Here is a 72,089-nt window from a genome sequence, read left to right on the forward strand (position 1 = left end):
AACCCCATTGGTGCAATCCGCAAAGTTAGGGTTTAAGACTCCAGGACAAAGCCTGACTATAAGGAGTAAAGGATTCTCATATGACATAAAACTTGCACTTTGAGTGCTGACATGAGAAAGGATGAAGTCAAAGTAAGCGACACTGTTCCTTTCCATCTGGTGAAACCACTCCCCAGAGTCCACAGTGGGAGTGGGGCTGGCTCCTATGAAACATACGGCTCTGTGTTTAGGGGCCTCTCCAATTAGTCCTGTAATTTACTGTCATTTAATAGGACAGACTGAGAAAGTTGCACCAGTAGGGATGGAAAAATCCCAGCCTCCAGCTGGGATGGGTGTTCTCAGAGTTAGCCCAACTCTCAAGCATGTACAAAAGGCACCCACAGCTGAAGTTGGGGACACAGAAGGGAGACCTTCAGCCTGCAATGAATTACACACCAGCGCGAGGCCCCAGGAACAGCAGATCAGCTCTCACTTTGAAGGATAAATCAAAGCTTTAATCGGGCCTGTCAGTAAAGCAGGTGTTTTGACTCCCTTTATGGTTCATTTTTATGCAAAAGGGTTTGGAGTGGGTTACAGAAATCATGAGGGATTGAAAATAAATGGCCCTGACAGCACCGATCCCACCAGGCGAGGGGGCCAAATTCAGTCTGTCTTTTCATATTATGAAATATACCTAACGGCAGGCTCTTTAAACCCCAGTTACACAATGCACTGTCTGTGTGCCCAGGACTTTCCTTTCTCTCACTTTCCTCCTTTATTCCCCCGCTTCTACTTTTTTTTTGTTTTTATTTGATATGCCAGGGGCCCTTTTCTGTTCTCTGGTGATGAACTACCCCAGCAGCCACAGCAGGTTCAGAATGTTAAAGAGCCGCCACTCACCCGAGTTGACAAAAGAATCCTATTTTAAAGGGCTTAAAGGACACTGTACACACTACCCATAGCCTTGTTTTTAGGTAGTCTTTTTTGTCTTATTTTCACTGTTCAATAACAGACACAAATAAAATGTTATAAAAATGTGTCAATGCAAATTTTTTAGTGTGGACCAGGGCCAGGGGGTACATCATTAGGACAGAGCCTCAGGCAGTAGTGTCACAAGGTCCATGCCATTCAAGATCGTCTCTCCCGGGTAGAGGTGGTTTAGTGGGCTGAGTGGGCACCCATAAAGAAAGAGATTTATACTTTAATATCAAGATTTTGATTTTGCCTAATTCCCAAGTCTCAATATTAATAGCAACCATAATATTTTAATTTATTTAAATAAAATTTTTGAGCTCCCAAAGTTAAATATTACAGGATGATAGAATGATTCAAACGGCAATTGAGGAATGTTCTAATACACTATTCCAGAAATTTTTAAAAAATAATAAAAAATGAGGGCCTCTTTCTTTGGTTCTGCTCTAAGTCAATACTTTTTACAATTTATTCTGTAACATAATTTGAAGCATTACTGCAGGGCATTGCTAGTAAATTTCATTTACCATTTGCAAGCCATAAAGAAGGCAAGGAAAAGAAACAGGCTTTTCCCCTCCTGTAGTTTCACACACAGAGTTATTCATATCTAGTGCCTCACCACTAACAAATGACAGTTTTTCACCAGCTTTACTAAGGAATTGATTCTTTTCTCTTTCCATGTAAATTTAAAAATGTATTTTAAAAAGCAACATACAGCTGCCATATCCTTAGGACTAATTGTCTGAGAACAACTTTTTTACAACTTGTAATGAATTACATGTAAATTAAAAAAAAAAAACAAAACAAAACCAAAACAACAAAGCATTTTAGGACTTAGTTGCACAGGAAATGAGATCACCACTATTTTTTTTTTCAACATAGGCTTGATGCCCTCAGTCTCTATAAATGTTGATGCATTTCTGTTTTTTGACACACTAAACTACTCTGTGAATTCCAAAGGAAATTTAACTAATACATAAAAGTCACTATACTTTCACCAAAAAAAAATTGGACTTCTTGCAAGAAATTTAGACTTTGATTTTCCAAATATATTTTTGTCTTTACCAATGTAATAATTCCATTCAAAATAGTAAGATTATTATACCTATGACATATTTTCTACTTAAGGGCAAGGTATTGCACATTAGCACCAGTACTCATGTTGCCTTTCTACCAAACTTAATTTCAGTATAACTTTTCATGCCAATGAAGTTTTTTCCTTACCAATAAAATCCCATACATGCTTGCTGTATTGAGCCTTGAAACCCCAACTTTCTCATATATTTCAAGGCCACAGTTTATGCAAGTTTTGAAAATGTACAGCTTGCAATAATTTGCTTGAAGATAAATGATAAAGTCATTAACTATGGCATTAATTAGGTAATTAATCAGGTTTTTTGTTTTGGTTTTGTCATTTTTAATACTCATAGACCAATTCTAATCCTCTTTGCTACCAGATTCCTAAGTGCATTGTAAATGCTGGTTTTTATTTAAGCGTATTTAAATGGACAGGCAGCCTACTTTGAAGATGCTCTATCTCAACTGATAGTTGGTATGTAACACAGCTGTCATGACAATGCTGTGACCATATCCCCTTCTTTTAATGAAACACAGACACAGGTGTACCAACATTTGTCTGTTTTTCACTTCATTAAAGAGCTAGGAGGATCTAAGCCACAGGTATGGGCTTTATAAGTCCAGAAGCTCTGGTCTTTGTTTTCAGTTTCACATCAACCTTGCTGTATTTTGCACTGGGCTGTGAGGATACAAGATGGAAATAATGATGAGTAACATGTTCTTCTTGGGGTTTCTGAGACCTCTGGGGTTGCTTTTCTTTCAACGGGGCCCTACCTGGTAGACAAAGATTGTTAAATTCAGAAATATGTTGTAAGACCAGCTTTTCCATCCCTGACTATAAATATATGGAAACTTAGTAACAATGATTTTAAATGGGCTTTGTGAAGACAGATTAATTGTAGTTCACATTCCTTTAGTGTCATTTCACAGGATCTGTTTACATACTGATGAATATGGAAGGGGTAATGGAGAGTTTGCAGATGTGTTTGGTTATGTTTAGACTGTAGTTTAAACAGAGATTAAACTTGCATGAATATGTAAGACTTATGGAGAATGTTAATAGCTCATTGACACCCTCAAATAGCCAGAACCTCAGCTCCTCCTCCAATGAAATACTCATGATATCTCCCTCAAATAGAGGTTAAAAGAAACTACAATTAAATCATTCCTACCAGAATAATTGTCTGAAGTTTTTATGTGTTCCTTAAGGTTGCTTGTCCAAGTACAGTCCTAACCCAAAGGGTTTAGTAGTTTGTCACTGACACTGAAATACAAGATAACAATTATCTTGGGCTTACTATTTACTATTACTAGCCTCAGTGAGTTACTCTAATTTGTAATTAATGTGCTAAAACTGACTTTTAATTTTAAGCCTCTCAGTATTGCATGTGTTCTAGCCTGAGTGAAAAGCTCTTTCTGAACATTACTTTGAACAGCTATTCTCATCTTTAATGGTAATGTTTAAATCTTGTCTCTATGTGCTGTACTTACAAGTTCCAAGACTGATACTACTTGCATTACACAAGATACAAATAAAAACACTTTTAGTAACTAAAAATCTTAATTAATTAAACTGTCACTATTAAGATTAGACAGGGTATGAATAAAAGAAACATTTTTTTTCCCCTAATTGAAGTAGTAATGATTAATGATTTGCACAGAAATGTTCACACTTGCCTAAAGAATATTGACCTTTCAATTTAAAAAAAGTACTGAAACAGAGAATGCAAATTAAGTATATTTTTGTCTTTCAAATAATATAATGTCTCTCAAAACAACTAAAATTCTTCCTCTTAAACAATAGAAAATTAGCAGTAGAACTTACTGCCATAAGCTTACTGTCATGTCAGAAAGTACACAGACTCTAATGCTAAAAGAAGATAATGAACAGTTAACATAAGTATATATTTTAAAACTTTACATATGGAAGCATCATTTAGATTATAGTGGGATAGAGGATAATATGATGTATTTAATTGTGAAATAAGATTGTAATTTTTTTTACCAGAAAAAAAGGAAGTATTGCACGGATATATATTACAAGCCATCAGAAAATAAAAATACTTAGTAATTTTGCTTTAACTTCATATTTTTTTAGAAATACAAAAATAATATGCTTGGGTAAATTTATAAGTTTTTATCAGAAAAAATATACAAAATATGTAACCTCTTATTGCCTTCTTGTAAAGGAAAATAATGAAAGTTCCAAGGGCTTTTGTAATTCAAAGTAGTTTTTAAATTCTGTACATCACTGAATTTTATGACACACTTTTGTGATTCTGAACATAAACACTAATTGACAAAATATTTACATGTAGGCCACTAAATTCTCTGTCATCTTCTATTCTCAGCTCTATTAGATCATAATTTTGGATGCAAGCTGGAACATAAGAGGTTCCAAAGAAATATAAGGAAGAATTTCTTCACTGTGAGGGTGACAGAGAACTGGAACAGACTGCCCAGATGGGTTGTGGAGTCTCCCTCTCTGGAGGCATTCAAAACCCACCTGGATGAGTTCCTGTGTGACCTACTCTAGGTGGTCCTGCTCTGGCAGGGGAGTTGGACTAGATAATCTTTCAAGGTCCCTTTCAGCCCTTGAGAGTCTGTGAAGAGAAACTAATAGAATCACTGCCAATGAAAACAAACATAAAAATATTTATACTACTCATGTTTCTGTTAATTTGCCAGTTTCTGCTAATGTTGCATTTACTTAAATTGTTATCCAAACAGTATGATGGTAAGCATGAGCTTTTCTAACACCATTCTTAATGGTCTGATTCATAGCTATACATTAGTCTGGAGAAGAGGAGATTGAGGGGTGATCTTATTAACATTTATAAATATCTAAAGGGTGGGTGTCAGGACGTTGGGTAGTAGCCCCAACTGGAGCAAGAATAAAAATAAGAAAAAATTGCATTATTTTTCAGAAGTTTGTGATCTAGACGTCAAATAGCTATTTCCACAAGGCTACTCACATTGCTTTCAATGACAATTGTATTCTTATAGATACAGAGTTGAGATGTTTTGTTTGTTTTGTTTTTGTTGTGGGTTATTTTGTGCATTTTTTTGTTGAGGCTTGTTATTTCGAGATTGTTTTTTTTACCTCCAGGAGGTAGAATAGTCTCATTTATCTGATATTGTTAAAACTAGATCAGTTTTGATGATATTCTTCCCCTTCTGCTCAGGTGAAAGGCTAATGTTAGCTGTTAATTTCTTGTGTTTAAGAAGGCGACCAAGACCTTCCCTGAAATTCTCCATCAGATTGTAAGCAAAAGGCTACTTCAGATATCAACAGTATCAACTTGTTTTTGGATCTCCCCTGACTTTACATAGAAATTAACCTGGTAGAGTACAAAACCTTGAACAATGCACTGGGCTGTCCTTTTACTCAACAGTGTCCAAGAACAAACGGAAGCCTTTCCCAAAACACAGTAATAATCAGATAATCAGTTTGTCCAGATACTGTAGCCAAAATAAATCTGCTCAACTATCATATAACTTCAAAGGACATAGCCATTTTGACACCACAAAGATCAGACCCACAATTCCTCAAACTGAGTAATTCTCAGATCTTGCAGACTTTGTGTGGTAGCAATTGCAAAAAACATTTGTTGTCCTGAGTCTCAGGGAAGAGTAGACAATCTTTGATACTAAAATAAGATTCCAGCACAGTTTGGCTTACTTCACCCACATCACTGCACATTTCAAGCTGCCGGAATAATTCTTTTACCAAAACAGGTTCCATTAATCATCAAAGCTGGTAACTGGTTTATTTCAGACCTTTCACATGCTAGGGCAAATAATTTTCAGTTTTAAGTATTTTTTATGTCTGGCTTTTTTTGTCCATCTCAAGAGTGCATACTGCATATCATTTACAGCAACTATATGACTCTAATTGCTTGGGACTGTGTTTGAAAAAGGCACACAAGCAAACACCCTCAGCCTCAGTATAACTGCTTTCAAAATACTAAACAAAACAAAAACTCACTCAGGTGACTTCATAATCATCTGCCAACATATTTTAAATATTTGTAATTAAAAAAAAAAATAAAACCCAGATAAAGTACTTGAACAGATTTCCATAAGGGCATTAAAAAAAAAAAAAAAAAAAAAAAAAAAGGAAGACAAGAAAACACTTAGATTCTTTTCTGGCAGCTGTAGTCACACTTGCAGCTGGATGACTGAAAAAGGCTCACAAAATCACTCGGTCTTGAATTGTTACCCATGTGACCTGGCTTTAGTGGTAGTGGTTACAGGAATTTAACTTCAAAAATTGAATAAAAAAGAGCATAGAGCTGAGCAGCAAATGAAGGGGAAGAGAGATGCAGATCTCAGTTTAAAATTCTCTTATTTTTAGCTGACAGCTGTTTAAGGTGAATCAAAGGGAATTTTCTCCTTTTACAGTGAAATTGTGATATCACTTTTATCATTTTCTATCAGGTCAAAAGAGCTCAAGTACCACAATTATTTTTTTTATTTGTAAAATTTACAAATTGCTGTCAAGTATCCTCTTTGGCACATCACCCGCTGCCAGCCAGAAGTGTTCTCAGGGCCCTGTGAACACACTTTCAGCGTGGGAGCAATCCTACTCCGAGGAGGACGGCTGTGCTCCATAAGCACAAAGAGAGAACAGCTCTTAGAGTAAACCAGATGATCATCACAGCCTTTGGTGACTTCCTATCCTAATAAATTCAATAAAAGCACTCCAGGACATGAAGTGAAGGGGTTTTCCATCTCTATGTGCATCTCCCAGATTTCCCCTGCACTCTCTCACTATTTCACATAGTACTAAGCTTCCTCTGGCTAAAAATGACTGGGTGGGGTTCCCTCCAGAGTTTGTTCATGTCATTTCTGAATATAGCCACAAGGGACATGAGAGTGGGACATGAGCTGTACTTTCCACTTCTTTCCTTCTCCGCAAATACTGGAAAACAGCCTACATAACCTAAGAAGTATTTTCTGTCTCTAATTTCCATTCTGTTATGTTTTGCAGGAACCAAATGAGTCGCTTATGCAGAGCTCCTTGACTGTTTCTGGATTGAAAAAAAATATTCTGCTCTTTCACTTAAGCCTTCCATTTTTGCTATTTTTTTTCTCTTTTTTTAATATCTATGTCATTTATGCCATTGCTTTCTCCAGTCCTACAATTCCTGTAAGTTCCTGATTTCTACAGAACTTCTTAGGAAGTCTTGAAACTCTAACTCAAACTGAAAGCTACATTTAAATTCAAACATGCATTACTGTTACTCATCACTTGAGCTCTCTATAGCCTTCAGCTAAAGAAACATAGGCAGAGAAGACAAAACTACCACTGCATAGAATAGTACAGGAGACACATTCTCCCTCATGTTCCCTCAGCATCCAGCCAATTTCTTTTAATGACTGTTGCTAGGGCTATTGCTCATGATGCTTGTTAGATAACCTCTGAGAAGAGTTGTACTCTGTTCTCCAACTGACCAAAACAGTCCTAAGCATTTGTCTCAGTCAGCTAGCTGCTGATATTCTGATCTTTTAATCATGTTTCACTTTTCTATTTAAAAACAGACTTAGACATGGAAGCAGGATGAAGAAGTGCATTTTCCATTTGTAATATTTTGGAGATGAGATTTCATGCTCAGCAAACCAGGTACCATTTTCTTTGTTAATGTCGTTCTTGAATAGGTTCAGGACACATCCTCCTCATCGTCTATCAGCCTTTGCTTTTACTGCTTTAGACATGAGAAGGGTCTTTTAATATGTCTGTTTTCTGGATTAAGGAACCAGATAATTTTATAAACTCTATGTCATTAGAGAACAGAGAAAAGGAGAGAACTTAAATGCAGATATATGAAAAATTATATTAAGAGCATGCCCATTGTCAAAATTCATTAAGCATTTCCACTATCCATCAGAAAATTTAATTATTCTGTCAAGACATCTGCTAAGAGAGAGCCTTCCAGCACTAAACTCTTGCAGATACCAAGGTGCTGTTTTCTTTAAGTTATAGTAAAATCTTTCCTACTTTAGAAAAGGCTTTTTTTTTTAAAAAAAAAAGTCTATTTGTCCCCCCTGGAGTTCAAATGGCTGGTATATACTACACTTGAAGAGTTTCACTGGAAAAATGCCAGCCCAATAACTTTTAATACCTTTGTTAATACACAGAAGTTTGAGCAAAAAGTAACTGTAGTTTTTCCAAAAGTTTGTAAGAGAACATTTGGCTCAGTTTCCATTACCACTGTCACTGCTTAGCCCGATCTGTCTTTCTGTAATGTTGTTGTGTCTTTGTACAGCAAAGGTTTGTGTCAATATGACAGAACTAATCTCCTATCTGAAGCAACTCATTGTGCATAGTACCTGTGACCCTGTTTTGGGTATGATTTGATACAGAAAGCTAACTGTTCACACATTAATATGTGCTTTTGGTTTCCAGTTGTTCTTGTAACTTGTCTATGCCTCTATCAATTCTCACTTGTAAAACCTGAAAAAAAAAATCTTTAAAACTCTCTAAAATAATGTTAACTCTCATTGTTTGTGAAATTGACATTACAAATATTCTTGATTTATCTTCACTTTAGTGATTATTTTTCCACCTGTTACTTGGAGTCACTTTGCAAGACCTTTTGGAAAGGCTAAGTAAGGGCAAGTAAGAAATGTGCTTGACCAAAGTACATCATGACCAAAGACCCTGTTGTATTTACTGATGTATTCAACTATGTCTGATTAGAGATATCTTTTAACAAGGACAAAACTCTCTTTTGTCAGTAGCCTGATTTTGTTGTTCTATTTTACAGCCCTTCTCCATGCATTCATATGTTCACATGACCACTGTGTTCCCTGAGTGCCATTTAAAGTAATTGCATCTGGAAAACAAAAATATCATTTTTGTAAAGTTAAGAAAACATCCACAGTAGCTCATCAGATCATTGATATTCACTTTATTAAAAACCTGTTTAAACAGTTTTGTATTCAGTCATAGTTTGTTTGTCCTCAAGCCAATTCACGTCACCCAGGACATTAGTCTTCCTGATTTTATTTTTTGTATTTAACATGCTCTACCTAGATCTCCTCAAAATGCAATACAAACAGAAACAAAACCCCCAATCCCATGCAAAGAAAACATATAAAAATAATTTAGAGAATAGTCCTCATGATTGAACAGATGGAATATAAGTAGTCTGCTGAATTTCATGTTGTGTTATAAAATGAATTTGAGTCCTAGCAATATATATTCTAGGGTTTTTTACCCAATAGATTAAACAATAATAAATATTGAGTGATTCAACAGAGAAGCCAGTACTGGCTGGAGTGAATACCATGTTAACAGATACTCAAGGTCTAAGAGACACCAGAAAATTGTGCCTAAGTAAGCTTGTTAAATTAAGCTTACTAAATGCTATTTTTCTCAATACTTAGATTACTTAGTTTACTGAGGACTCACCTTAGAGTTTTCTAATGTGATTAAAACCCCTCATGGTTCACAGACTAATTTACTAAAGCTATGGAGAATACTAAGTGAGAAGCCCTTCCAGGGAGTCAGGACCAGACAACCATCCCCAGAAAGGTTGGAAGATGACAGGAAAATCAATTCCTATCATGCTGCAAGTAGAATCTCACTCTTGTCCAATAATCTCTTCTGAAATAGGTATTCTAAACTGTGATGTAAAAGAGCAAGGATGATTATGTTGTCTCCAAAGCCCTCACAAAAGTATCCACATTTTTATGGACTTGGAGAGTTACTTTGCCTACTCACGCCTATTTCTGCTTTCAGGTATCATTCCTTCAAATGCTTTATGGGAAAATACCATTAAACTATGTAACACTACTAAACATACAATATTCCTACTAATGTTCTTTAGTACTTATGTAATATTGTTTTACTTATTTTCCCTAGTCTTCTACAATGAGTCCCAGGCTGAATATTTAACCAAATTGCCAAAGATACTCTTCCAACCATATGTAATGTTCAGTAAGTAACTATCTTGTAAATCATCTGGAAATGTACTGGAGAACAAGTCTCATAAGAAAAAATAGGGCTGATATTTTTTTTCATGTACCTTCTATCCAGGTTACGTTCCTCTTTCATTCCAGATTTTCCCCCAGCACGACCAAATGGATGTTACCCTTTTGCACCATGTTTGTTTGTGTTTGCCTCCTGTTGATATTTATGAGACCCATTTCCAATACACGCAGAGCATCATCTTAACTTTGGCAGATGTTTCTGTGTGTTCAGGTTTCAAGAGGGACGGAGAGAAATGAGAAGCTGTCTCCAAATTGAAGGAATCAATTTTCATTTCTGAAGTGAGATGAGCTTTCATTTATTGCCTGTCACCTCCATAGAGAGATAATAATAATGTTGCTGCTTTCAGTGAAAAAGACCATTACCAAGCACAATGCACTCAGTCAAGAAAGAAGCCAGATCGCCTCTTTCCCAGACTGCTCTTCATTCCCTGAGTTACAAGCTGGGGTCTCTCCAGAAGCATCACTTGCTACCTGGCCAGCTCAGTCACATCCCTGAGGCATTAAGACGACATGAGTCATCTTTTGGGACACTGGTCCAACAGCAGAGGGAAAATGAGAGAGTGTACACAAATCTTCACCAATGGTTTTCTCTTTCAGTATCTGTTCATATTTCCATTTTTTCAAACTCACTAAATTTCCTTGTGAAACATGCATTTCACATACTAATTCTCATTTTATATTTGAATTTATATACTTCTCAGAAATTAAGCCATCTAAGAACCTCATAGCATGCACAGTCACAAGAACTTTTCTTTTTCAAAGTCAGTGTAGATACCAATGGTTATGCTTCATATTTTAGTTTTTTGAAGTTTCCTTCTAATTTAATTGCCAAAAAAATCATGTAGCTTCTTCCTGACACATTTTTAATTCATGCTTTCTTCTGCCTAAATTTTGTATTTTAAGGTTGCATTTAAAGACATGTGCCCACCTTTCCATAAAGCAGTTTCTTGGCGGTACGAAGGAATTAGATAATTTACTCTAATACATGCAAAAATGCAAAACTACATATGCTAACAAATTTTCACTGTCACTCTGCGCAGTTCACTTGAACGGCTGCTCGTTCTCTGAGTGATTTGTTGTAAACTTTTGTAGAAGATGCTGAAGAAATCTGTCTTGAATAATATAGAGCATCAGAATGTATTATTGCTGTCCACTCACACAGTGGCAAAAAGCCACTGAGTTTTCAACTTCTTACAAATGTTTTTAGTGATAAATCTCTTTGTTTTTCCCATATTATGCACTCAAATATGTGCAACATATACTTTGCTGCTCTAAATTATATGGTGAGATGAAAACCACTGAAGAGAGATGAATTTTGGTTGCACTTCAACATACACACAACACTTGTGGTTTTATTTCACTGATTTTTAAGATCATATGGCATGATTGTGACAACATAACTTATTTCCTTAAAGCAGTGCAAACACCATTCACCTATTGCACTACTGAAACTTTAATACTCAAATTATATTTTCTTTCCAAAAGATTTTAAGAGTTTAAATTAAAGGACTATACATAGAGTCAGGTGAGACTTAAGCTTCCAGAACAACAACAAAACTCCCAATAAAACAAAACAAATAAAAATCCAAACCTGATGATGTATAAGGTTTTTAATATTACCCACTGACACTTTTAAAAGATGACAAATAGATCACTTCACCACAAACATTTTTCTAGTCTGGTTACAAATAAACATGTTCTTTTTAGTGAGATGACCTAATTATGGCAAGAATTTAAGAAAGCCAGATGGGTCAAAATAAGACCAGGTGGTCTAAAGCCTGCCAATTTATCTAGCTTATGTTTTCATTTTATTTGAATAAAAAGTGTCCATCATTCCTTATCAGCAGCTCACTAAGCTGCTGTGGTTGTTTGTCATCATTTGTATATAAGCCAACCAGGTTACCTGTCAGCTTGCAAATACTGTGGATAATATATATTACTTGAAGCAGCACAGGCCTGATAACAAGAAAACAATTTTTTTTTAACCTATTCCTTTCCTTTTCTTCTTGCATAGTACTGTGCTGATTTGGAAATGTTTTCTTCCACACACTCAGACATGGGCAGTATTTTCATCTCATTAGACAACAAGATTCTTACAATGAACCTACTTCTTCAGGGGGATTAGACTCGATGATCTCTAACGGTCCCTTACAACACCTACCATTCTATGATTCTATGATTAGCTATTACCAGGACATCAGCAATCAGCCTTTCTTACTGCTTCATCCAGGATTAAATAGAAGGAGCCTGTCGAGGATCCATATGTATATGTAAGACTGATTACCAGCTTCACACATGCCTCTCTTTCCTTTTTAGACATATTTTATAGCAATGAACTTTTAAACATGTAACAAATCTGGTTTTGTGCAGAGAGAGCAGCCATTTTATTTCAAAACCAGCTACAGACTGTGAAAAAGAGACACAAACACAATCCTTTCACATCTAGACTTCATTTATTTTCCTTGTCTTAGCTATTTTTTTCTGTACACAATAGTAATTGACTAGTTTGAATTATCTTCTGAGATCTAAATATAATCATTTCTGAAGTCTTATCTTTAAAAAGATAAGGACACTAAGTTATACTAATATAGCCAGTGTACCATATGTGGGAGACTGCTGCATTTTCCATACACAGCAGCAAGAACACTTCCTTTAAAGGCATAAGTCATGCTTTCTATTTAACATCACCACCATGACCCTGAGACACACACTTTCCAGCTGGAAACAAACCTTGCCCAGTGGCTAACTATTGCAGCTCAAAAATACCATTTTGCACTGAATAATTTAGCACCAAAAAAACCCACCAATCACATTTATCACTGTCTGTATTTGCTGTAAAAACTCTGTGGACAGTACTGGCTTCCCAGTCACTGTAGTCCCTGCTGCTAGATTTATTTATTTACCCAAAAATCCATTCAATGTTTCAGAAATATGAAGAATATTAGTAACCAAAACAATGATAGAAGGGACAAAAAAAGGAAATAAATATTTGAATAAAACAAATAAGAGGTAGTCTTCCTCTCCGACTAATTTTCACACGAATTTCAGGCTAAATGGACAAAAGAATACATGTACCTTTTATCATAGCAGGATCTATAGTACAATCTTTCTTTGCCATACACAGGAAGAACTCAACACCTGACAAGGAATGTCAGACCTGAATGGTCAGTAAGAAAAGCAGATGATGGCAATATGGATTAAAACTCCAGTCTACAGGGCAAGATCACCCTCCACAGCCATGTCTGACACATTTAGGCTGTCTATTACTGACAGAGCAGCCCTAAATTTGGCCATTCCAAACAGCCAGCAGGTAGCACGGTCTGCCTGCACTCCACCTTCTTACAGCTGCTTTCTTAGATTTGAGCAATGCTCAAATGTCAACAGTTGTGTGCTCACTAGTGACCAGGAGCATAGTTCTGTAGCAACAAATGCCAACCAAAGCCCAGGCTATGCTATACTCGAGATCTACCTCTGCCATAGCGTGGTTGTCATCACAAGGAAGCCAATAGTTTTCAGCCAGATAGACTCCTTGAGCTGTTCCATGCTGTATTTATTCAAGCAACAGTGGCAGCAAAAAGCACAGGCAGAAATGCCCAGGGGCTGGTGGAAGGAGAAGATAGGAGGGTAGCATACTGGACTCAGATTAAATGCAGAAGATATTAAAAAACATAATAAATGGTTAAAGCTAAAAGTTTGGGTTGTTTAGGTTTTTGGTTTTGGTTTGTTTGTTGTTTTTTTTTTAATAAAACCCTGCTGTGATTAGATCCAGCATGAGGACTAGAGCTTGCAACAGTTCTTACTCTCAAAATAAAAGTATATGAAGTATAGTGGGTACTTTTATCATTACTAGAGCTATTATGAGAAGCTTTAGCTTCAAATTCCTTTCTCTTCCCAGGAGGCTTCAGTTTTTGTCCAAACCACTAGCCTACCATAAAATTTCATTTTTTTAACATAGAAGCTGCTGTCTCTGTTTAACATTTAACACACATATTTTCAACCACAGAGAGAAAAAAAAACAAGTGAGAGTTGAGGGTGATGGCCTGGAAGAGCAGACAATTGCTTTCCAGTGCCTGTCATAGCATGCAGCCATTTTTTGCCTCTTCCTCTGGAATCCTGTCTTATGTGCATGTTCAGATAAACCTCTGTAGCACTGAGGCCCTGAAATGAGTCAGGCATTGTATTGCTTGCCCCCCATCATTTAGGCACTCAGGCGTTGACAGACTTTAATGTAACCAGACACAGCTATTTTCCACATCTGGAGGAATTAAGGTAGCCATTACATGGGAACACATACAGTGAATCACCTGTATGCCAAGTCATTGGTAATTCCATAAGTCATATACATAAAAATCAATCAACAAGTAGACATCCATGCTTTGAAATTCTACATTTAAGATTCACATGACAAAAATTGCACTAGACAAACTTATGGTTACTTAAAATTTGAAACTCTAAACCTTAGTATGTTTAAACATACTTTTCTTCATAAATACATCAAGTCTCTCAAGTCATAGTGCTTTCTTCTGTGACTTAGTGAATTTCTGCAGGTTACCTGGTATTTTCTGTGTGTTGCCATTACAGGGATAAAAGTCCTTCAGGAAATATCTAGGTTATGTATAAGGGCTACCATGGATTCATTATGTAGTGAATCCATGAATCAGTATTAAACTAAAGTCATGCAATGAAACTGGATTCATTGTGATTCTTTAAATGCTCCATGTAAGCTGTAAAACTGTTTGCATGGTCATTTCTCACTGTATTTGATAGAGGGATATTTGAGCCAATTCGGGGAGAATGTGTGCACTGTTAAAATTTCAGCCTAGTTTATTACTCAGTTCTGTCAGAGTCTCTCAGGTTTTAATTAAACAAGGTATTACTTACCAATTCTACTCTGAATAGTTTTTACAGTATGGTTTAAACTATTCCTGCACATCTCTTCAAAGAGGCCCTTTGATTTGGTAGCAGGTCAAATTATCACAGATTTTTTTTATTTTTAGGTGCTCAGTTATTTAGTGTTCTACAGCTCCAAAGGCGTAGGTACAACAGGGTTGCTCATTATGAGTATTACTTGTTGTTTGAGGTTATGATAGTATCCCATCCTTTTTTTTTTTTTTTTTAACTTATATAAACTGTGTCACAGGCTGTTGTAGTACAAGGTTGGTGTGCAGACAGAGTCTGACCCTGGGATACAGAAAGGACTGCATTGTTGAAAGAAAACATACCATAGTCTCCTGGGGATCTCAGTTTAGATACTATGTCAGCCTAATGCTAACTAAACAAGAGAGAATTATTTTTGCATTTGTTCTTTAAAACAATTTGGACTAACCTCCACATCTTCACCTTCCTGACTAAGTTTAAACATAAGATATCTTCACAAATTCAGCCTTTTGTTGCAACTGGCAGTTTCTGTTGCTTATTCTAATCTAGATGCTGTAGTATGGAAAGTGTATGTTTAATATATGCAGCTGACAATCAAGGTGGGCAAGTCTTCTAATCTTTGGAAACATTAGACACTCTCTGCAGGTTGCAGAGAAGGAAGAAGTCTCGTTTCCTGGTCTTTTCTATAAATGTCAGTTTTTCATTAAAAAAAAAAAAAGATAGGAAACTGTAAAGGTTAAATATTTTGCAGTAACTTTTGTTTGCTTTATATTGCTGTTCTTAAACCAAGTAACTATAAACACAACCAGGGTGTAGAATGCAGCACAATATTATTGTCAGCCACATCCTCCACATCCTCTCAATGTGTTTATCCTAATAGGCACCAAATAGTAAAATGTGATCCAGTGGTTACAGAAATACTTCAATCACAAATTAAATAAGTGATCAAGCTACTCACTGTCTCTTACCATCGTTTCACTACATTTGAGTTTATCCACTTCACAAGGGACTAAAAATACATATATGGACCCTGGAGAAAAGTGAGTGGTTGAGCATCTGTTAATTAAGCTTTGTATTTGTTCAAAAGTGTAACTTATTTCATCTATGGTAGCAATGACAGCACATAGTAATAACCAATATTTTGGCAAATAATATGTGCCAACTTTCATGACATTTTCTGTCATTATGATACTAAGGAGGAAAAATTTGTGGCTTGAAGGATAAAACCGTGTTAAGTATTTACAGAACTGCCAACAACCTAGTGTTTTGGATAGGATAATCATGCTGATATCTGGTGTTTAAAATATACCATCAACTCCTAACCTTCTATGAGTGGTCAAAATGCAGCAAATCCAGATTTTACATTTTTTAACCTGTGTAACATCAGTTTTCCAAGTTCTTGACACAGAAGAAATTTGCTGCTTAGGTTTTTATATGTGGATGCACCTATACACATATATATAGATATAAATTTTCTCTCATTTATGAGAGAAGCCTGAGAAAAAGAGACTCTAAACAGAGTAGGATTAAGATAGATTTTCTCCTCATTTACCACAATCTACAGATCTTTTAGCAAGCTTCCTATGAGTAATAAATACAGCTCAAATTCCAGTGTGATTCAGATTTAATCCAAGAAATAATTTTTGCTCCTGGAGATCAATCTTATAACTTGGTCTCTTTACATGATAAGATTCTTGCAGCAATGCATATAACAAATACTATTACCGTGTGTTGGTACAGAAATCCCCTCTAGGAAAACCTTATGTATCTTATAATATTTGGATGCCTATAGCTACTAGAGAAATTCATTGCAATCTATTTTTACTAGAAAGCCTGCTCTGCAAACAACGGCTCTTTAAATCATTGAGACTATCCATGTGACCTGGGCCAGTGGGCATAAACTGATTTAAGGATTTTAAATTTAAAACAGGTTGGTAATCCCTAGTGGATGATATGACTGTGAAAATGGAGCTTATCAGGCTGCCCTGCAAGGCTGTAGATGATGCAAACCAATTTGAGCCTAAAAGTCTAATATTTTCTCTTCTAAAAATGGGAAGTGTGATGGTTTAGCCCTGGTGCCAGATGCCCATCAAGTTAGTTCTAACATTCCCCCTCCTAAACTGGACAAGGGAGAGAGAAATATAACAAGAGGTTTGTGAGTCGAGATAAGAACAGGGAGATCGCTCAGCAATTAGCATCATGGGCAAAATGTGGGGAGAAATGGTTTGATTTATTAATGAACAATCAAAATAGAGGAGGAAAATACTGCTTCTCAGGCGGAGGCCTCCTCACACTTCCCACTGCTACACTGTGGGATCCCTCCCACGGAGGACAGTCCTCCACAAACTTCTCCTTCCCATGGGCTACAATTCTTCATGAACTGCTCCAGCATGGGGCCTCCCACAGGGGCAGCTCCTCACATTGTGCCCCAGGGTGGGTCATCCACCGTGAGAACAGTCCTTCAGGTACTGACTGCTCCAGCCTGAGTCCCTCACAGGATCACAAGTCCTGACAGCAAACCTGCTCTGGCATGGGCTCTTCTCTCCCCACAGGCTCTTAGGTCTTGCCAGGAATTTGCTCCAATGTGAGCTTCCCACAGAGTCACAGCCTCTTTCAGGCATCCACCCGCTTTGGTGTGGGGTCCTCCACAGGCTGGAAGTGGATCTGTGTTCCCCAGTGGCCTCCATGGGCTGCAGGGGCACAGCTGCCTCACCATGGTCCTCACCACAGGTCACAGGGGAGTCTTTCTTCCAGGACCGAAGCACCTCCCCCGCCTTCTCCATTGACCTTGGTACCTTTGGAGATGTTTTCCCATTCTCCTTCCCTGTTACTGTTGCAGTTTAGCAACTGTGCAGCGACTTCTTCCCCTTCTCAAATACATTGTTCACAGAGGCATTATCTCCATCACTAATTAGCTCAGACTTGGTCAGTGGTCAATCCATCGTAGAATTGACTGGCATTAGCCCTGTCAGCTACAGGAGAAGCTTCTAGCAGCTCTTTGTTTAAAGAAGCCACCCCCATAGCCCCTGTGCTATCAAAAACCTGGCCCGGCCACTACAAAAACCACTACAGGAAGCAATATCTATCCACATTTATTGATGAAGGAGGAATCTCTACTACTTGAAAGGGAATTTTGTCCTCAGCTATTGATTCCATTACAGACAGAAAAGTTTTATCCATGTCAATAGAAAATGAAAATAATTTCTACATTTAACAGTTACTGTTGAATTGCTAGCTTGTACACTTTTAAAATAACCACTAGTTCCTGTAGCCCTCATACACCATGTGTGCTCAGACTGGAATCAAATAACCAGTGGTTTTCTAAGCAAGCAGAAGTTTTGTCTTGGGACCTGCTCTGCCTGAGCCTCTCTCTCTCATTCTGCTTCTGTGTAGAATCACTGACAGTGAGGTGCAATCAGGCACATCAGCCCCCACACAGTCACCCTACAAAAAGCATTGGGTGTAGGGAATTCAGGAATCCAACAGAGCTTACAATTACATTGAAAAATTAGGGCAAGTGAGGATTTGAGGAATGTGTTAACTAAACCCAGATGAAGAGGTAGAAACTGGGGATTCCAGTATGGACAATGGCATTGGGACATCACATGCTTTGTAAACACAAGAGTACAGCCATGGGCTGTGCAAAATGAGTAACATGGGTAAGACTGACAAGAGAAGCAGAGTTGAGAGGGAAGAGGAATGAAGTGGATGTGAGAGAACCTGGACAGTAGTACCAAAACTGGATACTAATGAAGAGGAAAACTGAAAGGAGGAGAGGTATGAGACAGAAAAAACCTAAGGAGGAAGCCATACCTTTATGAACTTTAAGATTTGGCAGAACTGCTGGAGCATCTAGACTGGTTTCAGTCAACCTGACATTGATAGTAAAGAAGCAAGACTTGAGATGAACACAAGGCATGAGATACTGTCATGGAACACTAAGAGGAGGGCTGCTCCAGAGAATGGGACAGAAAACAGGCCAGGAGCTAAGAGCAAGCCCAACAGCAGCAGTACTCCCACTAACAAAATGCTATCCTACAGTATCTGAATGCAGCAGGTTGAGCCAGATGCCAGTAATGGAATTCAGCAGCAGCTCCCAACATGGTATGGTGACACATCAGGATGAGTGTTTTATCCAGAAACTCCTGTCAGCAGCAGTTGGATTGGTTGGAAACACTGCTATAAAGAAAGTCTCAGATCCACACAGGCAGCAAGGATAAGAACCAACATTCATGCAACAGCTGAATGGTCCAGAATGAGCTTAGTAGAGTTCATGAGCCCTTGGGGTGAGAAGTGAGAGGGTGAAACCCAAGTGAGGCTGGTTGGGGCTATTAAGAGCTATTAGCTGAAAAGGAAAAAACAGGGAAGAAGTTTTCAAATATCTAATAAATTAGATGTTATGTGTTTTTTTTTCCTTTCAGTAACAAGCATTAACTCAATGAGACTGAGGTCTTTTAGGCATTCAAAAGTGCTACAACTCCTGAAACCAGAAATAGAGCCTCCACTGTTAGAGGATCCTCTTGTACCAATGCAGATAAGTCAATTCCCTTAAATATGTAAGTTATACTGCCAAAATTACATTTTGGTAGTTTCATTTGCCATACTTTTATTGAAATTTGAGGTCCTGATATTTCTAACTGGCATAGCTATACTCATGAAGTTTGAACTAGTTGAGAATCTCTCCATTATTCACCTAACAACTGCCTACACATCTACAACTATCATGCCTAACAGCACTGTGGAACCAATAATGAGATTAGTTTCTTTACACATAGACCAAACAAATAAGTCTAATGCATACATCAAAATTCTGGCTTTTTTTTTTAACATTAAACACAATTTTTCTGTATCTACCATTAAAAAAACATCGTATACAATACTTTAGAAAGGAAATTTTCCAGAATAAAAGTATGCACCACTTTTTATGCCCAGGTTCGCTTGGATTATTTCAACAGTTTTTCATGCTACTGGTAAAAAAATACGTACCCTGTAGAAAATAGGCATCTGCAGCTCAGATTGAAAGCCAAAAAATAGCAGATTTTCTGGCCATCTCTTAGTAACATCCTTTTGAAATGAGCATCAAGAGTCCAGAATCCATCTATTTTTCTCAACTGTAAAATCAGTATGTTTACTATTACAAAAATTGCACTATGACAGGCTAACCAAAAATGGTTTTGGAAAAAAAAAAAAGAACTAAAGGACTATGTTCATGTTTATCTGAGAAATATTATTTACGTCATATCTCCAATAGTGATGGCACCACAGTATACACAAATGCTTTCACTGAGTTAGCTTCAGTACAGGAAGAAAGCCCACTATGGAAGGATGGGATTCTGCAAGAGCCAACGTGCCCATGGGATAGCTTTTTTTTCCAGGAAGTTCAATTATTTCTGTGCTACTCTGCAAATACAACACAGGCACACTTACAACAGAGGCAAAATGTAGCTAAAAATAGCTGCTTTCCCAGGAGATACAATATTCCTTTTATTGTGGTGTCATTTACAAGGATAAAGCAGTCAATTGCAATTTTTTATTTATATAACTTCAGAATTCGAGTTGAGGTCAGAAAAATTGATTTTATTGCTGTTTTCCAAGTATATACTCCTCACTTCAACTGGCTCTGCAGAATAACAATGGCAGAACAAATTTACCTTTTTTTGCAGCGATAACATTGAAAGTCTCATCACTGAATTCCATGATTTGATCACTTGGGAAACCATTTACTTGTAAAGGAGAGGAAAGGCTGGGCCTGCAATAATCCAGTAATAAAATGGGAAAATGACTCTATAGAACAAAAGTATCAAAATAAAAAGGTCATTTTAGGTTTAATGGGAGTTGGCAACTCTTTATTATAAGAACGAAACATTGCAACAAATTGTTGGATCATTTATTGAAATTAATGTTTGCATGACTTTTCAGTGGTTTGAATTTGTATATGTAACATTTAAGACTTAAAAGAAATAGTAAGGGAAAGCAATATCCCTCTTTTTTTTAACATGCCTGTGTGGCAAGAACATTGGAAGTTTGACAAGGGTGGTATCATTTATATACATTTAGGAAAACATGCTTGCTGTGGGTGTACAAAAATAAAATTTATTTGTTAAATTACACATAAATATAAGGTACAAATGTATTTTTAAAATACAGATAAAGATAATCACACTTGCATTGTGTACATATGAAAATACAGTATTTTAATAATTCAACATACACAGACACATTTATGATAAATGCAATTAGTTGGCAATGCCAGTTAGTCTGTTTTTTGTTCTTCATTTTTTTCCCCTTCCAGTTTTCCATAAATATGGAAAAACAGGCTTTTGAAACTATTAGTTCTGTCGGACATCTTGCAGCAGCTTATTAATTTCTGCCACCAGCTCACTGGCATCCATGAGTTCATGTTTACCATCACTGAGGTGATTGAGCACATTGTCAAAATCATCCTCTTCATAATTCTCTGGGATCTCCTCCATGGCTGGCAGCCATTTAGAGGAAGGCTGAGCGCTCGAGTGCGTTCCGAGAGTGGGCCCATTGTTGGCAGGATTTTGGAAATGTGTGCTGGCTGCCCAAGCTGCCACCCCCTGTGGATAATTTACAGTCTTGGCTGGCAAATGTCCCTTCCTGCGCTCCAACGAGCTGGAGCGATCCATCTCATTGCACTCAGTGTAGGCATCTAGCGAGGGAGGCAGCAGGCGCTGGAAGACGCTGCTCATTTCAGAGAGGAGAGAGGAGGTACAGGTGTCTCCTGAATCCTCCTCGCTCTGGCAGTCTTTACCAAATGTTGAAAAGCTGCTCTTCTTCTCACTGGCATCAGTAGGCTGTGGATCCTCCTCGAGGCCTTGTGGCTGCTGCTGCTGCTGAAGCTGTTGCTGGGGCGATTGGAACTCCTCTCCAGGGATGAACATGTTGCTTCTGTAGTCAGATGAGGGAGAGGGCAATGGCGGCATCCAGCACTGGTCAGAGTGCCCTAGGACCCTACACTCCTCCGTGCACAGCCGCATCGCTGCAAGAGAGAGGAGAGGAGAGGAGAGGAGAGTGAACATCCCACACCTGTTGCAGATATCACAATCACAGAGACTGAACTTCAAAGATGTTGAAATCTGGTATTTGAGTTCACATTCTGTGTGTAGGAAAGTGGTAAATACAAACAGTCTGGATCTAAACATACTGGCATTTCTGCATGGTCTGTAAAAATGAGAATGATAAATGCAGAACATGTAAGCCGTTAATGCAATCTCTTAACTTTGACTGAAGATAAACAAGTAAATTCCATGTGGAAAGCAAGCACTTCTGACTTAAAGCCATTCATTCCATCTGTACAGTGTTTTTTCATAAAAAATAAATAAATAGTTGTTTCTATCTCCAAGCACTTACTTAAGTTTTAGTCTTCTACATGCAATTAGAGAAGAATATCAGAGTAATAAAGTGGGAATGAATGAACAGAGAAAATAAAGAACAAAAACGTTCAGAGGAATCTCTATCTCCTTTCAATGTTCAATATTAGGTGATCCACTGCTCTATTACCCTTTTAACTGAATCAGTTAAATTTTAATCCAGTATCAGAATATCTAATGCTTAGTTCACACTTCATGTGACTCTGAGGTGCATCTGCAGCTATGTAGCTCAGGTTACAGGACCATGCTAGCTAAGGAGTTGCCACAGGTGAAGCTCTAACCCACAAGGTGGGCATCCAGGCCAGCCAGGAGGGCTGAACAGCAGAAGACAACAGAGCCACTCTTTCAACTGCTTGGTTTTAGTGGTGTTTCTCAGGAAGGAGAAATATTATGGGGCATGTGACTGCATCCCTGGGAGCTACTCTGGTCTGAACTGGCCCACAGCAGAGCACAGCAAGAGTCCCCCTGCAAACATCTGTCTCAATGAAGAAGCCTGGGAAGGGTCCGTAGAAGCAAAGACAGGCTTTTCAACCTAAACAATTCTGTGACAGATCTGCAAAGACAGGTATACCAGGAGAGAGACGAAATCTTCCTCTCTATAGCAAACCAACTCTGCAGGATATGAGGCCTCAACTCAGGCTTAGAGCTGCCCAGGTGCCTGGGAGATCTGGGAAAGACCCAGGTGCTGCAGGGATCACAAACCTGAGACACAGACTTTTTCAGAAATGTCAGACTCTTTCCATTACACATATTTTGACCATAAGAAACTATTGTCATAACCCCTAACAATTAATGGTTATATCAGAATAGAGTTTCTTTTTTCTTTCTCTTTACATATTGAACACATAAGAAACGTTTGCAGTCATGCCCTGTAAGTTTTTTTTCCGCTTTCTCATCACGTTTCCCATGTATATCTGGATCCACTCAGTTTATCAAAAAAATCTTTTTGCAATGGTGTAAGCAGAACTGAATAGAGCATTCGAGGTTAGGATATACCAGTGATTGACAAAGTTCTACTCTCATATTGTCAGTTATTTATCTTGCCACTTTACACAGCCTATCATATTGTTTGCTTTTCTAATGTCCTTTCTGTTTCTCTGAGTATAAACTTTCTCTGTCTTACGTGTGACAATATGGATTTTTTCATGTATGCAGGTTCAGGCTGCAGGCTGGCTCTTGCACAAGCTATTGCGAATGGCCTGCTGATCCAGTGGGCTGCAAACAAAACAACCTAGAAAACAGCAGTGGCTGAAGTTTTGATATGACTGACTGAAATGCCTTCAAGTGCTTTCTTCCCATGTATGAAAAGCATACGTGTGCTGTTTTTAAGAAAATACTTAGAAAGGAGAAAAGATTATGTAATTGATCCGTGGTGCCTGGACTAGATCTCAGCTCATTCCAGCAGGTGAGGATTACTGTTCTAATTATGAAGACCCCTGTAAATTAATGAGAGACTTTCTAGCATTTCATTAGTAGTGAGAGTTGTCTTATTGTGAGTTTTGTTACTGATGTTGTCAGGATTGGTTTTAGTACAATAAATTCTGACATTCTTGAATATAAGAACAAAAGATAATCTGAGGAAACTTAATGGTGTCACATGTCTGATCAGGTAATTTTTGAAGTTTCAAGAGACTGGCCTCCATTCCTTTCCAGTTCCATCTTAAAAGGACAAACTGAAAGGACTTTCTTACAGTTTTTTGCCTGTGTCCTGTCTGACAATGCAGAAACATTTCAAAAAGGAAAAACCTCCAAAAAGTTTTCTTTTCGTTTTTATTTGTTTGAATTGCAGATCAGTTCAGGTCTTATATGTACAGGTTCAGCATATTTATCTGATGGATAAAGACCACACATAGTGGCAAGTGGACATCTGGGTGAGGTTAAATATCCATCTTGGTAGCCCAACCCAGTTCTGTCTGCACTCAGCAGGAGCTTTGCTTATTTTGAATGCAATAGGACATGCACTTTTGGAAATCCAACCCTTTGTCTTCCTGTTTAGAGAAAGAATAGCAAGCGCTGAAAATAAGTCACAAGCACTTCAGCTAGCCAAGAGGGCAACCGCTCTCACCTGCTGGCAGCCCCCAGCTGCCCCAAGGAGAGGAGATAGCTCAGTCCTTGGCAGTAGCAGGGCTGGATGCCAGTGAAAACACAATTGCACTTTAAGTTCCCCTGGCAACTGAGATCCCACCTAGTAGATCCCTCCCTGACTCCTTGCTAACTACTGGAGAGAATAAGACATGCTTCATGCTAGCTGGCAGAGGAGTAAGTAGTAGGAGCTAAGGGAGTTGAGGATAGAAATATGTTAGACTACAGATTTAGGTTAAAGATACTGAAAAAACTGTAACTTTTCAAGGTCTCCACTTCTGAAACATGGGAGTCCATAATACTAGCTTGAGGAGGTAAGTGAATGCCTGGGTAGGTGATACAAGACCTAGTCTGGAGCAAAATATACAAAGAAGATTTAAAAGTGAAAATGTGTAAGAAGTACAAATGAAACTTTTGGGGTTTACTCTTGCCTAGTCTAACTGCCTAATTCTCAGGGTAAAACACACTCAGATCAAATACAACTTCCGCACTAGTGCTTTCCATGGCAGCAGAGAGGAGGGGGTGCAGCACTGCAGTTCGTCTCCTCCAGCCCCTGCGTGAGTCACTTTAAGAGGGAATATATGCTGCACCACCTCACAAAGCAACATGGCCCTGTGTATAAAGTCCTGTTTCAGGGAACCATACTGATTATCCAGTTGCTGGTTATACAAGAGAAAACTAAATATGATCTCAAGTAAGTACAGGATCTAGGATACAAGCAGTGGCTGTATAATTAATTATTACAAAATTCTCATATCTGTACTTAGCACAATTTCCCAAGGCCTTTTTTATTCACCTTGTAACTAGAAATAAATTTAGAGGTGGTACTTCATACACATGAACACACACATATGTGTTAATCTTACTTTCACTCATTCTTTCCTAGCTTTTTTCTCTTCTGTCCTCTGCCTCTGAATTGTACATCTTATGCTCTTTCTTCTAGAAATTAGGGTTGAAAGTTTTAAAATCTGGGACGTGTTTAGATCCTTCCCTTGCCACTCAAGTACATTTTCCCATGGGGAAAAAAAGTATTTTTCTTTCTTCTCTATCCATATCTCTAGACCATTTTCACAATCCATTTCTGAACAGCAGAAGTTTGTATTGCATGGGTCAATCCCACTGTGGAAAATGTCTCTCCCAAATTATAGTTCAGTGTATTTTTACCAAACCACAACTGCCTGTCTCTGCAGAAACATTCACCCAGTCATTAAAAGTCTAAGGATATGGAGTAGATTGTGCTTTTGGGGGGTAATCTGAAGCCAGCTCATGATGTTGTGAATAACAGAAAAAAGTAGGCATTGCTCTGGGCAGATTTGCAGTTATGTCTGAGGTTTCATTTCACTAGACATGTAAAGGCTTCAGATCAATATTTATCATGAAGCAGAGTAAAAAGGAAGGAAACACAGGACTCAAAAGCTAAAGAATTTTTCCTTTCTCAGAAGTAGCTTTATCAAAGTGACAACAAGGCAGCACTGTAAATAAACTGTTCCGCTTCCATTGTGCTCTTACCTGCAGGAATTCTTCCATCTGTAAGGAAAAGGTCACTGAATCCTTCCCCAAGAAGTCTGTCAATTGGAGATTCTCTCCCCAGGTCATAATCACTGTCTCCAGCTTCACTATCACCCCGGCCACTGTCTTTCAAACTGAATTTATCCATATCTTGTAGGGCATATCTGTGAAGAGAATTGTGGTGATGGTTGAATTAAATAATCCAACATATGTTATGTTCCACTTTTTGATGAAGAATACCCTTATATATTTTCAGATACATGTCATACATACATAGCAGAACAGTCCAGATCCTTACCTGTAGCTTCTAGAATACTTGTTTCCTCGAAAACTTGGCCTTGGTTGATACTGGCCCTGGTGAAGCATTGAGAGAAGCTGAGAAACCTGCTAAAGAGAAGGGGAAAAGATTGATTCTTTGAAATGAAAGCTCAAATGCCTAGTTGTAAAACCACTCATTCACTTCTCAGGTTTGTTTGTTTGGTGTGAAGGCTTTTTTACGTTCAAAGTTTAATCAGCTCAAATTCCTGCATATATTTAATGCAGTATAACAGATTATTTTGTACTGTACTATCTGCCACAGGAAACACTGAGGACCTTGGACAATGAGGTCATGCACTGCCATTCATCGGCCTCTGAAGTCATAATAATTACTTCACTGACAAGTAAAATAAAAAATTAAAAAGTGGTGTAGTTTTGTTTTAATAAGTTAGAATCAACCCTTTACCATTCCAGGATCCTAATTCAAAATCAAGTGTCTTCACTATATATGAAGAGAGTTACTAGGACCCAGCTCTCAGTTCAGTCATGACATGGCATTTGCAGTAAAAACTGATATGGGTAGTCTCAAAGTTTGAGATAACATGATCATCTACTGCAACAGCTGTACTTAAAGTACTTTTTTAGTGTTTCACTTTTTAGTTGTCCATCCCCACTAATGAAATATAAATACTCTGGCACTTTTTCTTATACAAAGCTATACAGAGGGAAAAGGAAGGCAAGAAAGAGAAAAAGAGAGATAGAAGAGAAAGAAGGAGAAGAAGGAAGGAAGGAAGGAAGGAAGGAAGGAAGGAAGGAAGGAAGGAAGGAAGGAAGGAAGGAAGACCAGAGCAGAGTGCTGTGTTACACTCCATTGTTTTGACCTTGCAGGGAAGAACTAAGAAATAATGATACTAAAAATAGATTTAATCCTGTTTCCCATGGTAATAGTTTCAGTTGATATTGGAGTAAAACTGCAAAACTGTGACATCTAAAGAGAAAGCTGTACATGTTCTCATTAGGCCTCTTGCTCTCTCAGGTTGTATGCAGAGTACCTCCATGCTCCCAGGAGAACACATGAGTGCAAATGAGGTGTGGACCTTACCTCAACAGCTGGAGTCGCATGGGTGAGTTCCAGTGAGAAATTCTCGGGTACGTGGTTAGAGGAGATTGTCACCAGGCTGTTCAGAGATTGGTGGCTGTGGTGGCTCTGCCGGCTGCTCATCTGTCCCCTTTCCAGGGTCGGAGATGATGACGGAGAAGCTCTGTGGTGAGATCTTATGGGCAAAGTGCCATTAACCGTTGGCACTAAAGTTATGTCACCTTTGTGGATTTGTCTTGAGGGTCGTTTTGGATGGTGTTGGTAGGTCGATTCTGCCACGCGACAGTTGTAGGACCTGGTGTCCTTTTTCTCTCGATTACATCTTGTAGCAAAGATAACCATAATGACCAACAACACAGCACATATTGATCCTAGGGATATAATGGTTATCATGGAGACATCTAGGGAAGGCTGGCTTACCAAAGTTGCTTCTGTGCTTGAAAATGAATAAATGTACTCAAAAACGGTACACTTCAGGAGTGCTTTAGTACTAAGTTGAGGACTGCCTTTATCCTGGACTATCACAAAAAACTCCCACTGTTTTGCTGGAACCGATTCAACACTCACATTAATAGAGATGTCACAAGTTTTGGGATCCATCACAAAGATGCTGTTTTCCTTGTCAGCTGCTATGGAGCAGCTGAGTTCAGAGTTCATACCAGAGTCTCTATCTGTAGCCCTTATCCTGGTGACAAGAAAGCCAATTCCAGCATCTTTAGGGATTGAGATTTCTGCTGTGCTATTGCGTAGCGCTGGCCCCACAATGACGGGAGCGTTGTCATTTTCATCAATGATGGTTAGTACAACAGTGGTATTACTGACAAGCTGCTGGCTCCCTCCGTCTCTAGCTTGAACCATAAAGGCAATTTGATTTACTTCTTCATGATCAAAGGTTCGCAGGGCATAGATTGCCCCATTGGAGGGATCAATGGTCACATAGGTGGTTATAGAACTTCCCAAAATGTAGCTCTCCAAAATAGTGTAGGTCACCTGCCCATTGTCACCTAGATCTGGGTCTGTGGCTGTAACTGATGTGATGTACGCTCCTGGAGAGTTATTTTCCAAGATAACAACTTCGTATCTGTTTGTCTGGAAGCGGGGCGGGTTGTCATTTTCATCACTGATTTGGACAGTAAAGTGTTTCACCGTGGAGAGACTTGGCATTCCCTTGTCCTCCGCTATTACAGTCAAACTGTATTCAGATCTCTTTTCCCTATCTAGAGTGGCATTAGTCAAGATTAAATAGTTATTTTCATAAGTCTTTTGAAGTTTAAAGTGGCCATGTCCATGCAGCTTGCAAACTATCTCTCCATTCACACCTGAGTCCTTGTCTTGCACTCTGACCAGGGCAACAAAAGTGTCCAGGGGTGACCCTTCAGAAATGTAAGCTATTTCTTCTTTCTCTGTGGACATCAGGTTTAAGTTAATCTCAGGTCTGTTGTCATTCACATCCACAACTTTAATTATAATTTTGCAGTGAGCTGGGATAGAATTTGGCCCCAAATCTTGAGCCTGAGCATCAATTTCATAGGATTTGGTTACTTCATAGTCCACTTGCTTCAGGAGGGTCAGATGTCCCTTTTCGGAATCTATCTTAAAAGTCTCTATAATTTTGGCAGACACATGACTACTGAAAGTGTACACGACTTTACCGTTAGCACCCTCGTCTGGATCAGTAGCATTGAGGTCTATAAGCAAAGTCCCAATCGGTGAGTTTTCCAAGAGCTGGATAATATATGACTGTTGCTCAAAAACAGGGCTGTTGTCATTGGAATCAGAAATGCTTATTTTCAGAAGGGATGATCCAGATCTCTGAGGCACCCCTTTATCTGAAGCGGTGAGTTGGAGTTCATAACTTGACTTCAACTCCCGGTCCAACTCTCTAACCACAATCAGCTCGGCATACTTAGCACCATCAGTCCTCGTTCTCACCTCAATACTAAAAAAATCATTTGCAGAAAGGGAGTAAGTGTGAAGTGAGTTGTCCCCTACATCTGGATCAAAAGCACTGTCCAAAGGGATCCGGGTTCCCACAGCCGCACTCTCTGATATTTCAATAGGAATAAGAGCTCTGGAAAACTGGGGAGAGTTGTCATTAATGTCCAGCACTTCAACTTCAACATGGAAAAGCTGGAGATGTTCAGTGGGCAGAGTGATCACATCAAACTCTATGGAGCAGTTTAAGTTTTTCTGGCAGAGTTGCTCCCGGTCAATTTTAGCTCCTATGCTGATCTCTCCGTTATCCTCCCGGACTACAAGCAAGGGAGAATTCCCCCTCTGCATAGCTCGAAAACGAACCGAGGAAGGGTTAGGCATTTTTAATAAAACATCAGCCACATCCTCCGATAGTCTTGCAATTACTGATCCAACTCTCTGCTCCTCATAAATCCTGTATTTCAAATTCTTGCCCAGCACAGTCTTATTAAAAGATAGTATCATCAGTGCAAAAATGAATATAAAGTGCATTTTGCCGCCGACTCGGCGCGTTTGTAAGTTTTCGCAATTCATTTCTCCAAGCAAGTTAAAAAGCAATTATTTCGATTTCCTCCGGTACCTTAAACCCGGCGTGCATCTGGTCCTTTAAAACTTAAAAAAAAAAACAAAACCAAAAACCGCCTTTTCTAGTCAGCCAAGGATTAATCTCTTACCAGATCGGATTTTTTTTTCTTTTTTTTTTATATACACACCGTGCCAGGACATCCAGATACAATCCGCAGGCAACCCGCGCTTTCTCATGCGTCGCGCTGCTCTGCCGGGCTGAGCCGTGTCGGGGCAGGGTGCTCTGCTCCTCCCGCCGGCAGCATCCAGGGGCCGCCGGGAGACGCAGCCTCTCCTCCCGCAACGCTCCGCTCCGCTCTCTTGCCCGCTCCCCGCCAGAATGAACACCAGCCTAAAATCCTCTGGAACTTCACTCCAACTCCCCAGACAAAGCTTCTTCTGGCTTTTTTTTTTCTTTCTTTCTTTCTTTTTTTTGCCCGGCATGTGTTCAACCCCGTCCAGCCAATCAGCCCGCCGGGGGCAGCGCGGCCGCCCCGCAGCCCGCCGCGGCGGGAGGGACGGGAGGCGGGATCGGGAGCCGATGAGAGGGAGGGGGGCGGGAATGCGAAGGGGGAGAATGGGAAGACAGGGAGGGGGCGGGGGAGTGGGGCTACTCCTCCAGCTCCCTCTCGCCGCCGGTGTGCCGCCAGCAAGGGTGGGGGGTAGTCACTGGAATGACTAAAGGCCAACTTTAAATCAACTCTCCCCCACACACATTTTCAGGGAACTTTCAAGCGGGGTTTTTTTTCTGGTGTGTATGATTTTAATTCCTCCCCTTCCTGCCAGGGAGGAAAAAAAAAAAAAAAAGCGACCGCGCTTCTCATTTACATACTTTTAGGTTCCCTAGTTTAACTAACTGGGATCTTTTTAGTGCGTTTGCTTAGTAAACGAGACGCGGATGACGTGTCTCTAACCGTGCCTCCAGAGCCTCTTCTTTCTGCTATTTACCTATTACCTGTTTTTCCTCAACATCTGCGCTCCTGGCGCAGAGCACAGACAGACCTCCTTCATCCTGTAAAATCTCTCCCTCATCCTTTCCAAGTCAGTAACATTTTGCACACTCCCGCCCTTCCTTTCCCTGGCTCTGTCTCGCAGCATTTCTGTTCTCAGCGCAGCTGCATTTGTCCGAGTTTTCTCCTGTGTGTGCATGTGTGCAATTGTCTCCATTTTTTTTTTTTAAATTTGCTGTTCCAATGGTTCTTCAGAAGATCCTAGTTGAAGAAACACTTCATGCTTCACCACAACAATCTGTGATAGTACACCTTTTACATGTCAAGGGTTTTAAAGAAAAAGAAGCCACAAGACAAGTGGCAAGTGACAAATTCCTTGTTCCTCTGCTATTGCCAAAAGCTGTTTTCACATTTACACTGCAATGTATTTGCACAAAAGAAAATAACCTTACGACTGAACCAATCGCATATTTTGTGTACACCAGACAAGCTACAGATCATATGTGAGCTTCAGGCTGCATCCAAGTCACAGAACCAGACTTGTTCTTCTCATTTCAAATGTATCTATGATGTGATTTTCAGTTTCTCTGTGTAGCATTTGCTTTGTAAGTTTATCATTGTGGACACAGTCTCATCCCACTTTTCCTTCTTTTTCTGCTAACTTTATCACCTTATTTGTTGGTGTTGTCCATAATCATACCATCACGTTCTCATACTGCTCTTTTCTCTCTCTTATATTCACACACACACATACATGGTGTTCAAAAATGTAAAAAGTAAATCTCTGGTTTTCCCTGTTTCCTTACTCTCAGCAGAGCTCAGCCAAAGTCACTAAGAAGGTTCTTGCTGAAAGAGAAAGCAGAGGAGGCTCAGCGTGAACTCTCCCTCTTTTTAAGCATTCAAAAGCATTTTATAAGCCATTGTCTCTTTTTTTTTTCCACAAACCAGCGCCGTGTGGCAAATTGTGCAGAATAGAAATGCCCATAATGAATGTATTTAGTACTGGGTCACGCTGATGAACATTCTGCCCCCATGAATAATACTGTTTTACAAGTTTGCAGCCCTTTCAAATTGCTGATCCCCAAACCCTATAGGCAAACGAGAAAAGCTAACACAAGCAACTGGGACTTTAGAAACCCATAGCCATCTGGCCTAAATCTCTAACAATCCAAGCCAATAATTATATCAATTCAGGCTTTAGTGAACCCCTTTGCAAACACCAAAAGAGCAAAGAAAGGAATTAGTGGCCATTCTAAGTTCTGGTGGAGAGAATTCAAAGATAATCTAATTCCATTAGTTCATGGACAGCTTTTTTTACAGCTCTGATAAATCTTCCTAGAACATTTTTCCAAAACACCAGTGTAAACTCTTTTCTGACAATAATTGGGGAAATAAGATTCAATTAAATGCTGTTCTTAGTGTCCATAAAAAGTATTTTGTTGATAAAAGAAGTCACTGCCCCTTTACATGATGTATATAGGAGATGAATAATTCATAGCAAAAATAATTTCACTGCTTAAAACCTAAAATATTATATATAGTCTTCAATGATACCGTGTTCTTCTGAGTAACTGTTCAGTACATTTAGATATGTAGAATTGGCCTTATGCAATTTTTATCACTTCCCAAATAGTAAAGTTCCAGTTCATCACATTGGTCTTTCTTTGAGACATACTCTGTATATTAATAAATAGCACGATACTTATAGATAGGAATTATGGCACCTCTCTTTTTTCCCTTTTTAAATTCATTTTGAGTTTGCAGCTTCACCAGTTACACATTGCCTTGCAACTAATCTTTTACATTTGTAGCAATGATAAAATGTCATTGACACAATAGTTCTGATCTGAATTCTGAAGTAAAGTAATGATAAAACCTTGATTTTCTTTTCTTTTCTTTTTTAATTTTTTTCACTTTACATTCCATTGAGCCTACAAGTGAGGAGGAGCATCTCTTGGAGTTGTTTGCTTAGATCCCACAATATTTAAGTACGTGCTACTTCTAGAAGCAATAATTCCATAGGGTGCTTAGGAACAGTCGCAGCACATCCAAGGCTGATTCCTTCCATATCCAATAAAAGAGTTTTGTCTGAAAGTCTCTTAAACTCCAGTCCACCTTTGACATGGCAGACTTCCCTTACAAAGAAAAAGGAGAGTCCCACGTGCAGCCAGCAGATACTTCTTAGGGAGTGTGGTATTGTGAACGCTGTTAGGCACGTGAGTGGAGTGCTGCTGGCATCCCAGAGAGTAATCTCAGTTATTCCCACCTAATACGGATCTGTTCATCACAACCTCCTTCTCAAAAGTTGCTTGCAAATCCTCAAGTGATGTACCTGAGGAATAAAACCAAACTGACTCCAAACACCACATCCATATGCCTACTTCAGCAACCACAGCTGCACAGCAGATTAATTAGTTTTTCACTTAGCTGAAAGTAGGTTTGTTTCTGTGGTCAATATACTTGAAAGTCTGTCTTGTTTCTCCAAGGAGATTTATTGAGGTCTCTAGCATATATTTTCCTCTAAACATTACTGATCCTCTAGATACACAATATATATGCAAAACTTAGGTGACAGAATTTTACTCTGAAGAACTATTTTGAGAAATAGTACCTCTGCAGGGACATGGGAGAAAGAAAATAACTTTCTTAACAATATTAGAAGCCCAGTGAAATTAGCACAGTGCCATTTGGTTCATTCCCCTCCTGCACACACACTCAAAAATGGGGTTTCATTCATTCTCGGTATGATTTATTGCCTTATGCTGCATCATGTTACAAAATGTCATATGTACTATGCTCCAGTGCACAAGACATAGCAAGACAAAATCTGATTTGACACCTGAGTAATGAATGTGAAAGACAAGTCTTCCTAAGTCAGAAGGATATTTTAAAAGAACATTTCCATCACAATGACTGGCAAAACTGGAGAGGCCTCCTCTCTCCCTCTTCCCTTTCTCCTTCCTCTTTCCTCTGTTCCTCGCTCTCCCTCCATCCCTCTTCAACAAGCTTGTTTTCCAAAGTAAAATCAATGACAGAGCTTGCACTGGTCTTCATACTCTACATTTCCATCTGTTGCAGCCTGAGTGCAAACCGAGTTAAGAGTCTCCTTTTAGGCAAAACCAGTGCTGACATTTTATACTCACTCTTAGACCAACAAATGGGCTGATCAGAGGTCAGTATGATGCTGTTCAGTGGAGTGGGGGAAAGAAGGCTGAAATTTCAGCCTGATTTTTTTTTACAGGAAACCATATTATAGAACTCATCACAAATGAATACTGTATTTGTCCAACTTGCTGCCTATTTCATCATTCATGCTTATACCCAATACCTTTTTCAGAACTGAGCTGCATCAATGGCTGGATTACTTTAAGAGATATTAGAGGCAGAATGGGCCATTGGGTTACCCAACAGCACCTCTGCATCACAGACTTATTAATTAAGTCCAAATACGTTGGGTAAGGCCTATATTTTAATCTATGGAATACTAAATGGTGTATCTCAATCAGGCATCAGTTACCTAGTCCACTTGAAAAGGCAGAGAACTGATGATCTAAAATGGAGCCAGAGATCCTGGCAAGCAAATTAAAAAAGCAAAAAACTCACTTGATACTACTAATCCCAATTTCCACAAAATCTATACCTTAACGATAGAGACATATATACCTATACCTTCCTGCTACAGTACTCTACCTAACAGTTTCATTTCAGCATCTATGCAGCATCCAGCACAAGCAGTCTTGAAGGCCACTCTCAGTTACCTCAGAGACACCCAGGAATCATTTGATAAATACCCGTATCAGGAAAGAGTATCCTCTTCCCCCAAACAAATGGCCAGTCAAAGCCCTGGAACAAAAGACTGGGTACACAAAAGTAGGAATAAACACTGAAATTTAGTTGAGCCCTTATCTCTAATTGTCACTTTTTCAATTTGCTTAAGAAAAAGACCATCTCTGGTCATTCATTAAGACCCACCAAACCACAAAACTCTATGCATCAGCTGCATCATACTTTTTTATGATTTCAGAACTAGATTTTACGTTATCATCAATCATTGTGGCAAAGAGCAGTTGGATCAGATTTTGTGCTACATGAGTAAATTTCCACAGCAGTTTTGCAGTGCAGCATTGTGTGTATAAATAGCGAGCTAAACCCATGTATGTTCCATATGTGGTAAGTACTGCAGCTAGGCAGTCAATCTATTTCTGAACCAAGAAAACATTTATCTCTCAAAGTTTTACCAACTCTGAAAGAGAAAAACAGTTGAGACTCACGATTTGATAAAGCTCTGTTAAAGGCGAGTGCTTGTAATAGGCAACTGGATGCTTTGGAGTTATTTTAAGGAATAGTTAAGATGGCATAGTATATGATGGAAATTCCATTGTTTGATCACTCTAATGTAATTGTCATTTTGTTTAGTTATTTCCTTAGTATTTCCTCTATTTGATAGCTGTTTATCCAAAATTGCCTGTAAATGTCTGTATGCACTTCAGCAAAATGAGATTTTGAGTATTACATATGCTGGGGATAAAAGGCATCTGTCAGAACTGTGATCAGAACTGTGACCACATCTAAACCAGAAAGGGTAACACCGTGTGGCCCTGTTCTACTTTCTCACAAAGTCACATAAACTCACCAAACTATGGGTCCTGTTGTGTACAACAGAGAGAACTGCACATTCTCTGATGCATCATTTTTTCCTTCTGTCCATCTCTATCATTGCAAATACAAATAATGAGGAGACAAAGATGCTTCCAAGGACAGCAGCTATAACCTTTGGTTCCTGTGAAGTGCAATTTGAGGAACAAAGATGTACTGTTACCTTATCCTGCTCCCTAATGATGCAGCTACCATAGGGTTGGAGTGCTCCCTGGTGCAATCAGGCCCCACACTTCTTTTTCCCCACAGGGAAAGCACCAACAACATCTGTATGCTTTGCCTAATGTATTCTTACTGGTTTCCAGCCTGAAATGGTGGTGTACTTGCATCGGATTTCCCCGTGTCTGGTTTTATTCCGGATCTTATCAAATTCATATACTGCATGCACTGGAATTTGAAGTACTTTACATGAATAAACCTGAAAAGCTTTCTGTTACTTACACTACTGTCATTCTGCTTTGCCAAATTTCTCATTTTAATACCTCGCAACACACTAACTAGAGTGCAAGGTTGCTCTTACTTTATACAGGTCAAAAGAAGCAGCTACATTTGTGATACTTCTTCACAGGAGTAGGATTTCTGTAAAGAAAGAGTTTGAAGTTTGGTGTAGATTTGATTTTAATCAGGGCTGCAATACATACTTTGTCAAATTACCAGCTCAACCCAAACTTTTCATATAACTATAGCTTTCTCTATTGCCTCTAGGAGTATAAAAAAGCAGCATAGTTGGTGTTTCAAGCATCGTCAGACAAAGCATGTGTTCAGTCTACCACTGACAGCCTAAGCTAAATGATCCACGTCCACTCGTGTACCTACTGCCAGCCATTGTTTGCGAACAACATGGTCTAAGGATGTTGGACGCTCATTCAAGGGAAAGGGTCTATCATCTTCAGCAGAACCAGAACTTGTGAGCCACGGTGAAGCCAGAGGCAACTCCAGAGTTTTTATGACATTTTTGTCTTCTTCTGACCCTGGGGTTGATGTGAACCAAACTAGCCCACTGAAGGATTTTGAACAGATTCAGGGTCAGTTTAAATTGATGAGTGTGAACTTCACAGATGTGCAAAACTAGACACAAAATCTTGTGGCAAGAAAACTTAATCAGATTTCTCCAGAAATAGATGCTCTTGGGAAAATATTTCCTGGATGGGTCTGAACTTCTCTGTACTGCAGCCTTTAACAAGCTTGTGCTATAAAGGAAAGTCATTAAGGGACACTTAACAGCCTTTCTCTCCTCAAACCTCAGGCACAACCTCAAACAGCCTGCTTTGTGAATAAGGACCCAATATGTTGTTTATTTTATTTTACAGTAAATATTTATACAGTACTCCACATGAGTATCTGTATTTTTTAATTCTTTATTTTCCTGGGAAAAAAAGAGAAAAAAAATGCTCCCTGCTTCGATGTCATGGGAAAACATGTGGAAATGTAAACCTGCTGTAGGAAGCAGACACAGTGGGAGCTGTAATGGGAAAAAGGCAGGCATGGTTTATCAGAAGAATATGTAACATACACTGAACATCCGGCTTCCCAAGTAAGTTGTTAACAGTGTTCAATACAAATGTTTCTCTTTAAGGAATCAGATGTTCCTCTTTCTTTTTTTTTTTTCTCAATAGCTGCAGTATGGTAAAACTGGTGCCATAAAGTCATTGCAAGAGACAGCAAACAACTTTGTCATCATAATAGGCTTTTTTTTCCCTACATCTTTTTTAAACAATGGCTCTAGCAGGTGGCATGTGGCTGAGACTGGGTCTATCACCATCTCCAGGGTGCCAAGACGTCCCTCAAAGTTTCTGTGGGAGGAATTTGTTGGTGGGATTTGGATTGTAAAGGCACGTGAGCATCTGCTGCCTGCTCAGTCTCATTACCATTGACACAATTAGCTCCTGCAGCTCTCGGCCCAGCAGCCAGAACAGGGACTCAATTTTCTTGCGTCTCTGACAATACTCATTACCATTCATCTGAACCTATGGGCTCCTCTGCCTATGAGTCCAGGCCAAGGGGCTGTGAAAACAGATCACACAGAGAAACACTCAGAAAATGAAGAGCAAATTGACATAATGGCTACTAACAGCCTAAAATCAACAGCCTAACATACAGCATCACCACCAATACGCTTTCAGTATTCACAGTAATGACTCCTTTCCCTTCTGTGTTAGTCCATTTGTTCCTGAAAACCACATTTTATGGCTTTGGGATATCATATGCTTTCTATGAGTAGTTTTTAACCTTTTTCTGTGATTCAGAAGATATTACACAGCATCACTATTGTCCTTCCACTTGAAAAGTTCTGATAAACTTTCATTTTTTTTTTTTTAAATAATACAGGAAAAGTCCATTTTCTACCCTTGGATTAATTTGGAAATCAAACTGAAAACTGAGATTTTTTGCTCCTTACAATACCAAAGAAAGTAGGAGTTTATTGACTTTTTGCTTTGGCAGTCACAGCCTAAACAAAATGTTAACACATCTGCAGATAAAAGCTTCACATTCCTCACCCCACATAAAACTGAGATTATTCTGCAGGTCTTTACAATACATGCTGCATAATTCCTCCTTGCTGGCCTCATGTGCTTTTATTGCTACAAAGAACCCTTAGCCCATAAATAGAAAATTAGAGAAGTCACACATTTTACAAATAAATCACTCGGATAAAAGCAGAGAGGAGGCAAAGGAGACAGAGGGGGAGAATTTAAACTGATCTATCTCCTGAATATATATCAAGGATCTCTGTCTTTGAACAAAGAAAACATGATGACTTCAAGGCCCATATCTGCAATAAACTTGCAGTATTTGGCTGTTGCATATATAGTGATTTGTGACCTTACTGAAGTGTATTAAAGTAAAAATATATTTACCACAACATGCCTTTTCTGAGACACAGCTTTTACTAGATCTTTGTAACACAGGAGAATGGAAAATATCACAGAGCTGGCAATGAGGCAGGGGCATGCCATTTGCTTTCAGATGTTTTTAAAACTCAAGGAAGTGTTATTGTTTCTATAAATCATCACTATAGGTTTATTTTCCTCAACACTCTTTGTTGTCTTTTTATACAAAGCATACTCAGGGCATCTTCATCTCTCAGGGCTAAACGGAAAGAAACAGCAGCATTTTAGTGAGTTTCCCAAAACGCTGACCAGCATAATTTTAACCCCAGGTTCTCCACACCACGGTGGTTGTGCACACACAAGCTGTGGAGCACTGAGGAGGAAGGACAAGGGCCATCTCCCACATGCATCATGTCCAGAGCCCACACTTGTTTGCAGAACTGCCCCAGTTCCCCTGACTTTGTCATGGAAATGTGGACACTGAAAGAAGAGTCTATTATGTTAAATTACAAATTATATTATAGGGTTTTAAGTAATTGTTTGCTGACTGTTGTCACGCACATGTGGTTTGTTGGAAGTTGATGTAATCATTTTGGCAAATTTCCACCAACAAGAATCAACTGGGGTGAACTCTTAAATCAGCTGCTGTGGGGGTTCACGTTGTGCAATTAATGGGTGAAAGACTATTGCAGACACCCTTCAAAGTTAATTTACTCAGGCCCATTTTAGAAGTAGTGCATTATGTCTTAACTGTATGAAATGTATTGTGGACATATTAGCATTTGTAAAATTAATTAGAAACCTATTAGTTCAAATGAAGGAGTTTTATTGCTTTCATAGTATAAAATCTGACATTTTACAGACAGCAAAAAGATAGAAACTGTATAGCAAATATAGAAAAAAATATATGCTCTTTTTTTCTGCAGCTGTTTGAATAAAGTTTTCATCCATTTGAGAGATTTTTGTTTCCATCAGACATCAATTAAAATAAATATGCAAGACTATTCCAAAATAACCTTAACTTACTGGAATGCGTGCTCTCACCAAGCTACGTAAATATGGGTACACCCACACTTGTTTTCCCTAATACTGTAGTCCAAAACATCTATGTCAGATCCTGAAACACTTCATTATGATGTAATGAGGCAGCTGGCATTTCTTTTTTATGAATTTACTAAAACAGTAAATAGTACTATTACAGTGACTGGAACTTAAAGAATAAATTGACACACTTTCCAAATAGAGCTGTGTAGATTTTTTGTTGAGATAAATTATAGGAGATATATATATATATATATATTTATGAATATATAACATTTTTAGGGAAATAAGAAGTTCAGTAGAAAGAATTTTGTAATGAATCTTGATAAGCTGCTTTTGCAGTTTTCAGGTATTTCTAATTGTTGTTCATGGCTGCCTTTTCATGCTATTCATGCTGCTAGTCTTTTGTTTTATGCTTCTACAGCCTTCTATCACAAAATTAAGCTATTAGCAAATACAGAATAAATCAAGCACAAACAGTAAGGCCTATGGATAGCTTCCATTAAAGAAGTCCAATACAGAGATAAAAAGAAAACTTGATAAAAATAAATGGCAGAGTCTAAGTGGATTTTGGTATATTGCTATCACGATTAAATATTACAGAAGTTAAGCTCCATGGCAATGTTCAGTATTATTGCTAGGTACTGTTCTCCTAGTCATCCTGTATTATTTAAACACTATTTTTTATATAAATAAAATATCCCCCTTTTTTGCATACTTTGGTAAAGAAGTGATTTAGCAGCTAACACTAAAAATCTCTCACAATTTGTCGCTTGAATTCTAAAAGCTATAAAATCAAAATATAAACGTACAGAGCACATATTAAGAAAACCTCAGTGTTTTGACAGGTTTGATGTAAAAAACAAACCTGCACTGATTTTAAACCAGTTAATATGTAACCTGTTGTAAGTGCTATAAAAACTAACAGCATGTAATTCCCTAGGTCTGCTGTGGTTTTAAAATAAACCAGAGTGCTTTATTTTTCAACTGTGGAAAACTTTTTCATAGATAATTTTTATTTTCATTAGGAATCTTATCAGCTCATTTACAGGTGCCAAGGACCTTGTTTCTAAGCTGACTTTAACATCGGCTTCTGTTTGCAGCTAATGAAGATAAACTCCAATTTCGTTGCTGGTCTGCATATCTAGGTGCACAGATGAGTTAATGGTTTAACTTCATAGAATCACAGAACAGCCAAAGTGCATGTCACTGAATCTAGAACAAGTTTAAAGGAAGGTCCTAGATCATATGGGTGTCTCTCATATTGGCAGCAAATAAAATTTTAAGAGTTTTGGAAGTTACAGTTTATATATCCTCTTAACTAAATTCTGTTCATACTCTCTTTCTGCTATTCGCCCAGGTCAAACATCACTCAACCACAAATAGTTATCTGTTAAAAATTCAACATGGTTATGATCCATAACCAGTACTTCAAGCAGACATTCTTCTCATAACTACTCCTCAAGCTTCATTTCAATTCACTAGTTTCTGACAGCCCAGGATGGTTTGATTTGCTTGGACTCTCTCTGGCCCTAGTGAATGTAAAGGTGTCTTTCTTATCTGTCAGTTAACTGGAGTAAGGTTGAAAACCTGAAGGCTGCAGGAAGAAGTACTCTGTTTCTATCTTACTTGGATTGTATACATTAATTAGCCTGATTGCACCTGCAAAGTCAGCCTCTCAAAATATTTGCTACTGGGACAAATTCTGCAGTCATCAGTGAGCACCTGGGCAGTACAAATCCCGCCTTTTACAGGTTTAAAAGGAGAAGATAAACTCTCTTCCAATTTGTGAATTCTGATGGGGGCCACATTCACATCTCATTTACCATGTCAGTGTAACTGAAGGAAACTCTGTATTTTTATAAATGGATTCATTTCCTTGAAACTCAGATCAGGTATTTGCAGTGTAAAAGCAATAACCCACCTGAAAAAAAAAAAAAAAAAGACATCTTACAGAAATAAAAAAGGAAACAAAAAACTCCTGAATCTGTTTAAGCCCTATCCATGTGGAAATGAGACCAAAATGACTGATATCTATTCTAAACTGTATACACAACTTGAGAGAGACAGAAAGAAGAGAAAGAGAGGGCACTTCTCTGACATCTCACCAGCAGTATTTTGTAGGGCAACCAACCTACTTTTAAGTCTATTTGCAAAATACAATAATTTTATCACTTACAGATTTTATTGTGGATTTATTTACAAGTGCTTTCTTCCATTAATTTACAAACCATGAAAGCCTGGTGTATATTAAATCAAATGCATACACTGCATATTTGAAGTGGGAATTATAAGTACCCCAAGTGGAAAAAAAAAAAATCAAGTCAATCTTGAACTAAAGACCTATATAAATTTGCATATGAATCCTATAAAGTCAGCCTGAGTTTGGTAACAACCAGAGCTATTATGTAATCTTTGTCCTATCCTTCCAAATAAAAATCCAAGCCTGCAGTCCTTAAGTATTTCCCTTGATGGGGCCTTGCTTTTGAATGCAAGTATGGTGCATATATTTTGCAATGGGTACAATCCAACTCCGAAAATTGGTGGTTGAGTCTGTTCTTTCAGCATTTCTTTCAGCTTTATCAAATTAACACTGAAGTATCTGACACACTCAGTTATCACCTAACAATCAAAGAAATGACCTTTAAGATATCTGTTTCTGTAACTAATCTGAGAAAGAAATAGGATTATATTAATTTGGCTTGTGCTTTGTGTAGGAGGACAGTCTCTAAGAAGGAATACCTCTTTCCCAATTAATTTGACTTTTCTTCCCATCCTGGATGAATTTCCTCGTGTCCTTTTAAGTATAAAAAAAATTAGTAAGTAAAGGTACCGACCATTCCCTTAGCCAGTTCTCTTCTGCTAAATTAGTTCAGTGAATCATAGCCTGTTATGTGTCTTACAAGGTTGCTAGGGCACACAAATGCCACCAGCAATTTACTAGGGCAGTAACAGAGAACACCTGCATAGCTAGATATGGACATCTACCTTTATATGGAAAATCTATATGAAAAATCTATATATCAATCTTGATATTTGAGGATGGTGGGTTTTTTTCCTTTTTCTCTTGATTATCACTGTATATAATCTAACAGCCTTACTCTAATTTTTGCTTAGTGAGGTGAGCTGCTTTTGCTGCTTCTCTGCTGCTCATCGTGATCTGTTTTCTGAGACAGCTGAAAAGTAGTTTATACACATGTATACATACATCTATGCACATACAACTTTCTAAAATCAAATAGGTCGTTCTTGATTGTTTCACAGAACCACTTTGATTCAAAGTGTGTGCCCCATTTGGAGCTTTCTCCCTTGTAATTTTGTTAGTGAAAAGGGGAGTAGATTCTTTGATAAAATGGGTCATTTCTGCAGAGGGCTTTATCAAGTCCAAAATTTTTATCTTGGTATCACATTTCCTGGGAAAATAAAGAAAAAATGGAGCACTGTAGTGTTGTTTTGCATACTGTCTTTATAGTTATGTAGAAAATTTGCTCTGTTCTGAATTGAGTGCACCTTGTTCAGGACCAGTTGACAGTCTAATATAATGCTCAGAGTATAAACAAAAGGAAACAAAAAATCACAAAAAGAAAAGGACTTGACAAAGGTACTAAGAAAGTCTGTCATTTTTTCATGACCCTGCACAGAAGAGCAGGGTGGTTCTGCTGATGCAGAGGACCATATGCTGAAAGCCAGGACATGTGGGGCTCATTAATTCCCATCCAAGTTATGAAAGTTTGAAGCAGGAAAGAGCAAGATTTGAGCAATGAAACATTTGGGAAGAGCCCAGAAGCCAGGAAAATATTTCGTAAGAAAAATGTTTTGTCAGTTACTATTGCAAGGAAAGGAAAAGAAACAAAGCTCAAAAAGTTTGTTTACCCAGTCTAAATGTAGTTTGTTCACCACATGAAATTCTTCTTCAAAAGATTGAAGAATCTGCACTATTTGGAGATGAAATCTATTAAAGCCTATGAATCATGTCCTATTTCTTGTACAGGGATCTTCTCATCTGACACAAGAATTATTTGTAGAATCAAGATTCATCTTCCATTTACATGTGGAAACATGTCTGTAGGTAGATGTGCATAAATGTGTGTGCATATATATATATATCATATACATTATACACATACAAATAAAGCTTGTCTTTCAAGCGGGAGAGACATTTCAGGTCCTCATCTCAGGAAGGATGAGTAAAGTTGTGAAGTTAAGACAGTCACAGGAATGCAGCTGCTTAAATGTTTTAGTATGGAGTCTGATTTTGATCAGAAAATGTCAGAATCAACACATTGACATTAAAAAACTCCAACTTGATAAGTCAGAATCTTTTAAAAACACATCATTAAACTTCTCCTGAATAACTGTATTTATAAGCAGCAGAAAACCAGGAAACAAGCTTTAAGTGAAGCAAGTTTAGACCCAAATGGAAACAAATGACAGTGTGGAAATAGGCAGAATACCAAAGTGCCTTACAAGCTGGCTGCAGCCAAACAAGTACAAATTATCAGGAGGAACGAAGGATGTTTGATGCTTCATTGGCAGTAGCCAGTTCCCACATAATGGCTAAACCTAGCAATAGACAGTTGTTTTGTTAAACTTATACTGCATAGGGAACAAAGTCTTCAAAATGACCCCCATGCCTTCTTGGCCAACCTGATGTTTGCCTTCGGAATGATTCACTTGTGAAAATTCCCATTACTTAAATACCAGCTCAGTCTTTATAGCTCAATTATAATAATTGATTTTAAATTAAAATAGAGATTTTAAAATTTCATTTTTAAAAGCTTTGCTTTTGAAAAATCAATTATTTACACTCCAAATCAATTCCAAAAATACATTTTCATTATTGTGATTCAGAATTAATGACACAGATGAATCTTGGTTCACTGTGCCCAGATACTCATAGCTTCACAGTGGCACTTCTATACCCTTTTAGAAAGTCTAATTTTTGGTAGTTATATTTTTGTAAAACCTCATAGAGTATGACCCAATTTCTCTATATACAAAAATGTATTTAACCTCAAGGAATAAGTTGCCTGAAAAACACCCCGCACATCTTGACAAAAATGTGAATTCAGTTAAGACTTCATTTCCATCACTTGTACAGTCCAACCAAGAAGCTGCTTGGGTTCTGCCAGGAAAGAGAAATTCAACCATCTCTCAATATTGTACACATGTAAGTACCTCATTTACATGGAAGTCACACACATATCTTTTTACAATACTTTTCAAACTCAACTTTTCAACGACACTTTATTGATTTGTAAGAGTGGTATCTGACCTGAAAATCCACTTTGTTCCTGTGTGGATGAAATGAATGGCAGATTAAAAGGCAGTAATTTCCTCAGAGAAAAACACAGCATTTGAAAAACTTCTGGATTTGAAGACCTTTATTTTACTTCTCAGGAGAAAAAAAAAGAAAGAGAGAGAGAATTGATGAAAAATTGTAAAAATATGATAGATATTTACAAAAACTAGGACTTGAAATACATTGCTGGAGTTAAATGCATTTGAAATTGTTACATTAAGATGGAGCCTCACTATGATCAGCATGATCATAACTTTCAGTTGTGTATTACTGCTTTTTTAAGTAATAATAAATATTAATAGAAATTAGTATTATTTCTGTTGTCTCATTATACAAAAAACATTATATTGAGTGACCTGGCAGTTTTAAATTTACTCATGAAAACACCTGACACAGTTTCTTGAATGAACATAAATGTTATTTTTGAACATTGCATACTCTTCCTCACCTAAACAACACTTATTTCCTGATTCTGCAATTTTGTAAATTTGCTAACAAAAAGATAACTCATTACGATTACTCTTTTTGTGGATATGTATATATGAATACATGTATATACACTTACACGTGTATGATCAGCACTGTATTTAAAGTAATATTTTTAAAGTTTAATTTAAAAATTACAATGAAGCTACATTTGCTTGTGAGCTATTTTTCACTATGTTTTTTAAGGAACTCCAATTTTTACAGTGGCAAATAAAAGAAGCTGTTATCTTTCTTTTAAAATATTTATGCACAAATTTTGCTCAGAAATCTTGCCATTTTCTTCTCAAAGCCCCCATGAACAGCACAAGGTTTCCAAACAGCTATGAAAGAACATGACCTCAAGTGCAGATCAGATCCAATGACTATTTTCTTAGGCATTGTTGTGCCTATAATTGTATGTAGAAATGCTAAGTTCATTCGTCCTGTCAGGTGGACATTTATGACAAAATCTATCCTGAATGTAACAATTCTATGTCAGAAACTTCTACATATGACATATAGGCATGTATGCCAATGAAAATAAGCTTTTTGCACATTTAGCTGTCTTCTATAAGGGCCTTCTGGAGGAAGAAGGCATTTTACACTCAATTTGTATTCACCTTGTTACAGGTAGATGTATATTGTGCCATCTTCTAGGAAATTTTGCCTTGTTTCTTCTCTGTTTAGCAAAAGAAAGGCTAGAAAGGTATACACTACTCATGCTTCATTAAAAGCTTATAAAATATGAAAGAAATGTCATTTTGCATTCTGGACAGTGAAAGAGCTGGAAAAAGGGTTTCAGTGGTAGGAATGTGTTTAGTGTGTAAAACCACAGAGAATGTACTCATTCTATATAGCTATAATTCTGGTCGCCGTGAGAGGAGACAAAAGGACAAGTGGAAAAGGGAAGGAAGAAAAAAGATAGTGGACAGGAGAACCTTCCCAAGTGCATGCAGCTCTCCTACAGCTTGTTTAACATATCTCAGTGGAGTGTGTGCTGTAGGAAAAGAAACATGTCACTGCTCTAAAACTGTCTTTTCTAATTCAGTGCACCCATGTATTGTTATAATTCAGTTTCCCAGTCACTGAAAGATACATAGACAAGAGAACAACTTTGACTGTTAGCCATCAACTCTGATAATGCAAACTTTCGTTCAGCGTTAAGCCGCCAGCGCATGAAAAAAGAAAGACTAAAAATATAAATTAATGTTTGCATGTTTTGCCTAGGAAATGGTTCCTTCAACTCATGTGCCTACATGCTCAAAGGAGTCAGGCATTCACAGTCATATCAATTCTTAAAAGCATCTGGAATTCTGCATCACAAATTGAAGTCACTTATGTTTCCATATTCTTAAATTGTAATTACAGCATCGCTCACTGGCGAAGCTGTTGGACAGTCAAAGATCCAAACTTCCGTGCTTGAGGTTAATTTATTATGATTTTGTTAGAGGTTAACATAGAAATATATTGATAATATTATATACCTTACACTTGAGATTCATATTTCACAACCAAGTTCTTGGAAATGTGTGCATACATACACACATCTCCGCAGGTACACTGGTAATTTTACTATAAACCTATGCAGGAAGATAAACCTAAACAGTAAGATAATAATTGAAGCGCATTATTAGAGTGCTGTGCTTATCCCAAGGTCAAACATATAAACCAAGGAAATATTGAATTAATAGAGCAGGCATTTCCTTCTTACATTTACCTCACCAAGGGAGGCACTCTGCTGTAAATTCTCAGTCTTTCTGGATAAAGAGTTAGGAGCATTAAGAATTATATGATCCACCAGCCTCACTTTGTCACAATAACCAAAATGCTACTATCCATGAGCATTGCATGAAAGCAATAGATACTGTCTTCATATTAGCATCTCCGCATTTGACAGGAAAGATATATTTTGCCACATGACTAAGTCTCAGGGCAGACAGCTTATTTATATAACTTTGGTTTACCAGTTTCCCTCATAAAGAATGAAACCTTTCTCTAAATGATAGTCTTTTGACCTCTAACAGGCTAGTGATTTACAGAACCACTAAAAACAACACACTATATTTAAAAAGCTTTAAGACACCATTTAAAGCTTTTATCGTGAAACCTTGCTTCTAATAATACACTCTCTGCTCTAAGTTCGGACGGCTTCTTGAATAAAGAAATACCTTTTATATGTTTTAAAATGAAGAATTTACTTATGTTATAAATATATTTTACTCCAACCTGTGAAAAACAGCTCAGAAAATATAGCTACAATTCCATAGTACCTGGTAGTAAAACAACAAACAGCAAGAGCAGATCAGGAGGAGAGAGTGGATGCACATTAAACCCCTGGATGTCTGATGGAAGATAAAATGACATCTTTGATGTAAAAGCACTCTAACAATGAAAACTAGAAGGATGATGTACATAACCATTCTAGTGTAATGGACATGATTTTCACTTGGACAGATAAGATGTTATTTAGATTCTGTCATGAAATATAAGTCTTCATTTTCTTTATACATTTAAGTAACTAGATTTTCCACTCAGCAAAGCAGCATATTAAAGTAAGTCAAAGGCATAACATCAGATGCTCAAAGTTTAAACATCCTCTCTCTTGTGAGGTTGTGTTGTGATTACTCTACTTAGACAGTTGGTTGTAGTAAATTTATTTCTAGGTATCTTGAATGCAGAGCTCCTTTTTCAGATGATCATTTCTGAATAAAAACTGGCCTGTGCTCCTGTTTGTTTGCCTTTTGTATTGGAATAGGGAGAAGGAAGTAGAACCTTATACACACCAAACCCTTTGTGCTAGCAGCCAGTGCAAGCACTTTTTGTGTGTGTGTGTAAAGGAAGTTGGTTAAGATTGGAACAGCATAAAGTCAGGAGTGGGTAATTTATTGCATGTAAATGTCAAGCTCTCTTTTCAATATGGTGAAGAGCCTCATCCAAAGACACTTAAAGTCAGGGAAGGTCTTGTCTGGCTCAAGTGTTATTCAGATCATTCTAACAGAGGGGCTCCCAGAGCATTTGTCATTATGTAATAACCTCCTAGAAATTATTTCTTTCACTTGCCCTTTTTTCTTTCTGAAGGAAGACGTTATTTCAATTCCATCAGGAAATGCAAGGTTTCTCTTTTTTATGTATTAAAGTAACTAGATTTTCTACTCATTGCTTCACTTTACGAATAACAATCCTGGACATTTCCAGGACATGTTTTCTCCTCCAGCTGTCAAAATATTTAATGCTTTGAATGTTCACAATTAGACATTACAGTTCCAAGTGCTACATTTTGTTTTTGCAGCTTTGGAAAGAGATGATACCTTGGTCCCACTGAGTAGTTTAATAGTAGATTTCTGTAAGCTTTTGGAGTAAATTGTGGCTATATTCAGGGTACTCAAAGCCCTGAGTGCTGCATGTATTGAAGAGCTCTAGTTATTAGTTTACCTTCTTCTGTTGAACATGTGGATTGAATTATCACTTTCAAGCTCTAGCTGTGTCCAGCTGTGGATGAAGAGCAGGAGAAATTCCTTGCAGCTGGAAAGAAATGATGTGTGCAGTCCTGGGGATAGCAGTGACTGAGCTCAAAAAAAGAGAGAAGGTATCGGAAGGAGGAGAGCCTTCACCAAGCTGTGGGGCATCTTCAGAACGTGCATTGTGGAAGAAAAGGGTCCTGGGATGAGGGAAGCAGGAGATGCATGCAGTGCTGTCTGGATCGTATCTGTCTGGATGCTTCAGGTGATCAGCACAAAGGGGTCCCAGGATTAATGTTTGAGACCAGTGAGCAGCAAGGAGCAGAAGCTGTGAAAAATGCTGCAGGGAGGACCAATTAGTAGCTGGCAGTACAGGAAAGAGAGAGAAATCCCTGGAAGCAGCAGAAAAGAGCCAGCCACCTGGCAGGGCAGAGAAAGAAAGGACCTGATGAGAAGCTGCAGCTTCTTCCTTTGCTTTCCTGATGATTTGAGCTTGAAGCAGCAGCACACTTCTTGTGCAGATGCTTAGATGACATAAAAGCATACTGAAGTCAGCAGACTGCCAGCCTAACAACATGGTATAATTTTTGTTTTCCTGCCAGAGCTGGCCAGGATGTTTTCAAACTAATCATAGTTTTAGCAAAATATGCTGTTTCACCTAAATCAAGACATTTACTGGAACCTATTTCTCTCAACAAAACTTTATATGAAAACTTAAGTCTGAACACCAAGTTAACCTAGTAAATTTTGTACACAGAAAGGATATCTACTTCTGTTCTGACCCATTTCTCAAAACATTTGAAAGATTTTGGTTTTATTTCACTTCTTTACCAAATGAAAGTAAATTACAATGCTAGAAAGCTTTCACAAATAGGAATTTGTGAAGAAACCCAAACCAAATCCTGTTCCCAGGATTTCAAAATCCTGGTTTACTATTGTAGTCTCTCCATCCCAATGCCAGGAAAGGAGCATCTGTGCAGTTTGTAGATATTAGTCAGTATGTGGGTAAATGAGTCTTGGAAAGGAGTAGGGAAAACACAGACAGTCTCCTCTGTTCAGGTGGAAGACCTAATAAACAACAGTGCATATCCTTTTGAAGGATACTTCAAAAGGTAGATGGATTGCACTTGTGGAAGAGCTTGTGTAATTCCTTTTCATACTGATTTATTAGTACATAATATTCATTTGGCCATCACTAAATCCATCTCCCTAGACATGCACTCACATTCTGTAGTAACTTTTCTGCCAAACTGAAAAACATTAGCCTCTCTGAGAGGGAAAAGAGAACAAAACTTGTAGCCCTTACTACTTCATCTGGTTTGCTGGTCTTGTCACAGCTTTATAGTAATGTATCATTTTTCTCTTTTTATTTTGAAAATTTCACTCCTCTGCCTGATATCATTTATTGCTTTGGTGGTTGATTTCCTGATAATATTCACAGAGTGTATTCTGGATATGATCTGTATAACAATATGTAGTTTAGGTTTTGTGTTTGATTTTTTTTTTTAATCTTCAAATACTGTACTCATTTTCCAGAGCAGAGGCATGGATCACAGAAAGATGGGTTTAAGATTTTTTGTTTTAAGGTAAAACCTGATATTAAATTGTAAGGAATCAGTAGTTATTTTTTCATTGTTTCTAAAACAAATGTGAATTAATTAGGTTCCTTGGCAGAGGTAAACAAAGTAATTTTACTCTACAGTGATTTCTCCCTAAATCAAAAAGAATAGGTAGAACTTTCCAAAATGCTTTAGTAAACTCTGAAATTATATCTTTTGAAGGCATTTTGCTTCAATGTCCAATAATCTGAATGCTCACTGCAGGGAACCTTGAAAGTACACTGAAATCAACGAGTTGAGCACCTAGACCCAATTGAAATACAGGTCCTGCTAAATATTTAGATGCTTAATAAAAAAATTCTGAACAATTTGATGAGTGGAGGACAGAGAGCAAATGTCACTGATCTACTGTAATGTACTCAGTAAGAACTCCAGTCCTCCCAGTGGACTCCTGTATGGGGACAAATTCCTTAAGTACAAGGACAAAGTTAGGATGGCTAATGAAAATAAGAATCTGGAAAACAGAAATGATTGCATCCAAAAAGGATACACTCAAAACTGTATGTGCTCCAATAGGAGTAACTGGAAAAAATCTAAGTCTCTTAAATAATTATGCCAGAACACCTCAGTATTACAGCTAAAACTGCAAGTGAATCAGTCCAGGTCACAGGTATAATGTATGACTAAGAAACAAAAAAATTATATAAGATGGGGAGAGGGAAATCCATCTGTAGATGATATTGTGGTGAAGTAGAAAAAGCAAGATTTTGATTATTTGGATGACAAATATAATCCTCTTTTTTAATAAGGTGAATTCAAAACTGAGAAGAAAGTTCAGGTCTCCTTAGTTTCTCTTTCTGAAGGCAACTTGTATTATTAATAAAAGACTAGATTGTATTGCTCTGAAGAGGAAGCCTACTGTGTCCCAAGTAGACATGCTATTAGACATGATGCTGTCCCATATTACAGCAACTTTTGTGGCTTTTCTTTCAGGAAAATGTAAAAGCAGGATTAAAGGATGATTCTGGAGACAGGAAAAAGGGATAAGTGTCGTAAAAGGGAGTAGTTACGAGGAACTTCTCTTTCATACAATGTATTTTCTTTAACATTACATTTTATTTTCTTCAACATTACGTTTTTTAAAACACTTATATAGGGGTTTTGGTGTTTTTTTTCATTTGTGTAGTCAGCTGGTCAGCTAGTTTCATGTGAAAAATTAACAAAGGAACAGGAAAACCTTGAAAAAATTACACACTGGGGATTTTTTTTAATCAGGATATAATATACAAAGGAAATTTTAAGCTGAATTTAGAAATAAAGTGAATTTTAGACAAACATCAGCCATGTTTAACTACTACTTTAAAGAAGACACTTATGATATCTTATGTTTTAACTTGCATACATTACCAAACTTTAAATCCTCACCTAAGAAATTTTAATGTGAACTAAGAAAGAGGTTTGAATAATAACTATGTTCAGATTTAGTTCAATATTACCACTATTCTGCTCTTACAGTTGAAATGGAAGATCATTAGTCAAGGGCATTGCAAGCATGGCTCATCAGCATCACTCCTTTGTGCTTAGTAATAAGTAAACAAATCATGACATTTACTGCACAACAGAGGTATGTTGCATTTATATTAATAGCAAAAGTATAAAAAATCTTGCATATGCACCATAGGTTACTAAGATAACCTCGTACTCTTAGACCTGAATGCATACATGGAGTTGTTCCCTGGTCCACTCCTCTATGCTCTGAAATTCAGTATGTGGATAAGCAAGCTATCAAGAAAGACATTAATAGGACCATTATGGAACAAAAGTAGGATGCATGAGACAGAGAAATTTGATATGGTTGGAGAGGCAGAATTAATTCTTATCTTTGTACTTCCAGAGAAAGCTAAAGGTCATATCCAGAAGAATGCAAAGGTGAAATGTTAAAAGGATTCATGACAACTGTAATGCAGACAGACCATTAAAAATATCTGAAGTTTGCAAAGCTTTATAAATCCAAGTAAATTAAAAGCCAAGACCGAGGACAAAAGAATAGAGCTTTTTATACTTCTTATTTCTTGATACTCTGAATTACAGTGAGTGCCCAAATAGGGTTAGTAACTTAAAACTGATATTTATGGAAAAAAATTGTCAATGAGTAGTGCAGACCTATGCACTCAGTAACATTAAAGGAGAACTATCAATAAGAAGTGAGGTACTTACACATAATTTAGAGCTATATGAAATTGCTGAAGGCAGTATGGTTTCAGGAAATAAATTTTTCCTTCACTGGCATGCATTCTGTCCAGAGTGAAAAAGAATTCAGTTAGCCTGTGGATAAAAGCAAAAGAGAATTTTAAGGAGGCTTTGAATTAGTCCTAAACTACAGTATGACTTCTCCTCAAATTTAAAGTTCACAAATCATTGTGTTCTAGGCCAGCTTTGGAATAATTTCTTAGTAGATAAATGAAGTATGCGATAGGAATTTGTTTTGACTTCAGCCATACTAGCATGCTAGAAATTCAGCCAGTATTTCATCCTTACTGAAGACCTTTATTTTACATATAAGGCCACAAAAGTTATCTGAATCTGCATGAGGAAACATAAAGGTAGATGAGTTTTGCATCGACTCATGACAGTCAATTTGATACATTAGTAGAGCTAACATGCTAAATTTAGAAGGAATTACCAGATTTTCATCAGAGAACTGATTTTTAAATGAGAGTGTAAAAGGTGTGTATTTCCCAACAGCCTAAACATCTTGTGGACAAAACAAGTGAGAACAGTGCTGTCAAGAAAGTTTTGTCATTACTGTAGTACTGAGAGAGGAAGAGACAGTGAAATAAATATATTAGATACAGAAAAAAAGTTTCTGCGTCAGTTATCACCAAGGAAAACTCTTCCCATCAATTTCTGAAAAATAATTAATTAGAATATTACACTTCCCATCAAAACCTGAGAAGCAATAATCTAAAATAATTTTGATCCATCTGGCTTACTTTTGTCAGGGTATGAGAGATGTCTCACTAGGGCAGACCCTGAGGCTGGAGAGATTTACTGCTTGCCACAGGTTCTGGTATTACAAAGATGTAGATTTGTTACACTGCAATCAAAGTTTCAATAGGACTTTAAAAATGGTGTGCATGGAGAGTCTGTTGAATTCACAAGCTGGATATTATCCTATAAAAATAGATATCATTGAGCATGATCTCTATCTGGAAGAAGCATGTGATCTTTCTTGTATATGACATACTAGCATAAGCCAAGAGTATTCCTTGCTCAAATAAAAACACTAGTTCCCTTCACCCATGTAGAGTTAGGATTTCTTTTAACAAAGCCTTCTTTATTTCACTCATAGAGCAGTTAACCTGTCATAAAAAGACAAGGTTTATCTGGTGTACAAATAATTTCTTTTCAGCTCAGCAGTGGCTGGCCCAATAATTCTCCTAATACTCCTGTTGGGATTTCAGCACATGAAGAGAAACTGAGGAAGAGATCCACACAGCTGTTTCTGCCAAAAGTACTGTAAGTGCAGCCTGTCAGTTTGCTAATTCTTTCTTTCACATTAATAGCATAAACAGTAGCTTATGGTTTATTCAGCAACCTGGATTTTCTTATTCAGATTTTTGAAAATATACTCAGAACAATTCAACCCCCTGTTGTTTTTGGTTTGTTGTGTATTTTTTCTTTCAGTGTTAATTACATTAGGTCTTGAGCACTAGCTTAGCAGAGTTTGTTTGTTTTCTCAGAACACCTTGTCTCTTGAGAGACCAAGATCTTGTTTGTTAAAAGTATTTGCATGTCTTAAGTAGATGATGAACTTTAAAGGAACTGGGATTAGTGAAACACTCTCATGACAAAGAGTTTATCGATATCCCAGAAACAGTGTTATTTAGAAGATGTATTGTGTTTCCAAAGATATTAGATCAGTTGTGCTTCTCCTACAGATAGGTGTCATATTTTTGTCTATAAAATATGGAAATTGCTTTCAGGTCTGGAGCTGAAAATAATACTTGTGTGATATATTCAAGAGAGTGTCTGTACCCATGTCTAGGCTAGTAATCATGTTTATAAGGCTGTCATTATTGCTTTTGGTTTGAGCTCTGTTAATATATATGTATTCTTCAAAAGACAAGTACAACACAACATTTTCAAGTCTTGCAAAGCAAACTATCATCCAGTGCTTTGGTGAACGCAAGCAACGAAAAGGCAGGGAGCTGTTTCTCGTTAACTATTGTAAGATGTCAGCAAGATTAAGGTGTCAGGGTATAGAAAGATGAAGAAGAAAAGAATTACTTAGCAAATAGGCATAAATGAATATAAAATGTGACTAGGGAGTTCTAGCTCCTTCTAAGGGTAAAAATAGGCCGGTAGACATTACATTGTGCTACTATCAACTCATCCACTCGATCCTGACCTTCATCCTTATAGGTGAGACTAGTGGGAGCAAAATGTTACCATATAGCCAATGCTGGGAACTTTTAGAATCATTATTTCTGAAAATAAATGAATATTCAAAGGCCCCTTTGACATAATGAAGGTTAAATCCTATACAGAGTTTTGCAGGCCCAATGTCTGACTAGGCTCCGAAATAGCCTGAGTTCAGCCTGCCCGATTGCTGCCTGGCAGCTATATGGTCACCATTAGGGCAGGGCTCAGCCCACATTTAAACTGCTGAGAAATGTAGCATTACATTATGTGTTGGAAATGCAGCTACACAAGGTGGACAGAATAGTGGGTTTGCCAGAGAGAACATATAAACAGACATACATAGAGAGAGGTTGCTTGCCTGCAAATTATTTCACAACTGACTCTTAGAAATCACTTGAGGTGTTGCTTGCTGATACCTGCAGATTGTCAGCTTGTACCATTTTGGCTAAAAAACAGGCAGAAAGCACCATTAAAAACTTGCTTTTTATGAGGAAAGAAAAAAAAATGCAACAATTTTTTGGCTGGCAACAGTTTGGTAATAACATGCTATCACTTCAGAAAAATGTCTTTATCCTTGTAAAAAAATAGCATTTTTTAGTTCTTTTCACCTGTTTAATTCAAGTGGTGACTTATAAGTGTAGTGAGTGGCTTTCCATACCTAGGCTGCTGCTCCATGGCAAGAATTGTAAGAAACTTTTGTTTCTGAAAATTAAGACCACTTTTAATATCTTTACAGATAGATATTTAGGCAGAGTATATTAACTTGTGGCAAACCTTCAGCAATAATAATTACATAGTTTTGAGTCTGAAGCTGTTTGAAGACTGCTATCGACATAGTGCTCAGAGACAATTAAATCATACATCTAACACCGATGTCATCAGTTAAGCTTCCACATGATGTTAGAAAAAGGAATATATCAATACCTTAAACTCAGAATATTTACCTCACACTTTCATCAAATTGATGAAAAACTCTTATGTCTTGTTCTACCGATGTACTTGCAGCCAATGTGTACATCAGGCACAAATTCACTTTGTATTTAGTGAGTTGCCATTTGCTGTATGGTTGGTAACAATCCTAGTGATAGCAAAAAGGTAGAAATAGCTTCCTTTTAATAGCTGAGTTTGTAGCCCTTTGTTACTATCATTTATAAAGGTGCTCTTTGCTATGCTTTCATCTTTTTATTTACATGGTTTGGAAATGGCCCTCTCTGTTCCACTGTATTGTAAAAGCTTTGCTCTGTTTCCCATCTGCTGTCTTTGAGAGACCAACTGTGGAGCATTCATCAGTGGAAATATGAGGCTTTTTGCCACAGTTTCTCTAAAATTCATCCTACCAGTCACATGCAAACTGAAATGGGTCAGTTTTCATCAGCCTTGGCACTAAGCCTTGGTGCTCTCCCATGAGCCCTTTCCAATAATTTAAGAGGGGTGGGAGTGGGAAACAAAATATGTGACTATTAATTCCAGTTTTCTTGTTCATATGCCAGTATATCAGAAATAGATCTTTCTGGTCCAGAGTACTTTGCCACATTATCTGCAGTAATACTAGTTCGTGAGTTATGTGTGGTCAGTTTAGTGTCTCAGTTTGGTCACATTAATCTCTTTGACCACTGTCTTAATCACTGAACTCTGCCATCTCATTTTTCATCTTGCAGAAAGAAACTGTCTGACTTTTTGTCTAGTGCCTGGTAGTGTAGTTGCTCTGTTGACCCCATAGTAGTCAGAGAAACCCAGAGTTCTTATAGGTGGCAGCCAGACCAGCCACAGAGGGTACCGGCTCATCAGGCTCAACTATCTCATCCGTTCCTTAATGACCATGAAAATAACACAGTAGCCTCAGATGATGTAAGCTATCCCATGTCACATACCTTAGCAGGTTAACAACTTGCTGTCTGTTCCAAGCTGCACGAACACACAAAAAAATGTTTAATTACTAGAGAATTGTGTATTTATACACAATCTATACCGGCCACAAGATGGTTATCTGTGTTCCTGCATTGAGAAAATAGACAGCTAAGCACAATGTAGTCATTCTGTGTGTACAGTCTTGATAAGTCCATGTTCCACATCTCATTTTGGAATTTGATATTTATCTATCTGTCTAGGTTAATTTGCCTTAGGTGTTCAAATGATCCATAGATCAGCAAACAAGATTGATAATTCTAGTAAAAAACTTTAAAAAATCTATAGGGAATTTTCGGAACACATTTGCGACTGGAATCTGTTATCTGCAAAAAGATTATTTTTGACTTGGTTGTCAGTAAAAATAAATACTTCAATATGCTGCTTCTAAAACTAAAAAGTTTCTTTTTTTTTTCAAAAATTACAAGTATTAAAATTGAGCCTTTTTCTATTAAACACATGCAATTAAGACAAGTAAAAAAAAAAAAGCCTTTCTACTATGGAAACCTAAAAACCTATGGACTAGAAATAAATGTAGTTGCTACTGCCACAGAAGTCCATAGTCTAAACAATCATTTAGGTACTCTTGTATGATATCAACCCAAGATATTTTAGAAAAGAATAGTTCAGTTGGAAGGGATCAACAATGAATGTCTAGTCTATTTTGAAACTAGGCTGCACACACACTGCAATAAATACTGGGTTGCTTGTAATATCTATTTATCTAGAGGCCTTTAGAATGACATTTTATCAAAGAAAAATAAATCCATTTTAGTTTTTTTTTCTTGGAAAAGAACTCAAATAATTTAGTTTTACTTCTGCCACAAAGGAACAAGGCAATGTAGTTCCCCATGAAAACACTAGTAGTTTTGGGGTAAAATGAGGACTGTCACAAAAAAACAGAAAAAAAGCTTAGCACATTCCTTTCCCTCCAGTCCCACTGTCAGCCCTTTCATTATTTGTCTTTTTCAGTTGCCTCTGATTTCTTAGCTTCCCTGATAAAAACAAGTCATGTGTTTTTTTTTCCTCAGAAACTAAACAAATAGATAAACTACATTCCCATGAGAAAGCCATCCAAGTTCATGCATATATTCCTATCTCTATGAATTCCTTTCAGCTTTTGAAAATTGCAGAAGTCAATAAACTTAAGATTTTGAGGGAAACTTACTATGAACTGAAAAGTAAAGTTAGGCAACAGTCTTCCAGAGGTAAGTCACAATTTTGAGAAACGTGTCAGGATTTGATTTCTCCTTATATGGAAGTGATAAATTGTCTTCAAATAGAAATATGTCTAGAAGGATGACATTCCAGGACATTGCATGATGAATTAGATACACTCACTATGCTGGTAAGGGTGCTTCACAATTAAAGAAGCCATATCTGAAGAATCTACCCATCTTCAAAAGAGAGACTGAAGAGGTACAGCAGCGGCAAATAGTACACTTTTTCAAAAACTCATTTGTGATCAAGATTCTCAGCATTATAAGCTACTGCTGGCTGCTTTTCAATCTGTTATGGAGGCTGCTGCATTGCTCAAAATAGGATAGATTAAAATCTAGAAAAAATATACAGCATAGATTTAAAGACAAATGACAAAGGTCGGTTCAAGAGCAGCAGAATATCTCAAGCTTTCTTGCTTTGCCTAGGCACAGGCACAGAAAGGAATACTTCTGTACATAAAAATCACAGTGTTAGGGCCCTGCTATATGAAAAACACAATGTTGACAGCATGCCCATGTCAGTAGAAATGTAAATGAAATAGTGAGAAATAATTGCAGTTATGAAAGGGCTCTGTCACTGTTTGGGCCATTTTGCTCTGTTGGTGATTTACTGGTAGAGTAAACACTGCTGTTAAGACTTGCTGTCAGTGCCTATAATCTCTCAGGCCAGCAGCAGAATAAAAACGGGAAAGTTTTACAAAACCGCATTACAGCCTGGTATCTGTTTTGGGAAGTTCTCTTCAGAGATCAAGTACACTAGGAAGAATGAACTGCTACCCTACCTAAAGACAATTCTCCTGAAGGGAAGACTTGATCCAAGAGTCCATACAACACACAATATACATCTATGCTATTTGAAAAAGGAAGATTAATCTCTTTCTGTGGATGCTTTATCTTCCAGACACATCAGTAATCAATGTCCAAAGCAAGGCTAACATGGAAAAGTCGGGGTTTTCCCATTTACTAACATGCAAAGACCTAAGCTGCATGTACAAACAGGCATACCTACATTACACTGCAGGTGCCTGCATTCTTACACTCTTGAGTATGGGTTCTGCCTATGCCAGGTAGATTCTCCAGACTTGTCACTGAAGTGTAAAGGTTAAGCAGACTCCTGAAAGGAAGGCTGTGATTGATCAGAAACCAGGCTGATTTTAACATAGTTTGCATTAAAGATAAAAAATACAGTGGAACATTAAAATGTCACATTGAGGTATCACATCCAGGACTGAACATAATGCTCCAAGGTTCCAAAACAATGGCAAATCTCTAATTCTACCCTAATCTCCAGGTAGGCTGGGCACTCCATCAGCGCAGCTCTCTTTATTGTATCTTTCTTATTAATGAAACAGATAGGATTTCTCCCTGTCTCTTACTAAGCTAATGACAGTCATTGGATATTATCCCAAATGTCAAAGCAGACAGTGCTGGAAAGCTCTCTCATATCATTGCTGGAGTTGTGAAATGGACAAGGAGAGCTTTAGAGTGAGTTATCATTCCAGCCTAAAGAGAGCTAGAAGCATCACATACCAGCCATACTGGGAATAAATGAAACTGAAACTTCTGCCTAGTTCAAGGGGCTCAGAGGAGAGATCCAAACTGTTCTGAAAGAATTATGTACTTTGAAGTAATGATAAGTAAACCAGTGGGCCCTGTACCAATTGCACTGGGGGGAAAAAAACCTACACTCCTCAGGATAATCAGGGCTATGAAGAACTTAATAGAATTAAGACAACACTTGCAAAGTGTATTTGGGTTTCACAGACAAAATTTAAAGAGCAGACTGATCACATATATCCCAGAATTTACTTAAAAGAACAGATATCTCAGTAGAGCAATCACTATGTGATTATGTTAACTGCCGCAAGAAGGATATAAGAAACGTAGTGCAGTTACACAGATGGTTATCCCACATTATTTGCAAGAAATCATGAGGACAGAATATCAAATAATGGACAGAAGGACTAGCAGAAAATATGAAAGAAGTGCTTGTGGAGTTAGGTGCAATACAGACTATAAATGAAATACAGAATGTGTCAATATTAATTTTTGAATCTTAAGTTAAAGATTTAAATCATGACCTGGAAGATAGGAAGCAGGGAGTGAAAGTTACTGTTGGGTAGAATGCTGCAGCTATAATCACAGAATCACACAGAATCACAAAATTTTGAGGGTTGGAAGGGATCTTGAAAGATCATCTAGTCCAACCCATATTAAGACTGAAATGATAGTGATGCTTAATCTCTAATTTAACAGCAGAGAACAAATTGTTCACAAAGTTGAAGCAGCTGATGGATCACCACATCTTTCAGTTGAGTAGGCCAATATGGGCTAGAGTGGCTGGGAAGTCAATTTCTCAGTAAGTGAAGTCAATGAGTAGATTCATTGGTAGTCCTCAAATGCTCTACGTCAAATTTAGTCACATTAGGGATCAGTTGAAGTCATATTGTCTTTCTCCATTTTTGTTTACTAGACTGGAGATCCTAAGAGTCCTATTGAACCTAAATGAAGAAGAATTTTGAATTCTATTACCTGAATTCATATGGGTAGACCAAATTTAGATAAACTCTGTTTTTCTTTATTTTGGAAAAACAAAACAAAAAAAAAAAGTGTATTAGAAAAAGTCCGTAGAGCTCTATCTCTTTTTTCCCCAGGAAAATCAAAGCTCATAGATCAAATTCACTGATAACTCTTCACAAGGGGGAAATTAATGGTTCATAAGCACATTTTAAGAATTGCAAGGAAGACAGAGTAAAAGTAGATGTAGGCAAGAGACTATGACAGTTTTTGTGGAGCAATACATCACACAATGAATGTGGTCTAGGCTTCATGCATGTCAGCCATGGCATCTAAGAGGTACAGGCTTCCTGGTGATTTTTCTGTTTGTTCCACGTACTTTCACAGTAGAATGCACAACTTGTATTGTAATACTTGGTACTGTAAAACATCTGCTAGTGGAATGGAGAATTTTCTAAACTAAGAGCAGCTCAAGTCTAACTATCAGCAGGATTAGATTCAGTTACTGGGACTTCAGACAAATAATGTCCTGATTTGTTCAGAAAACCTTCTGGTGAAGGGCTTTGAAAGGCAGAATAAATAAAATAAATAATAAAATCAGAACTTTCAAGTGAACTTATCTTGTCATTGTGCTGTCTTTGAGAGAGACCAATATATATGTTTTCAGAGGCTGTTCCAGTGGTTAATGAATGACATCTGCATTTGACTTACAGGACATGCAAAGGGTTTAGGTTGAGAATCATTACCACTTAAACTAGAGTCATCTGATTTAAAAAACAAACAAAACAAAAACAACCTTCTCAAAGCAGGGATTATGGTAATATGAATTAAGAATATACTCACAGCCATGCACAAGGGCTAGGCTCCTTGTCCCACTCCTGTGAGGCAGCCTGACTAGACATTCAGTATCAGCTGAGCTCTCTAATAGGCATTGTAGTTTCTCTGGGACAAGGCAGCTTAAGTAGCTTGTGTTTGTTCAGCACCTAGCACATAGCACAAATAATGTATTGTAATGGTAATGACTTCCTAAATGAAGTCTTAAATCAAACATGCCAGAAGTAATAAAATTACATTGGAGAATGACCAGTAACCTTTAAAGCTATGATAGAGTGTTGAAAACGTACATGGTTACTGCTGTTTCTGGAGATAATGATTTCCTATTTCCTCTATTAATCTCATCAATTGATTAACGATGGTTCTGTCATTCTGAACAATATAAAATGAGTAGTAATGTGAATTCACCTTTTTAAGAACTCCAGATCAGCTGTTCAGTTTGCTGTTACAACCCTGGTGTCTGCTTATCTTGGTAGTAGTTATGGCACAATATCCTAGAAGATTTCAAGTGTGTTTATGAATTTTATATAAAATGCATGAAAGAAGCATACAGAGTTAATTCTTTGTTTCCTCCTCTCAAAATTGCAACTGGGCCAATAACTCTTAATACAAAGTTAATTTAGTCAAGATACTTGAGAGCCACTTGGCTCTGTTTCTAAATTCCTCCCTTTGTCTTTTGCAAGGCTCTTTGAAGTGTTACTCTGTGAGGTGGATGTTGTAATGAGCCTGTTTCTAAGAGGATCAAAGTAGCAGAGCTGCCCAGAGCAGCACCAAAGATACACAACAGAGAGCCCTTTAATGAGCAAGAGGGACATGACTGTCTTTTCCCCAAAAAAAAGCCCTAAAACAGGATTTAGATTAAATATTTAAAATTTAAAATTATTTTATTTTGTCTGGAATTTGCTAGTAGAAAGCAAAAACCTCAAGGAGGAGATTTCTCAAGCTGACTGCTAAAATTTAATGACTGTCATTTGCTCAATGATTCACCATCATTTAATCAAGTCCAGATACCTGTAGCCTAAGCTAAAGGTGGAAACAGCAGCTGACATGGGCACAGGCAAGACAGCAGCCTTATGCTAGGGCAGATTCCTTTCCCATGGATATGAAAATAGAAAGAAAACATAAGGCAGGAAGCTGTGGCAAGCACTGCAGAACGAGATGACAGCTTGGAGGGAGAGTAGGGGGGGAAGGGTGGGAGAAGAAAAAAAGGAAGTGGGAGGGAGGACTGGCCATGTAAATTACGTGCCAGGAAATGAATTCCTTCTAGTGTCTCTTGCCAGAAGCTAAATCCTAGCAAATGTAACTTGCCTTTTTTTCCCTTTCTTTTGCTCTTTCCACTGCTCCTTTGAGGGTCAGAGAGGAAGGAGCAGGGACAGGAAGAGGGGCGATTCAGTGTTTACTTACTTATTGTGTGACCAAAGTGCTATATGATCCAGCTTTAACATTAGCAAGCATGTGACCCCATAAAACTGATGAACGGGATAACAGCCTGCTTCTCATTGCACACAGTTTTTCAACTTACTTTATTTGGCCACAGGGATCCTTCAATATGTTCTAGGACTGAAATACCAGAAGAAATGTGTTTCTGTTCAGAGGCTGAATGTGCTTATTGCACTGCATTCAGTAATGAAATGGGGGCTTGTTTTGTTTGACTTAATAGCTATCTGTGCAAATATTGCCTCTACTTAGGTTTGTGTTTGTTTAAGGAAGCACCTACTACATCTGTCAAGGCTGTAGAAATGTACACCAATGACCTGTGCTTAACTTGGCCATGAAATGAGAAATCTTGCATCTAAGGTTAAGCCTGTATGCAGTGTCAGGTTGTCTGTTGTTTTGGGGTTTTTTTTAACTTAGCAGAAACCATCTGGCAGGAAGTAAAAAACCTTAGTACCAGACCTTTGGCTACTGAGTGAAGTACACTTCTAGCTTGTGAGAAATCAATGCTATACAATGCGGAATGACTAATGAAACTGGATACAAAATAATTTTACAATATACTAACTAGGCAGCAAGCATGTGAAGTAACCCAGACTTCTTTTTCCTTCCCAACTCACACAGTTTAGGATACCATATACCCCACCATGTGCAATACTATGGCTAAAACCAGTAGCAATTTCCTTGAAGAATTCCAGGAATAAAACCATTGGACACTTCCAGGAAAAAGGAACGCAGATTTTTGTTTTGTTTCAAATTACCTGCAACACTACAATGATTATGGAAGTTTGTACAAAGAAAAATTGTGTGACTTAAGTAAGTAAAGGAAGAGCCTGCTTTTCAGCAAAAGGTACTGAGAACACAGGAGTGTCCAGTGAAAGAAATTGCCTGAGAAGCAAAGCTCCCAATTTCCTTCCTTTACAGGGCACAAAGTACACAGTCCTTCCTAGCCTATGGTTATCTCTGGAAATGTAAATATCTATGAATGCTTGTATCACACTGACATCAGTAAAAATCCATAAGTCTTCATAGTTTCTAAAAATTAACTTACTGCATATCTACTTCTAATTAGGATTTGATAACCTAACAACAATCAGTGAAAACCTTGACCACTGTGACTTTAATGGCAGATATCACTTCTAAGACATTGATGGCACATACACCTGCTAAAGTTGTCCACTGTAGAAATAGTATCTGTACATACATATACACATATGACATTTATTTCATAATCCACATGTTATGGATTCACCAGAATCACAGAATATTAACAGTTGGAAGGGACCTCAAAAGATCATCTAGTCCAACCCCTTTGCCAGAGCAGGATCACCTAGAGTAGGTCATACAGGAATTCATCCAGGTGGGTTTTGAATGTTCTCACAGGAGACTCAACAACACAGCCTATTCCAGTGCTCCGTCACCCTCACAGTAAAGAAAATGTTCCTTGTGTTTCTTTGGAACCTCTTATGTTCCATCTTATACCCATTTCCCCTTTTCCTATCACTGGCCATGATTGAGAAGAGCCTGGCTCCGTCCTCCTGACACTCACCCTTTACATATTTGTAAATATTAATGAAGTCACCCCTCAGTCTCCTCCAAGCTGCAGAGCCCCAGCTTCCTCAGCCTTTCATCGTAAGGGAGATGCTCCACTCCCTTAATCATCTTTGTGGCTCTGTGCTGAACTTTCTCCAGCAGCTCTCTGTCCTTCTTGAATTGAGGGGCCTAGATCTAGACACAAATTACTTGAAAAGATTTTGATGCTGCAAGTGAAAATTTAAATGCTTAGCAGTCATGTACTTCTTTTATGTTCTTTTTTCTAGTTCCTAGAATTTTAAACCCCTAAAGAATATAGAATATAACAACAGGAAAACATAGTCTTTGCAATTTCAGGTAGATGTAAGATAACATATAAACACAAGAACAAAATGAAAAAGGATATTGAAGGAAGTATCAAGCTTTTGAATTTACTTGGATTGTTGAAGGCTAATCTCCACAAAGAGCAGCAGTCAAGGCTTCAATTCACATGAATTTGTATGCAGAAGAGACACAGGGTCTACATCAGTCCACATTCTTTGTGTGGTATGAAATATATGTGTGATTGTCTAGAATGTGTAGTAATAGCTGTTACATTAAAAGCTCCATAAACCTTCCATGAGATATAAAACCAACTTGCAACTTTCTCATGTGCTTCTAAATGTTAATTCTCAGTACTGATCATCATAGCTTCCAAAGGTATCTCTGATAAACTAGTAGCCTAATCCTTTCCGAGCAGCAGTTTCCTGTATCATCAACGAAAAGCTTTCCTCCCAAGATCCCTTTATGTTAGGCAAGAAAAAACTCAAGAACAGTTCCTATTGCTGAGTGATAATAAGGACCTACCTGGAGGCTGCAGGACAGTTAAGGTACAATGAGCACTATCAGTTACTTTTGCTGAAATGATAATTACTAGTCTGTAAATATATCAGATGATGTTTAAATATAAAATGTGCATGTTTATCCACAGATATCCTATATGAAATCTTACAGTCATTATAATTATTGATAGGACATAATTTTCATAAAGTGATAAGGCACCTAAGCATGATACTTGAATAAATCTGATATAATAATTCCTTTGTTGTCAAAACCATATCCAAGAGCAGCTGAAAACCAATGCATTTTGGCTCTTCTGTGCTACCCAGAATCACAAATTGAGATGTCTGAGTAGAGCAGTTCTTGTCTAATGTCCTGTCAAACGATTTTCCAAAGCTCTATATCCTGTGAAAATCAAGACAGATGTCATATCCTTATGCAGTGATAAACATTAGCTTGGATTCTGTGGCCTCCGTGGCTGTCTGTATCTGTGATATCTGAAGCTATTTAGCACCCTGTCTGAAAAACTGGACAAAACTGCCCACATGCCATGTAATTAACATAGATTTGTAATAGGGATTCAAAAGCAAGCCACACTAGAAATATTGGGGGGGGCGGGGAGGGGCTGATGAAATTGTTGGGATATTTTTTGTGTTAACATGTTTTACTGAGTATGTGGCTTTAAGGAAGTTTTACCAAGTAGCCCAAATAAAATATTGGGAGAGTAATTATGAGGAAAACAAACATCTGTCAAAAGGAACTGTAATTTCTTTTCATACTTCTGAACTGTACTGAGATTGAGTACTTACAAAAATCAGATTTTTCGGTAATTTGCTTGACTTTGTTAAAAGCATTTCTCTTGTGATACTGGAAAAACAGTTTACTTAGAAGTAGTAAGATGCTAAGTACTTTGACTCTCTTCAATTAAACTTTTAAACATTTTGTTTTAAGATTGTTTTGGCATCCTTGAGAGGATTCAACTCACAGCTATAGGTGTTATATTTCTAAAAAATTGTAGATCTGAATATCACAAATTATGCCAGAATCACATTATGTGCAAATCAAGAGCTATTTAGCCAAATTCTGTGATTCTATAAAACATTTTAAAATTATTTAAATGGTGTATTTTACTCAATAATTTCCTGTAAAGCATTTATTTAAACATAGTAAGAATGCACTTTTACATTAGTTGTTACTTATATTTCCAATTTCCTGTCTAAAAATTTCAAGCAAGTTAAGTCAACACGTCATCAAATGGATTTTTAGTCCATTGGGGGTATATGCCTAAAACCTAGTCCTAAAACAGCTAGCAACACAATTCTGTATGTCAAGGAGACTGGACTGCTAACAGTGCACAGGCTCACATATCCTTCCCTATGGCACTTCTAAAGAAATACTCTTGAGATGGACAGGTCAGCGCTCTGGTCCAGCAGAGCATTTCTTCCTTTCTTAAGTGTAAGTAATAATAGCAACAACAATTAAAAAAAAGGCAAAAAAAGAGAGAAAAATATTAGTTACCTATCTATTCAATTGTGCAAAATTGTCTTTCTCTTCCTACTGTTAAAATAGCTAGAGAAAAAGAATACTGAATAAATATGCTCATGATTTATAATATGGGGTTGGAATTCAGCCCAACTGCTGCTTTTCTCTTTTCAAAAAGCAGCAGCATTTTTTAAGTCGATTAGTAATTGCAATGTCTTTTTACTTGGCAATATGAATTATTCCTAGCATGGACAAATAAAGCGGCAACAACAAACAAGTAACAATAGTTCTTTTGTGACCACCACCAACTCACAAAAATATTATTTTTCTTTCCTTCATTCATTTGCATATGTATTTATGTGCAGAAGGCAAAACACTGCTGCGTAGTTCATTAGAATTCTGAAAGATATGAAACTTGGATCACTCAGTGGAAAATTCTCTGAAATAATCTTCATGAAGTGGTTTTATTCATCTCATTCTACTTTTCTCAAGGGCTGACATATGCATAAAAGGGGAACATGATCCTTTGCACATGTTCTCCATGAGGACTGCGTGTAGCACAATCATTAACTTAAAACAAGCTTTGCTGACTCTTACTGAAAGGCATTGCTGAATGCAAGCCAAAGGAATTCAGACTGGCATTTTTCCATCTCCTCTGATCAGTGAATAGGGTGAAAGAACAGAACAATCCTGTTTCACTACATCAAGTATTACAGGGTTTCGGTGGATCTATGTAATCTGTCCCAACTGTGCAGTGTGGGACATTCTAAAGGTGACCTTTCTTTCTTGTACCGCTGCAGGCTGTGGATGCTCGAAGACAGAGAGAGGGACGTATGAGAGGGCAGACAATTGAGACTGCTTCACTAGGCACTGCTAGCATGGCAAGATCCTACTAACACCAACCACCAACACTTCAGCAAGTCTCCCTTTTTTTGTTCATCCATTAAACAGGGAACAACATTGCAATTAGACCATACACAAGTGCTCTGTATGTGTGAAAGAGACTTGATTCTCCTCTAGGAGAAACAGAAACCACAGGGTGGTCATATCAGATCCAAGAATGACAGCGTTAGTTGGGAGCATAGAAATGTATTTCATAGAATCATACAATGGTAGGGGTTGGAAGGGACCTTTAGAGACCATCTAGTCCAACCCCCCTGCAGAAGCAGGTTCATCTACATCAGGTTGCATAGGAATATGTCCAGGCGGGTCTTGAAGACCTCCAGAGAATGAGACTCCATAGCCTCCTTGGGCAGCCTGTGCCAGGGCTCTCTCACCCTCATAGTAAAGCAGGTTTTTTCTTATGATTAAATGGAATTTGTTGTGTTCCAGCTTCTTTCCATTACCCCCTGTCCTGTTTCTCGATACAACAGAAAAAAGGGATGTCCCAACCTCCTGACATCCACCATTTAGATATTCATAAGCATTAATGAGAGACCCCATAGTCTTCTCTTTTCTAGACTAAACAGCCCCAGTTCCTGCAGCCTTTCCTCATAAGGAAGACGTTCCAGTCTCCTGATCATCTTGGTAGCACTGCGCCGGACTCTCTCCAGAAGTTCTCTGTCCCTCTTGATCTGGGGAGCCCAGAACTGGACACAATACTCCAGATGAGGCTTCACCAGGTCAGAGTAGAGGGGGAGGAGAACCTCCCTTGACCTGCTGGCCATACTCTTCTTGATGCATATTTATGGGGAGAGAAGCTCTTTATCAAGTGAGAACTGACAGCAGAAGCCCTTGTTCCTCACAGTCTTCTCATTTTACTCTAGTGTCTTCTCTGCTGCTCTGGATTTTCCAAGGGGTCTGCTTCCTATGCTTCCCTCAACTGCTTTCCTCTTTTCTCAGTTCTACCTTATGGTCCTAAACCTTGCCGAGGAAGATCAACCTCTGGGTTGAAACAAGCCAAACAAATGGAATGCTGTTTCAGAAGTGAGGAGTGAGAATGATCTTTAGGTGATTAGTAACCCTGGTTACTGTTTTGTGCTGCTACAGAAAGCCATTCACAATGATTAATAAACTAACCCAACTGGCATATACTGAGAAGTAGAAAATCCAGTCTCCATATAAGAGGTTTTTTCTGTAATAAAATTGATTTTTTTTTTTTTAATTCAAAACTAATTTGTCCGTTATAAAAATTATCTTGGGTCAAATCCAAGCCAAGTAGTTGATTTTTCAGAAAAACAGTGTTCTGTTTTGAGTCAGTTCAATTTCTTTCTGTAGCCAGTTGAGCTTCCCACACTGTCTCATGGGAAGTAGACTGGAGCATTCTCCTTGGAGCTAGCTTTCCTTGTCTGATAAATGCCCCAAATGCTTCAATATCTTGCCCCCAGCTAAATATCAAAAGTGGGCTACTGAAGTGAATATATGAATGATACCTGGCAAGATAAATGAAGTGAGGAGAGAGCCCAGCTTAGTGGAAGTGATAAATATTTTATAAGAACAAAAGAATTAACTATACTGGGGTAGATAACAAGTTCATTTAGTATACATTTGTGGTTTTGCAATAGAAGAGATAAGATATAAGAAAATTAGAAAGTATTTGCTTCTTCTGACACATTGTCCCAGCTACCCAAAAGCTGACATTTATAGGACTTCCTGAGCTACAGATGGCATAGAATCATAGAATGAAAGGGTTGGAAAGGACCTTTAGAGATCATCTAGTCAACTTTATGCCTCTTCAAATAATCTTTCCATCTGTTTAAATCCATGTATAGTTTTGGCCAACAGAACTTTCTGCAGCAATGAGATCTTCAATTTAATTATGCATAGTTTGAAGGAAGTACTTATTTGATTAATTTCAAAACTTTTCTTTTAAATTGGTATTGGGTGTCTTTTGGTCCATTCATTGAGAAACAGTGAATAATGACTCTCTATCTACCATGTCAATCACAATTTTTCAAACCTGTACTACACCTCCAGTAGTCTCTTTTCTCCATGCATTCTCTCCTCCTGTGGATCTTCCCAGACATCATAGAATCATAGACTGGTAGGAGTTGGAATGGACCTTTAGAGATCCTCTAGTCCAACACCTCTACAGAAGCAGATCCACTTAGATCAGGTCGCATAGGAACATGTCCAGGCGGGTCTTGAAGACCTCCAAGGAAGGAGAATCCACAACCTCCCTGGGCAGCCTGTGCCAGGGCTCCATCAGCCTCACAGTGAAATAATTTTTTCTTATGTTTAAATGGAACTTCTTGTGTTCCAGTTTCAACCCATTACGCCTTGTCCTGTTGCTGGATACCACAGAAAAAAAGCTATTCCATGAACTGCACTTCTGTAAGTCTCTTGAAGCAGTTCAGTGGACATTAAATGACCCCAAATGAATTTAAAATAAAACATTTCAAAATTTCTAAGTAATATTGTTGATTCCATATGATTCCTATGCATTCTGCATGCTTCACCTCAGTCTCACAGAGGTATGAAAATAGTTACACGTTTAATTTTTCTGTAAGAACTGTAATTTCAATCAGTTTTATCAGAAGTTTTCCTAAACAGAGTTGAGAAGTTTGCTTTATGCATATTTTTCTGATTCATACTGACATCTAGATTAAAATTCAATTTGCCACAACATTTAAATTATCTCCATAAAAAACTCATTTAATTAAGATCCACACTTTTTTTTTTTTTCCAGGCTGAAATATTTTGCAACCAATTCTGGAAGTCAAGCTGACTGCAGACAGATGTGAAACAGACTTCCTTCTGAAGCTGAATGAAGTACAAAGCATGGAGAACAAGAAGAAGTAAATTTCACTTGTTTTAAATATTCTTTTTAATTGAGTAGGTCACCTTGGCAAAATAAGGTAGTGACCTGTAAGTCTAAACAAATTCAATTGATTTTGTCAGATATGCACTCATTGAACAGAGCAAAGAATTTATCATCTGATGTTTTCTTTTAAACAGTCCATCTCTAAATGTCATGCTGGAGGCAGATACTTTTTGGAAACTTCTAACATTGTCAGACTAACGTGTGACAGTTACACACACGTGGTGAGGCAGAGAGATTTTGTTCTCAAAAAAATGTAAAAGCTCAAGCCAAAATGAAGTTGCTGAGGTCCAGTGCTGAGGCACTGGGGCTATAAGTCTTTCCCAGATAGCATTACTAAGATAACAAGAATGTGTATGCTTATTTTCAAGCACTGTGCCTGGAGAACAAGCACAGCACGGCTGTCATGTGAACAGCCTGCTCCCCTGCTCCAGAGAGGGTTTCACATTCCAAAGTATCCCCCCTCTCTCCACCAGTCGTAGTCACTTGCCCCTTTTGCTCTGAAAATAAATCAATTTCATCTGCTGCAGTTCAATTTCTTTCTTCTCTCTGCCTCAGTCCCTCAGCCCTGCTCTCTCTTTGAAAGCCTCTTTCCATTGCACCATATGGCAGCTGAGAGAAGGGCAGAGCCATGATTTAACTGGTAACAAAAGAGGCTGTGGTGTCAAAAAGCTTCATGAATGCATGAGACACATTCATGTATAGAGAAATGCCTCCAGCTCTGTCAGGGAGGACTAAAGAGAAGGCTGACAGGCCTGACATCACTTTCTAGTTGAGAAAGGCAGCAGCTCTTGCTGCAGGTCTTCCCTTCCTTCCTCTCCCTCTTTGGTTTCGTGCCAAAATCCTATTAGATCTATTAATGACATGGATACAAAGTCAGAGTGTGTGACAGAACAAGAAATTAAATCAAGTTCCATTATTTACTCCCTATCACTATTTTTGAGATAGAATTATATTACTAAAAGGACAAAAAAAAAAAAAAACACACCTAAACCAGGCCTAAGGATAAACAATCAAGTCCTATTCCCCAGAAAGGAGATTGTATACACAGTCCTGTACATTGCTTATGGCAGTAGATTTGCAGCAGAACTGCAAACTGAACGCTTGCAGGGCAACTCTGAAATACTGTTTACAGTATGCTGCTGGGTCTATTTTGCTTTTTTTGACTGTCTCAAGCTGCTGTTGATAGAAACAAAGGACTTTGATGTCAGAAAATGAACTAGACCTATTATCATGTGTGCACATTGAGCTGTTACAGAAGAACTACACTTAATTTTTGAATCCAAGAGAAGTGCAAACTGGCACTTACAAAGTTCATTCCTTCTCCCTCCTTTCTCTTCTGTTCCACTTCCTGGCTTGGCAATGTTTGGCATGCTTCAGTCTACAGAAATGCCTACAAAATACATTCATAACCTTAACTTTGGATATAAAATTAATAAAATGATACGTCTAAATACATTTATTACAAAGTTTTCTCACTACTAGGGGAGAGGAAAAGCCACCACTCTCATGCAGCAGAATGCAACAGCATGTGTTTTACAAATAACTTCCTTACTGAACTTAAATGGGGAAAACGGTGCCCCTTTATTTCAGTAAAATGAAGTGCTAGCTAAACCGTTAAACTAGAGCTGAATTACTGTTGCTGTCTCTTTCCCAGAAAGGCCTCAGAAATCACAAAATTTTGTGTCCCTGGGGTTATTTAAAGGAACCTAGGCAAGCTTCCAAATCCTGGTATAGGTGACCTTTACAAGTATTCAACAATAAATCTATGAACATGTGTGTGTATATAGCGGTACAGAAATTTCGAGATGAAATGGTATCAACATTGTTGAATCATCTCCTTGCAATCAGTTTAGAGGATTTTACTCGATGTGTGATGTATATAATTGTATAACATCTGTTTATCTCAAGAGTTTTCCTTCTTGAAATAAACTTAATGTAAAACTTTTGAACAGAATTTTTTGCATATGTATATATTAAAGTAACTATTTATAGGTTCATCATGACACAGGTGACTTAGTTTCAGAAATAATACACAATTAATTTAGAAATATGAAAGTTTCACTTGAAATTGTTTGGACTGTCTTTTAAAAATTATCTATGCCATACATTGG

At 37.8% G+C, this 72,089-nt stretch overlaps 1 protein-coding gene across 3 annotated transcripts; it reads right to left on the reverse strand.

The window, feature by feature from the left end:
* Nucleotides 1-20,473: 20,473 nt before the first annotated feature.
* On the reverse strand, nt 20,474-30,141 carry PCDH18 (protocadherin 18). 3 transcript variants are annotated; one of them, XM_061993694.1, is made up of 5 exons: nt 29,934-30,141; nt 27,250-29,832; nt 26,188-26,276; nt 25,890-26,053; nt 20,474-21,907 (listed from the first exon to the last, which is right to left on the reverse strand). In XM_061993694.1, the coding sequence occupies exons 2-5, from the start codon at nt 29,752-29,754 to the stop codon at nt 21,234-21,236; spliced, it is 3,432 nt and encodes a 1,143-aa protein (XP_061849678.1). In that variant the 5' UTR covers nt 29,755-29,832; nt 29,934-30,141; the 3' UTR covers nt 20,474-21,233. The 3 variants fall into 3 exon arrangements, with proteins under 3 accessions (XP_061849678.1, XP_010199100.1, XP_010199098.1); XM_010200798.2 differs by having other exon boundaries at nt 26,188-26,273; nt 27,250-30,141; XM_010200796.2 differs by having other exon boundaries at nt 27,250-30,141.
* Between the last annotated feature and the right edge of the window lie 41,948 nt (nt 30,142-72,089).

This window comes from Colius striatus, chromosome 3, assembly GCF_028858725.1.
Source record: "Colius striatus isolate bColStr4 chromosome 3, bColStr4.1.hap1, whole genome shotgun sequence".
NCBI lineage: Eukaryota > Metazoa > Chordata > Aves > Coliiformes > Coliidae > Colius > Colius striatus.

Bases quoted from the DNA above. Each gene is read 5' to 3' on its own strand.
- PCDH18 (XM_061993694.1), bottom strand. From the start codon at position 29,754: ATGAATTGCGAAAACTTACAAACGCGCCGAGTCGGCGGCAAAATGCAC. The intron at 26,054-26,187 runs GTAAGGATCTGG...TTCTCTTCACAG, and splicing joins AAGTATTCTAGAAGCTACAG to ATATGCCCTACAAGATATGG. The intron at 21,908-25,889 runs GTAAGAGCACAA...TCTCTCTTGCAG, and splicing joins AGATGGAAGAATTCCTGCAG to CGATGCGGCTGTGCACGGAG.